The sequence below is a fragment of the Musa acuminata genome, chromosome BXJ1-4 (assembly GCF_036884655.1).
Source record: "Musa acuminata AAA Group cultivar baxijiao chromosome BXJ1-4, Cavendish_Baxijiao_AAA, whole genome shotgun sequence".
In the NCBI taxonomy this organism is placed as follows: Eukaryota; Viridiplantae; Streptophyta; class Magnoliopsida; order Zingiberales; family Musaceae; genus Musa; species Musa acuminata.
Window position 1 is genome coordinate 10,742,171 of NC_088330.1, and position 56,068 is coordinate 10,798,238.

Sequence of the window (56,068 nt, forward strand, 5' to 3'; positions counted from 1 at the left end):
GAGTGAATCACATTCCTGTCATGCACACAATATCATAATAAGAATTCCCCATCTTGCTATCAACTTATTTCCATAAAAATACTTGTATATGGAACTTTGAAGTCATTATAAGTTATTCAGCCATGAAATTAAATTTAGAACATTTCCAACATACAGAAACCAACAAAGGTCAATGCAGAGACTCTTTGCAGCCTTGTTGGCAACACATACAATACCCTCTACCAATATATCAAAAGAAAGCACATCTCTTACCAATGTACCATACAAGTTATTTCTTTGAACGTTCTGAAGACAAGCATGAAATTCAAGTCATTTACTGACATGAAACAGGAAGATGAATCTCTTTCAAACTATAAGTTATTATCTGCTCAGAAGTTTAAACTACAGTACTTCAATTCAAACAATTCAGCCACAACAGAATGCGTATGGATGTATGGAATTTCTGCTCATTTGTCACATTTGCAATACTGATTTACATGGCAATACATTACAAGGGTGTTCAGTACCATGTTATGTTATAGCTGTTATTGGACAACATCAGGAAGGGAAGGTGACGATGAGCAGCCAAACTTGCTGGGAACTGATGTCCCCTTGCGAGACTGGCGCTTGGTGGGCACCAGTATGTTCTCAAATTCTTCATCACCTGGAACCTTATCTTCAGTCTCCCCATTTTTGAAGACTGGGTGTGTATATGCATTCAGCAAGTATGCTTTCATGTCTAGGTTAGGCTCCCTAACATGATCTAGTGTATCTTTCATTATTGCTTCCTGATAAAAAAAAAAGAAATTGAAACAAAAAAAATAAGATATCCTCATTAGTAATCCTAGTTGGAAAGACCACAGTGAACTATCATCTGTATTCTATAGCACAATGCAGAATTTATATCAACTCAAGAACATCTTACTGAAGTGGAAGTGTACAACATCTATAAAGATCATGCAGAGAAGAACTGGAACCAATCAGCAACAGGTGCATAGGCAGACATTTAGTTCGGTCAAGTATGCTTCTATTTCCTCACATTTTGCTATAATGTTAGATTCCATGTATACAACAAATTCTGGACACCAAATTTAACCGGAGTATAGACTAATAGGTTGCAGTAAGGCATGAAAATGCATAAAGAGAGAAAATCATCCCAGAGGCATACTTGAACCAGATTTGGAAATTGATAAAATTTCTGGATGAGATGAGTAGGGCAAAAGTAAAAATATCTAAAAGATTCAATGTAAACTCCATGCTAAAGAAATAAATCGAAATAAGAAATCAAACTCTAACCATCCAAGGCCATGCAATTCTGCACTGTGCCAATTTAACACAGATCCTGAATGCCGGCACGTGCATCGGAGTGCATGTAGTTCAATAAGCACTGGCACATTCACCTTTCGATCCCCTGGATATGGCTAGGAATGTGAACTTGGATTTCTCAGTTCAAAAACAGCAGATCAGGGTGACAATTCATCAGCAATGCAATATACTAAGTTACTAGCCATGTACTACTTGGATGTGTCAGTAGTATAAGAGCTGCAAATCATGGGAAAGCATTTTCCATCAATTGAATTTCTTTTCTTCCATGGTTTTTTCTTTTTTTTTTTCAAGTTCCTGGTTGCTTCGTAAAACAAATATGCAAAAACACATGCATGTACTTGTCCACACGTGCCTTTTTCTAGAGATTCACTTGTATGTCCAGTTAACATGCTGACCCACAACAAGAGGCCACTTAGCAGTATATTGGAAGCTATTTCCCTAAGAGAAGTTCTATCTCAATTTTATCAATAGGCTAGCTGCTTGTAACTTTGTAGTATAACTATGAGTCTATGACTATGAATCTTGATCTCAGAAATATAATAATTTGTTGCTTATACAAAGACAAAAATACCGTAAAGGGAGCTAATACATTGTTTCAACTATTACAAGAAATGAAAATTCATAATATAAAATTACCTGAAGTGGATATTTAACAAAAGCAGGTTCATAGCGATTCTTGCAGAACCTATGAAACCATATAGTCAACACTGGAAGGGGGATAAGCAAAGGTGTTGAAATAGCAGCATGCTTTGTACTTAAGAGTCCAAGTAGAAGCAGCTGAGATATGATCAAAGCAGTGATAATGCGGCGATTGACATCAGGCCAAAATGCTGCAGCACTCTCATATTCTTGGTTGTACACATTTATAATCTAATCAAAACAAGAATGCATATCAGAATACAAATACTGTAGTTCAAAGATACAATTTCTTGATTGACTAGTGCATATGATAGATACTAAATTGTATGCATCACAGCATCAGCAAGTAAACTAAACTGGAGCAAAAACTGGATATAAAATACAGAGACATTCAAGTTCATGTTCATAACCATATGATTTTGCTAAACCAGTGGAATTATGTTTGTTTCCTTAAATTATTTGTTAACCTGATTTATATGTTTTGAACTTCCTTCATTTGCTTTTCACTTTTAGAACAAATGCTGTGCTGAGGCCAACAATGCCTGTTTCAAAGTGGCTGAAATAAAGATCACAAGATATGAACTTCCTCAATATAATAATTATGAGACAAAACTCTTGATTAACCATTCAGTAAAATTTAAGAACTTCTGTTCTATAAACATTTAGAGATTAGAGCACTTCTGATTTTTTTTTTCTAATTTTGCTGAAGTCATTGACTACTAACGACACTTGATCCAAGTGATTGAAAAAGCAACAATAGTTCAAAAATCCTCTCAATATTATGAGCAGAGAACACTTCTAATGTCCCAGTGAAGAGAAACACATCATAAATCTCAAGCTCGTCTTGTTTCTTTGAGTCTGTATTCAGTCATTTAAAACAGCAACTATTATATGGAAATTGATGGAAATAGAGGGAAAAGGCTCACAACCCTGCTCAACTATCCTCTTGATGACTTACTATCGCATATCTGGCCTTCCTTAAACCAGGGCCATTGACAAGAGAAGTTATGTGACCCTGTTTAAAAATCAAGACAAGGCATACCAGCTGGAAGACTAAGGTACTTGCTTTCTCAGGTTGATTGGTCTTCACAGTGCTCTCTTGCCTCTATTACCCACGCTACTTTTTTGCAAGCCAAATTAGAAAAGAATCAGAGGTTGTAGGCATTACAAGCTTTAACACTGCCATACTATCCAAATTGTGACAAGAACTCTCCAACTCCAATGACTGAACCTGGTCCAATCTATTATGGACTACATATTTCTAAATGATAATTACATGTCCAACAACTCAAGATGAAAGTAGGTTTCGTTTCAATCTTCAAAGGAATTATTGCGACTGAAATATCCATTACTTGCATTGTTCAGAAAACAAAAAAATAATTTTTTTTAATGTAATCATCGTTAATTATTTGTAAATATCTTCTGGTTGTTTAGCTCTTGGATAATTATTTTACAATGAGAACTTTGACACGTTTTTTCTTTCAGTGAGTGATTTCATTGTAGTTTGTTAATTTAGTAGCTGGAGTGAACTTTGATATTTGCATCTTTTGTAACTATTTCATTTCCTTGATTGAATGAGTGAATTTGAATAGGGTTTAGCTTATTCTTTATTTTAAAAAAAGGTGGATACTACAGTGCTCAAAGTTTTTAAAAATCTCTCTCAAGTTTATGGTTCAAAAAATCAGTTACTGTAGTTTACAATAATTTGTAGGAATGAACTCAACCTAAGGATTTTAAAGAAAATGACTAGCATAACAAGACACAAAGTCAGTTATGATCAAGGTTCTTAATTTTGGGTACTGATAGTATAATGGTTAGGGCTTGGACCATTACCATGCCAGTTCATACCGGTGTACCAAGCGTCGATACGCTAGCATGCTGAGTTTTACATTTAGAATGATACCGCCCGGTCCACTAGCAGACCAGTACGCGGACCGCCTACTACCGGGTGGTACCATCAATTGAGGCTATTTCAACCCCATTAGCACGCGAAATCGGTCGATTTTGATCGTTGTCGCTTGCTACAAGGCAGTATTAGCCGAGGGAGAAGAAAAGGGAGAACATGGAGATTCGACGCCACTCTGCCTCGATGATCCCGATCCGTCGCCGCCCTCCCTCGTCGGACACCGCAGATGAGATGTTGCCTCCTCATCTAAGATGACGAGGCCTCGGCATCATCAACGACTTCTTCTCATCCACGCGGGAAGAAGCCTCGGTCGGCAGCATCGTCGAGGCTTCGCGGGGAGAAGAAACGAGGGAACATCACCGTTTTTCTTATTATATATATATATATATATATATATATACACACACACACCAAGTAGTACGCCAGAGCGTACCGCTCGATATACTTATATCGTACTATACCGAGCTGAGCTTGATACTCCGATAGAGTATAAAATTACGAACCTTGCCAACATGTACCAAGCAAGGTATGCAATATCGTACCACACCAGAGTTTCGACGTTCGCTCGGTACGTTACGATATTATATGCCGAACGGTATACTATTCAGTATACTGCTCGATATGTGTACATATATATATATATATATATATATATATATATATATATATATATATATATTTATTTATTTATATTCTTATAAAAGGCGACGTCGCGTCGCCTTAGCGATGCCGCCTTTTATAAAAATATTTATATATAAATATATATTAATATATATTTTATTCCGTCCGGTAACGGGCGGTCCGTGTACCGATCAGCTGACGGACCAGTACGTTTCCGCCCATACCGGACGGTATTATTCGAAATTGCATACCTTTGTACTAAGTTTTAAAAAATCCTGAAAAAATAAAAAAAAGAATTGTCTGGTACAAGCCTAGCATACCACCTGGTTTACCTTGATTTTTAGTAAATAGTAAATCTCATCAATATTGTGTCATACCAAATGATATTCAAATCTTAATCATGACTACAACATAGTAATAACTAACAAGACATGCATATGACTTAAATAAACAAAAAGCCTTGCATTATAATTATTGCAAATTTGGAATTATAAATGCATGATTACCAACAATTTGCAGTTGCTCACCTGATGGCGAAAAACAACATATGCCAGACCGAAAAATACTAGTATGAAAGGAAGTAAGAAGGGCGTGACTGCAGCATAGACAAGACCGAGCAAGAAATACAGCTGTATTTGAGGTTCAGATATGGCAAACTCAATGCTTCCTGGATCCATTGCCTCATCCCTGTCCTTTTCCGTCTTCACCAAGAAAAGATTTTTTAAGTGGTAGATAATAAGAGGCTTCAATCTCAAGATCTCCCCAGCAATTCCAGCCCAACCATCAATCATGATATAAGTAATGAAGAAAGTTGCTTTCATTGGAATGGATACACCAATTGTTTTTGGAATTCTGTATAACAGAGCCAACTTCAATTTATTGAGAGTTAAAATAACTGAAATGTTCAAAAATTAAGAACATAACAAGCTAGACCTAATCTGAAGTTACGGCTGAATGAACAGATTTTAGAAATTTCTTCTCTTTTTATCAACCAAGTTAATCTCAGGCACTTTCTGCATCATGTTAAGAGTATTGTTCTCGGACACCTCAACTGCATGAGATCTAACAGTATAATTCTTAGAAAAGGACATCAGAGATCAAGCCAAAAAAAACAGCATAGCATATGATCCACTTACAATAGTTCACTAACCATTCTCAAACATAAAAAAGATGAATATGAAATACATTTTTGACATAAATACTGAACAGTAACATGAACTTCCATTAAATAGCCAAATATAACCCTATAAATACACAAAACTTAACTACATAAGTCCGAGCTGGATATTAAATCCTCCTAGGGATAGACATCATGATTTTGTTCCAGAGTAGAAAACAGAATGGTTTATCATGTAACAACAATTCCAAAACAGAAAAATGAATGGCACTTTCTCTAACAGCTTTATTAATCAACAATGGGATTAAGGATAACATAACTGGCAGTTGCTGTAGGATCAGCATGATTTACAATGAATTACATCCCAGCTATAGTGATCACTATAGCTCCAGACATGTCCCAACATGAATCATGATATTCTTGTATTGAAATTAGATTAGCTTGTACACTTTGTATATCGTATACCCCTTGATTCAAGGTTTTTTATCATGTTAACCATTGGTAACCCTAGGGGCTCCCTGAAAATGTTTCATTTTACCAAGTTTGTCTGTCATATTCTAATTCTATTTTCTAGCTGTTATCTGGAAATAATATATTCCATAATGATCTAATAAAAAGGTATACTAAGGGCATGAGACTCCGGTCAATGCGAGGTCTGGGAGGATCAATGAATGCAGTCTTATTTTTTAAATTTTAAAAAGGCTATTTCTGTTAGTTGAATCATGATCTCCCAAATCGTAAACTGTTCGTCGTTTGTCCACGATGATTTTTGGTTCGTGTTTTCTACTATTTTCTTCGTGTTTTTGGTGTTTTTTTAGGATAGTTTGTACCAAGATTTGTAATTCCGCATCATACCGAAGTATTGAGCTCAACTCGATATAGTACGGTACAAGTACATCGAGCGCTACATTTTGATAAACCGCTCGGTGTATATATATATATATATGTATATATATATATATATGTACATATATATATATATATGTACATATATATATATATACATATATATATATACATATATACACATACATATATATATATATACATATATACATATATATATATATATATGTAAGTATAAAAAAAAGCGATGTTGTCTCGTGTTTTGTGTGGGGAGGTTTCCTTCTCCCCATGCAAAACAGGGTGACGAGGCGACGTCGCCTCGTGTTTCTGCCCACGTAGGAGAAGAAACTGACCTCGGTTACTTCTCCCTGCGTAAAATAGTGCGACGAGGCAACGTCGCCTCATGTTTCTGCCCATGTGGGGAGAAGAAATCGAGGTTTCCTTCTCCCAACAACACTCGGTTTCTTCTCCCCGCGACGTCGCTGAGGCTTCTTCTCCCCACGCGGATGAGGAGAAGTTGCCGACGATGCCGAGGCTTTGTCACCTCAGACGAGAAGGAGGCGGCATCTCATCTGCGGCATCTGGCGAGGGAGGGCGGCGACGGATCAGGATCGTCGAGGGAGAGCGGCGCCAGATCTTCAGGTTCTCTCTTTTCTTCTCCCTCTTCTTTCGGCTAATCCCTCTAGGTGGCACTGGGGTGGATGGGGCTTTGGATAGGTATCTAACAGGTGATGCAACATCTTTAGTGTACCCGTTTTATGTTCAACGAAAGTGCTCGGTAAACATTAGGCCTAAATCAACCATTGGAATCCCCTTTATGTGTGCTCCTTCAGCCCATTTTCGAGATCCTTTCGAGCCTAATAAATATTGGTTCATTTGTGTTGCTTTCAAGCCACAAAGGACCCTTTCGAGAGATGATGATGCAACGACAACAGCAAATTACTCACACGTTTACCTTTCAAATATTTTCTTTGTTGTGTAGGTCCTTTGTGGACTACACATTACTAAGGTATAGGCTGACCCTAGTAGATGCATATCACTTGGGTATCGGACACCTTAGGCAATCCCAGCTAAGGACATAACATTGAGCTGAATCATGATCTCCCAAATTGCAAAGGAATAATCTTATCATTGTATTAAGCAAGGTTCGCAATACCGTACCGTATCGGTATTTCGACCTGGGCTCGGTACCGGTACGGTACGATGTACCGAGCGGTACACCCAGGTGTACCGAGCACTGCTACAGTGCGAACCGGTACCGGGCGGTCCGCGTACCGCTGGTCTGTCGGACCGGTACGTACCGCCCGTACCGGGCGGTACGATTCGGTATGGCAGACACTGGTATTAAGTATTAACTACTAAGGTCTGTCCTTACTCCATAATGATCTGATAAGGAATAAAATTTCAAAATCCTATGGTGGAAATAAAAATTTCTAGATACGTCAAACAAAATTGTACAATGATGGAAGCAAATAAATGCAATAAAATAAGATCTTCAGCAACCAGTAGTAAGAAGATGTGTACCTAGATGATTTAGTAATAATTTAAATCAAGGATTGAAATATTGTACCGTACCGAAGTTTCAACATTCACTCGGTATGGTACGATACTATATACCGAGTGGTATATCGTTCGATATATCGCTCGGTATATATATATTTTTTTATTTTTTTATTTATTTATTTTTTTATAAAAGGCGACGTCGCCTTTCCTTCTCCCATGTGGGGCGACGTCACCTTTTATAAAAATATTTATATATTAATATATATATATATATATATATATATATATATATATTCAATCCAGTAACGGGCGGTCTGTGTACCAGTCAGCTGACGGACCGGTATGTACCGCCCGGTACGAGCGGTATTATTCGAAACTGCATACCTTGATTTAAATAATGGGGAAGACCAAAATGTTGTATGGTCATTGACTCATTAACAATGTAGGATACAAATGGATGACGATGAGATGGAAATGTTGTAAACTTGAATAAATTAAGTGAAGAATATAGGAGTAGAGGAGTTTGTGCCTACAGCAATAAAGACAGCTTTGTGTAATAGCATTGGATGCACCCTAGATGAAACATACGTAAAAGAAACCCCATCAAAACATTCCAGAGTAGCTTTTAGAAAATCTGAATAGTCCCTATTGTTTCTTCATCTTATTTTGACTGGTCTTAAGCCTAAAGTATTCATTTAGTTACAAAAGCTCTTATAGCAGTGTGGCAGCTTATTTATAAGCAGAGCATGTTGTCAAAAACTGAAGGGAAAAAATACAATCAGAAACAAAACTATGAAACACACTAAGTGATTGTTGAATCTTCAAGTCCAAGTGCATAATTCATTTCTATATGGAATGTACAACTCCATTGCTTTACGAATTCTTGACAAAGACCATTGTGATGCTTATTACAAGTCCTTGAGTTTTTAGGTAGACAATTAATTCTTTCCTTCATTTTCTGGTGGTTTCTAGTGAAGAGTCAGCTTGCATGGCTATTGGACATCCATGCAATTTTAGCAGGCAAAACCTCCTCTTCTTCCTTCCTCTTCTTTATCCTCTTCCTCCAGTGCCTCCTCTTCTTCCTTCCTCTTCCTCCTTCCTCCTGGTCTTCCTCTACCACTATCTGTTCTTTCCTCTTCTCTTCTTTTTCTGCTTGGTCGATACATGATGACAAATGTTGGTAAGAAATGTTATTGTTTAATTTAACGGCTTGTATAAGTTGACTTGAGATAATGAATTTGCCTCTTTACTGTAATGTCAGAATGATTTGGCAATATGAACAAATCTTTATCTGTGCCGAACAGATCAATATTGGATACAGCCTCATCCGTATTGTGAGGTGAAAAACAGCATGGTTTTGTTGATAAAATATTAAGCCGACTACATGGATCCTTTTCCACCATAAATCTTTGTTGGAGGCAACATCCTCAACATGCCCAAAGACTTCATGCCTTGTTCAAAAATATCTGACCAAGTCTTTTATGATCTTACTCCTGCACTGGATCCATTTACTTGTAATAGTTCAAATTTCCTGATTAGTGAACCTAGAAGTCTTTAATGCATGTTTGAATAAGTATTTATTTGATTTTGTATGCTACAAGAGTGGAGCAACCTCTAGCCAACCACAAATGTATCTTTCAAATTATTTTCCTTGTAATTCATTCATCTGAATGTCTGTATTCATCTAACCTAAATTTTGAAAATGTTGTTTCCTAATTGCCATGTTTTGATCCATAAAGCATCACTGCATGGCAAGTTTTACATCAATACATAGCCTTCTAGCCACATGTAGTATTTCATATTTTATTTACTTCGGCTCAATCAGCATCAGTTAGGTAATAGAATCATCATCTTGTTATTCATCATCAAATTAAAAGTCACAAATAAAAAAACCAAGAAAATATATATCAATGTCTTTTTCATTCCTTTAACTTAACAAATCTACATCAAATTTGCATAAACAATACAGGATATATGTCATTAAGAGATCAGTCATCCATGTTTGTTTGATCCAATAAATGACTTGAAAAACATAATTATGTTTCATTCATTGCCACATGACTTTTCATGGAGTAGTATGCATATATGCCATCTAAAATATACATATTTATGCAATCTACAAAGCAACACTAGCAACCTGCTAACAGATTCTGGAATTTAATGTTCAACACAAAATTGGCTCAGGCTTGATCTGGAAGCTCAAGCAAGACGACCAAGATCTAACCCACTGTTGAGACCTTAAGTTAGTAGCATGTGTGTTTCTTTTATCTTTATACAGCATGAAGCTTATCTTTACATTACAATAAAGCTCCCAAATTGGACCCAAATTTACTTCAAAGTTCAAACAACCAACCTGACTAACCAAGCCTGTTCATATTTATCTCAAAGTTTGAGACAGGTAGGATAAGCCGGTAAGGTATAACTGACCAAATTTATTACTAATTAGATGCTTCTCCATCTGGTTGAGCTCTTTTAAAACATCAAATCTAATGTATGTATGGTCTGTCGATTGGTTATCTATTGGTAGGATAACATACATATATATATGAGAAAGAGAGGTATAGATAAAGTAACAGTTTATCTTATAGATCGATGAGTCAGATCAACAACATGTTGATGTAGCGTTCTATCAACATTTGTATGCTGATAACACATCACATAGATCTAAAATATTGCTATTGATGATTCAAAAGAATTGCATAAAGTTAAAGAAGTTTGAACTCTGCAGAAACTTTAGCGACCTGGCTTTCAAATAAAAAGGAAGGTTTAAAACATACTCATTTGCTGACTGGTGTATAAAACTATTAAGTTGCTCGAATGCTGTTCCAATAATTATACTCGCCAGAAACACATTGACCAGTAAGAAGATATAATATTTAGATGCAGATCTTCTCTGGAGAGCTGACAATGAAACAAATCCTTCGAACTTTGACATGAGCATCAGTATCATAGGCAGCAATATAAGAAAGATCTTCAGAACAATTCCGGGGAGAAAACCTTGCATGACTGACTTAATGACGGGTCTGTGAAATTGCACATTATTCCATAAGAAGAAACATGAGACCCATGTAGGGAAAAATAATATCATTAGAAATGTAGTAATAAATCAAATTTTATTGCAAAGTTCTTGATTATTCTCCTATAGCTAACCATTCTAACGCAAAATTTGGCATTTACACAATAGAGTCAATAAGCATGTTTCTGTCGAAGAAACTAGGAAGAAAAAAGAAAAGGATCACCAAGCATTAGGGGTAATACAGGCAAAATTATTCTTGAACTTTATGATATTGAAAATCAAAATTATTTAAAGTTGTTGTCATCTTGGAGTAGCACATTTATCAGTTCCATATGCTCATAATGGTTTGTCAGTGAACAGCTATACCAATGATTGATAGGCAATAAGAATGCTTTAAGTGAACTGAAATCAATCAAAGAAAATTAATTTAATCAAAGAAAATAAAAAATAACAATTTCAAATTAATAAAGTAAAAGGACCAAAAAGAAAACTATTATTGAACCTAAAAGATAAACAATACAGTATACTTACATTTCAATTAAGGGCTTCAAAAATGGAGCTGCCTTCTCGATTCCTTCAATATTTGCAAGTGATTGTACCAATGCAATTGGAATCATAAAGAAGAAGGTAAGAAAGAAGAAGGAAACCACTACAATCAACTTTCTAATTGTGATGGAAACAAAAGGAATGGATAGATTCTGCCAATATATATCACGAGGTTCTGGTGCCCACTCAGTCAACCACAATGTGGGATTTCTTGTCTGTTGTGTTTGTGCACAAACAGCAGCCCCCCATCGTGTTCGAAAAGAAACAAATGCAGCTGGCATGATATACTTGGGGTTCTTTATTATATTTTCATGCTCTGCAGCTTCCTGAAAATGTATTTGACCAAAAAACCAGGAAACCAAATTTAGTATCCAAACAAAAAGTAACTATTTATTGTTTGTGTAACAACATATACTAAAAAGGTAAAGTAAAATCTAACACCAAGAAAAATGAAACATCAGAGTTCCGCATGTTAAATCATCATGCCTCCACAATAATGATAAGATAATTATATGAAGGCACCTAATGATCCACTAGCATCTACTGCATGCATGAAATAATTGAGCATGAAAACACGGACAACGGTATAATTACTTCCCTAATTCCTACTACTCCTTAACTTTACTTCAAGGTGCAGTTGCTAAGATTGGCAATTGAGAATAGGTCTAAGGATAAAGTTGGGATCTATCCACTAAGATCCAAAGAATTTCGTGTAATGTTGCTGAAACTAATGCTGACAAGGCACTAGGACCACTTAAACCTCGCTAGTTGGGACTAGTGAATCAATTTGAAGGCTAAGCTATTCAACTAAGCTCCAGGAGACCTACTGGAGCCAGCAAATCAGGATATCCTGAATTAAATAAGGTGTCAAGAACACTAATAGTGTCATGTCATAACTAATGGATGCAAAAGAAAGAATCGTATCCTCAGATCAAGGTCAGGAGAACACAGAAAGATGAGAATACATTGCTATAACTTTCAGGAAGTATTACATTGAACTCTCTCTTTCCAAGAACATTTGTACAAACTATCAATAATTGATCCTTCATGTCTGCCAATTTATTATGTTGCAGCCTTTGGTATTTGACTTGGGCGATAAAATAGGCAGTGCTTTGGGTGAGATAAGGCCTTGAGTTGAATGGCTTTCTTTTAGTAACTTTGCCTCATTTTAATCAGATTCCACAAAATCTTCTAAGATATTTTTCAAGACCCTACAAACCCAAGTAGCCTAAACATACTCCAGCATTGCCCTTTTAATGAAAATTGGAGGCATAACCTAATTAAAGATTTCAGGTCAATCAGTCTGAGTAATGTTTTTGAAGGTCTATTACATAGTTGCAAATGGATGAACAGAATTGCTACTAGATGTAGGCTTATCTTCCCAATCTGCTTGGATGTGACAATGCAAGGTGGTTTATATAATAAAAGAGAGAAACGGATACATTAGTGGATGGTTCTTTGCTATCAAACTTGTACATGAGAAAGGCACTATTTGTTACTTCTCATACTTTGACGTGTTAGAAATTGTAATATCAATAAATTATCAACATCTCACTTATAGTTATTTGCAGTTAGGCTTGTAGATGCAATGAATTTCTATCCACAGTTAATCACATTGTAAGCTCATTCAGCACCACATGAGCCAACATACCAAAGTAAAAAAGCAATGAAATGATGAGTAGTAATGATCAATATTATGTTTTACAGCCATAGACTAGTGAAGAATAGATGTATACTGCTTATGGATAGAAAATTTCCTGATAACTTTGTTAACAAATGAATGTTGAATTTGAATAATTTCTCATTACCAAATATTAGTACAGAAATAAATCAGTGCAGGAGACATCAGATGAAAGAAACCAGATGTTTTAAACTTATGCATGGATATTTTCATTTATTTAAAATAATGAAATATTTATGTGTGATAAATAAATACATTATTAAGTTACTTAAGCTTAACCCATCAGATAAACAATGCAATTAGTAGCACTTACTTCTTTAGAGAGTTTATCAATCTTAGATGTATAAAAATCAATTGCATCCACCTTGTGACCATACAGTCCCCAGAAACCAGTCTGTTAAAAACCAAGCACAAATATGATGTGCAAAAAAAATTGACAGATAAATACTATTAGTTAGTCTTAGTATAAATAAAGAGTATAAAAATTAAACATAAAAGAATAAAAACATCAAAGAGTGATAATGTCATTATAGCCATAGTACCTTTCTAGTCGGTCTTTTTAATGGATTGCGAACATATTTCAGTTGATAGTAGTCACGCCAATTCTCCATTTGTTTCTTCTCTTCAACCAGCTTAGCAAGTTTGTTTGCATTATACACAACCTACGCAGTATGCATAAATAAGGTTTTTTTTTTTAAGTTCTTGATGCTAAACAAGTTACACTTGTAAATGTGCATAAAAATTATGCATGCATAATCTTGATGAATAACATTCACACCTGACAACTCTGCATAGATAGAAAACAGAAAGAAACACCAAAATAGATCATAAAATCCAACTATATGAAGCATGAGTTTATAGTAACAGAATCTAAAATTATATGCTTATAGAGTTATACACCTGGGCTTATGCTAATAGATGATAGAACTATAAGTTAAAGCAATATAATAATACTTTCAAGCTGAAATGTATTCAACAGGTTCATGATGACACTATCTTAGTGCTCATTCATATAACTAAGGAATCAATGACAGAATAAATACCTGATGGGTTAAGTAATGATCAGGATGATTGACAAGGAAAAAATGTTCAACAAGCTCACCAACTGACTCATCTGGATCAGGTGGCACATTTCGAACAAGGACCTAAAAAGAGTTTAAATGCACCATAGGTTAATTTGTAAACATGAGAAAGAGACTAAACAATTATTGCAAAATATTATGCACATGTTCAGAACAATGTTTGTAATTTCAGTTCATACCAATGTACCGAGCCTGCTCGATACAGTACGTATCGAGGTATACCGATGGTACACCAGGGTGTACTGATGATACGTACAAAATGACTAAAAAAACCATCAAAAATAAAAAAAAGTTAGATTAGGGTTTTTAAGTTAGAAATAAATTTAAATTTAGTATAATTTTAACAAAAATAATGTAAATTGACCCAATATCAATCAAATTTTGATTAAATCATCATTAAAACCACTTATCACAGCATTAAAAAATTAATTAAAACCTAATTAAGCATATTGTACCATCACAAATATATGATCTAATCCTTAATATGCATAAAATATAAAGATATGACCTATTAAGTATCTAATTTTAAAAAAATCAATATTAAACATAATAATCACAATATTAAAGACCTTAGTTACTCCCTAATTAATACTATTCTACCATCAAAAATATATCAAACAATATATTAGACATTAAGTCTTACACCATATAGAATGAGCTTAATCATCTTATAAATCAATAAAAATCTAGAAAGAAAATACATATCTCTTGATTAGAATGTTTTTCCTCTTAATCCTCCCAAATTAACATCTTAAATTTGATTTAATCCATAAATCATAGCTTTGTTGAACTTAGGATAGTGAAAGTATAAGAATAAGAGAGAGATGTAAGTAAAAAAGAATTTAAGAGAGTTCAAGATATTGAGAGAGTGAAATGAGATAAAAGAAAGGGGAGGAAAGGGTTTAAAAACCCTTTTCTAAACCTCAAATGATCAAATTGGCCATTTGAAATAGGGCAATCTCAACCCTACTAGTTACAGGTGCCCTGCAAGCCAATTATATAAGTGATGACACATGTAATCCGCTAAAGAATCTCTTTTGGTTAATATTTATCATGGTATTTTCTCACTTTATATTGGATGAATATATATATTGTGATGTCCTTGGATCTGTACAATGGAAATTGGATCATAATGAGATCATGATAATGAGACAAATTTATCTTTAAACTTGGATCCTAAACATTCCTGGTCATAAGTTACTCGAGAAGGACATCGAGGTAACCGGATAGACCGGTGTACTATATACCCATCCATATAATGGAGGCAGTTGGTCTCATAGCTGCTTGTGTAGGGACACCAGGGATATGGTACAGGTGCTCATTGGAGAATAAGTTCACAGAATGACTCGCTTACGGAATGTTGGATGGTTAATGATACCTCATCATCAGACAATAATTTCATAGTTTCAGTTATGTATCTAGTCCTTCGACTTGAGACACCAAGAATACTTTGTTTGAGTACTTCATTCTTTAATACCGGATTTATAAGTCTAGAAGTTATGGATCTAGTACAGACAATCATTGAGAACAACAACCAACCTTACAAAGGCAATTGGGTGTCAATAGAGAATCTTCCACTCTCTATATCATAAAAGGAATATCCTATATATTCTCACTCTGGTAAATCTATGACCAAGGTCATTTGGATTGTGATGAATCCGATAAGCATGAGACTCGGATTGAGAGAAGAGTTTCTCGGGAGAATCCGATTAAAGTGAGACCCGAATGGATTTCATATGGGCATGACAGCACCATACCTAGTATATGATCTCTAGAATATTAGATGAATAAGGGACTATAGATACAAGGTAACTGAGGGCCAACAGGTCCAATGAATTAAATCCTCCTATGTCGTTTGGGGACTATGATGTAGTGGCCTAATACGTTTATAGTCGATGAGTTGAGTGACTTATTATAAGGATAATAATTCACTGAGTCAGAAAAAGTTCTGAATCAGAAGGAGTTCTGACAGGTGCAACTCACGGCTAGTTCGATATTAGGTCTAGAGAGTCACACACATATGGTGGACAATGTGATGAATAGAGGATCGAATATGGGATATCTGATAAGTCCCTGATTAAATGGATCCTTGGGAGAGACTCAATAGAGCTTAGAATGATTATTGGATGAGGATTCAATATTCATTAAGTCAGGAGTAATTGGATGGAGATTCAATACCCAATAAGAAAGATCCATTAGGATTAGTTAAAGGAGGCTCTCTATAAATAAGAGTTAGGACTAAAAGAGTTATAGGCAAGACCCCGATTACCACTACCCTCCTCATCTCCTCCCCCCTTCTTCCTCCAGTCGACTGCCCCCTCTCTGGTGTGAGAGGACAGCAAGAGGGACCGATCCCTCCTTGTGTGTTACTGTGCGGTGGTGCACGATTACGAGGAAAGAACGTATTGCATGAGAAGATGCGTCACCGCTGCGTCCATCGTGTAGATCACCACTAGAGAGGAGTTTGCGAGAGCTTCTTCATCCACAGACTAGAATCTACCATCTTAGGGGATATACGAGTTCCCCTAAGTGAGAACATCTCAACCACTTTATACAGTTTTCAGTTTCATGAGTTTTACACTCCCGATCTTCGAACGACAATTCGATAAGATTGTTTTGGAAAACCAGTTTTTATTTTCTATTGTACATGTGATACTCCCCAAGATTTTCCAACAAACCCTTGATTGATAATGGTCGAAATTCGAATATTACCGACTGGTATAGGTTGGTAAAGATCGGATTTTGATCGTTACTGCTCGATACAGACCTCATATCACCCGATAGAGGGCGGTCCACGTATCGATATATTTATGATCAATTTATAATTAGAATTTTGGATTTACATTGTAAAATTAGCATAAACCATAAATGGTAATTTCAAATTAGCACATTTGTTATTTTAGTAGTGTAATATTTTCTCTTGTTCTTATTTATGTATAGTTGATATCAAGGATTTAAATTTCGTACCATACCGAAGTTTCGAGCTTTGGTCGATACGTTATAGTGTTGTACCGAGAGGTATGCCAAGGCGTACTAAGCAATACGCCTAATTTAGGCGTAAAATTCTTCGAAAATATCTAAAAATAAAAAGAAAGTTAGGAAAGGGTTTTCAAGTTAGAAATAAATATAGTAATAGTATAAATTTAATGAAACCAATGTAAATTAGATAAGAATAGTAACATATATCTTTTTTGGACTTTAAGGAATAACCTTGTGCAAGGTTCGTATTTCGGTCTGTTACGGATTGCTCTTCTATAAATATTGAAATATCTACAGAAAAATTATTTAAATTATCAATTCATAAATCGTTGCTTTGTGGAGTTTAGGAGAGTGTAAATGTGAGAAAAAATAAGTTTAAGATAGTTTAAGAGAGTGTGAGAGTGAAATACGAGAGGAGATAAGTTTAAAAACCCATGAGAAAGTGTTGAAATCGACCGTTACCGAGCTGTACCAAGCGGTAACGATCGAAATCAATCGTTACCGAGCTACGTCGGGCGGTAACGATCGAAATTTTGATCGTTATCATTTCATATACCCTTATATCGTTCGATATGGGGCGATATTGGGCGTTCCGCTCGGTAAAGGGCGGTCCGCGTATCGGTATGCTGTTGGACCGGTACCTACCACTCGTATCGGGTGGTATTATTCAAAATTAAAAACCTTGGTTGATATAATTTCCTCTTGAACATCTTCATTAATAAGAAAATATTGTAGAACAATTAAAACTTCCAAAAATTACAAAAGTTGATCTAACCAAGTTGATACCAGATGAAGCCTTGGTTCAACTTGGACTCCTGATTCAAATCCTTCATATCATATTGCCTTAGTTCACTGCCTATTACATGTAGCTCATTGTCGAGATCACAAGTGCAAAGTTATCCTAACTTGATCTTTTAATTTGTAATAATGTAACAGGTGACTTTTTCCACATGACAATAATTGCAATGTCTTCTTCATTGTATTGTTTATAGCCTCAAATAGAATGATTGTAAGGTAGAAAGTGTCCAAAAGATTTCCAAATCTACTTCAATACTAGTTAACACATAGAAGAGGCATGATGATCCATTTGGCCTACTTCAATACAAGTTGACAAAACTTTGCTAACCAAATACATTTTGGCCTAAGCAACGTTTGTGTGTGTGTACAGATATATATGTAATTATTTGGTAGCCTTGTTCATAGTATATATATATATATATATATATATATATATATATATATATATACTATGAACAAGGCTACCATATATATATATATATATATATACTATGAACAAGGCTACCAAATAATTAGGCTAAGAAATTTTAATCTATACAACTTGATGGAAGACAAGCTAAACAATTAAACAGATTCAGATTATTTGAACTCTCAAATCAGATTGCATAAAAAATGAAAGAAAGTACAGTGAAGGTATACCTTTCCTTTCCCATCGAGATGATAAGTGTCATTGTTAGAAATTAAGCAGTAAAATGTACTCAGAAAGTTAGATGGAGGTAACTCAAGTTAGCTAGTCCCTTTTGCTATGTACTTTTATAATCAATTATTGCATTAGTGATGATTATCATCATATTCAGTCACTGATGCAAATAAATTTTCAATAGTTGATTGTGCTTAAATAAACATCGATATTGTAGCAGCATAAAAAACACCAGAAGGCACTAGAAAAAAAAAGAAAAATCTAGTTTAAAAATGACAAACACAAGAAGCACTAGAAGAGTAATTCTCCTTTACAATTGAAACTAAGATACCTGGAGTTCAAGTGACAATTTTTTTCTAGTTTCACAACAGGATCTCAATTTTAAATTTGGACAATTTATGCTAACAACAACTTCTAAATGTCTTAGATGAGCTTACAGTGAACTGATCAGGACGGCTTTTCATTGATGCAAGAAAGTGTAACCTCATTGCCGCAACAATTTCATACTCCTTATGCAACACATAACATGACCAAAAGGTAAAGACATATGCCATAACGACATGGGCCAAAAACCTGTGATGAAATTAAGCACATTTTACATAAGTATAAAACATCATTATTCGACCGAATATAAGAAAATAAACAGGGAGGAAAAGTGATTGCTTTGACCAGTGGAAACACATCAGAGAGTAATAGATTGGAGATAGAATAGAGGGGTTGTATTTACAATAGAAAGTGCAAAAATGAAATTACAGAATTCAATTCCAAACATTTGATGTGAAATTTGGCAAAGCCCTGAAGCCATTAAGGTATGCAAATTGCAAAATCTGGACAACAAACTTCTCCATATCCTTTGTCACACAAAGTGAGTAGTACTTGGATCTTTGGGTGAAATAGTGTCCTCAATGTCACATAAGCTAGCATAAGTTTGAATAAGTCCCATGCCTCAACCATCACCATACTATCAAAACTTTAATCTAATAACAACAAACTTTTCTTGACAATTTTTTTTCATGACAGTGCTGTGTGTTGGCATGTTAATCATTCTCCGAGTCTGGTACACTTATTCCTAAATCTGATGCCTTGGTTGGTTTGCCGCACCTTGCTCAGCAAATGCATGAAAAAATAATGACATATTCCGCTACCAAACAAGTTCAATATAAATCAAATAATTTAAAAATCCACAAAATAGTACAAAAATAGAATTTAACTAGCAACTTGCTCAATGATCAACTTCTAATTACTTACCTCTGTGATCCTGTAGGAACATTTGATATGGAGAGATCATCTATATCACTGTACACTTTGTTTGAATTTTTCAGAGTGCTATTTGTCCAGTTGACAGGTACAAGAACAGAGAATGCCAGGATAGTGATGGGAATGAAAATTTTAAGTCTGTAAAAAAGAAAAAAGAAACACAGATATGCACCACAATGAAATGACACAAAGCAACTATTAGAATATACCAAAGTTTTAAAATTTAAAAGAGCAATAATTGTTCAGTTTTTATCCACTAATATCACAGTGGTATAAAAAACTGGTGTCATCTTTTAATCAAGTAAAAAAAAAAATCATCTATAGTAAGGATAATTTGTGAATCAAGAGCATCCCATAACAAGCGAAAGAAAAATAGGATAATAAATAAGTAGTGGAAATGCTTCAGGTGGAAGCAAGCAAACATTAACTGGACAGACAAAAGATATGAACCCAATCTAAAATATTGCCACCTTGGACCATTGGTCATATCCTCAATGAACAAACAAATAATAAAATGGAGCAATATTGCAATTGTAAACCACCTTAATAGTCCCATTTCCATTACTTGGATTTCTATGATGGAAAGCTATAAATGGTTGAAGACGGTTCAAGGTTCCAAGGTCTAAAAGCATAGGCATGAGATACAAAATGAGGGGCATGCAGTGGTAATTACAAGAAGCTTACATGTCCAGAGAAGTAAAAAAGCCATTCAGACAGAAAATAGAATTGACATATACCTACTATTCACTAATATTTGGTTACTGGACGTTAAGTTGTGGTACCATTTTAATTTATTTTTTGATTGATAAATTTGATTAGTCTATGAGCATTTTGCAAATGTCCTAAGTTGTTACTTGACAGTGTCTCCAGTATTTGTAGTTTAGTTTCTTACTCAAATAAGAAGAAGAAAGCAAATAAAAAATTAAAAAAACCAAAAATTAAATTTGGTTGAATCTCACAATTATTGATTAAAGATTTCATCTCAACATGAAAGTCCCACCATTCTACAAAAATGAAAATCTATCGATTAGATATTTAATTAAAATGAAATATTATTCTCTAAATCAAAATATGAGAATCTATCTCCTTTAAAGAAGAAAAGAGTAAATTACTTTATGCCATAATAGAAAAAATAGAATTTCCTAGATGGTATGGCAATACACCTTATAAGAACATGCTAAATGAGAAAGTAATTGATGAAGAAACTTCCAAAACATAAATAGAATACCCGATTAGATATATCCGCAAGAAAACAGCTGAATCGAGTCCTGCATGATCTATCAATTCTAGTTCAGGCATTTTAAGTGCAGCTGGCATCCATTCCAGAAATCTCAAGTATGACCTCAGATTTAAATTGACGAACTTATGAACAAATGTTCCTGAGTGGTTTGGGCTGCTTCTTGCACCTTTAAGATACCACTTGGAAAAGTAAACCCTGTCATTTATTGGTTGCAGTCTTAATACAGCAAATGCCACAAGGAACACTAAGGCACTTAGTAAGTTAATGGCTGCTGCGAGTCCAATGTCAGTGATTGTAGCCATGACAACCTCCTATATAGACCAAATTCCCTGTGGACACATATAATTTAGATTTGTCAAAGAAGAAAATGCATAACTCTAGAGAAAGATAAAAAACAATAGAAAGCACTTCATTTGCAGAATAAACAAGTCAAAAGATCAAAGGAATCAACCATGAAGTATTATATATTATCCTACATACAGAACAAAATATTTTTTACGAAATATCAAACATGATAGCTGAATTTCCAATTATGACGAATTAGTACTTGCGATCGAACATTCCCTAGCAACTACTTATCCAAAAACACCAGGACAACTGGTAACATTCTGTCTAGAGCTATTATGCCCTTGTGCTGAACTTGGACTTTGCAAATCCACTAAAAGTCTAAGAGATCACACTGAGAACATGAGGATCCACTTGGTTAGGCCTCCTTGTTGGACTTTAAGAATAGCCTTATGACTAACAACATTTGGTTTCACATAAATTTTCATGTTTGATAACTTTTAAATACTACATGCATACTTTGCCACAACGGTTCAGTCAGAATAGTAATGGTTCATTCGAGTGAGGTTTCTTGTCTTGTCTATTTTCATCAGTTCCTATTTGTTTACTCCAGCTTAACAATTTAAACAAAATGTTTCTACAATAAACAAGAATAACAAAGTAATCTCGAAAAGGATATCAAAAGAAGAGAAAAAAAAATTGCAAATAAGAGAAGAACAATGATGACATTTAAGATTATTTTTTGGTGTTCAGGACATGTGAGTCCATCAATATATAGTGTGTTCTCAATGAAAGCTTGCAATGATTCGAGAAATTCTGCGTTCTTTCTTTAGAATCAAAAGTTAAACATTATTCAAAATGAAATCAATAATTTAAGTATCTCATAACAATTCGACAAAAGAAACCTAAATGGTCATTTGATAATGAGCAAGGCAGACAAATACTCCCATAACACTGTTTCTGTTGTTTCTTCACAGACAAGTGTAGCATAACTTTTCGTAACTTTCTAGTTGAATAATATGCTGTCTAGGATTATGAAAAATTGTAGAATGAAGATGACTAAGACTAACTGGGGATAGTTCACAAAGGTAAAAACAAATTTTATGTCCTTGTTAAAAGGCTCCACGTGATATCACACATACCAAAGACGTGCTCTCTGTGACAAAAATAACAATAATAAGTAACCCATCCAAAGAGATTTCTCAGAGAAACCTTCTGATCAACATTGGATCCCCAAATCAATTATGCCCAAGGAACCAATGTCAAACAAAAATGTTCAATATAATTGGGCATTAAATTCTTCGTTTCTATCGAATTTATTTGCCCTAGCACAGCTAAAAGGGATTCACTCGACAAATTCCTCCCTGAAGTATAGAAGATCACTGACTGCATCAATTTGCATGTCCTTGTCTGTCTGTTTCAGCTGGTTCCCAGCTGGTCATGTCGCGAAGCCATTAGTAAATAGTCAGATACCTGAACCATTTCCGACAAACTAGGCGAGGCTACATTCATCTTATAACTCGATAGTAAAAAGTGTTCATTCTTCATCGAAGAACACCACATTCAGAACAGATTCAGCTCCAAGATATTTTCGACCAATACAATCATTCTGCACGAAGAAGTGGCCGCACGGTCTGCTCCCGAACACTTCCACATAAAACACAGATTTGGTTGCTCCGGAAGGTGTCGTTAATACAAAGGAAAAAAGAAAAACAAAGCGCAAACAAGAACGCAAGAAACCAACAATGCGCACCTAGGGATCAACGACACACGAAAGACTCCATCATCAGCTTCCGATCCCACCGCACCCTGGCCTTCTCCGAAGGCAAATCTTTCGAGCAACGAGAACAAAGGCGGACGAGAAAGAAAGGGTTCGGAGCAACGTGATGCGTGGGGAAGTCGAAATGGTCAGCGTTTGGGGAGGTGGAACGCTTCGGGAAGCCGCAGAGAGCGGGAGAGCAGTGTTTGGTAAGAACAAGAACGAACACTCCTTGGTTAATAACGCCGTCGACGTGTGGAAACGACGATTACTGCCTCGGGAATCGTCAAGTCGCCGTTATTGTGAGCAACGAGACTTGACGCGCACTCTATTGATCGTTGATGCGCCCCTCACCACAAGGGAACGGTGAGAACTTGTGAGATTGACGGTCAGGATCACTTGGGTAGCCTTCTGTGTCTCTTTCGGGTAGCATTTCATTTTGATACGGTCAAATCAAAAAGCTTTGACTCTAACAGCAGCAATATATAATTTTGGGCCCATAATTAATTGTAATTTCACATAATTCATCAGAAAATTGCATTTATTTATTATTTTTATCGTTTTCTTAAGAGCCGGCAGTTGATGATATCCTTTTAAAACTAATAAAATTTACATTTTTTTTTAGGAGTTATATTTTTTATAGTGACAAATATAATGCCTGCAACTTGAGATGAAATATTTTCATATTATGGAATGTACATGTAAAATCATAATATTTATTAGGTATTTATACGTGTGGTTAATGTCATTATATTTGCCATGAATGAAGATATTTTTATTAGTATAGAAATGTTAAAATTTATAATTTTTAATTAAAAATATTATATTATATAAAATTTAATGTCAAAAAATTCTAAAAGTTATATTTTAGAATGTCAAACCCCTTAAATTATAGTTTCCTTTGTCGTATTTTGTGGAATTCTAAAGGGTTCCACTACTTGGTCCTCAAAACCATCACCATCCTTATTTAATTGTGTGTTGATTGTCATGCATGTCCATGGCTATTAGGATACAGCTTGCTCAACTTTGTTCCTCGTGATGCAACTTATTTTATCATTCTCATTATTTAATCTCAACCCTCTTGATATTATATGAACATTTATAGAGTGGAATGATGTTTTCTTTATATCAAGAAACAAATAAAGACATCGATGATAATGTAGTTATCGATGATTCTCGGTAAGTTTGATTAGATCCAAGATCACTGTCAAATGAAATGTTTGAGTCGATCTCTTCAACACTTACGTTAGAATCAAAATAAAAAATAGAGTTACAAGTGAATAGTAATTAATCTCGAATGACAGTAACTTGATAGATATTTATAGCAAGTTAAACCTAAAAAAAATATTTTTATGATATAACTATAATTTTTTTTTAAAAATTAATTATTATGATTTAGATAACTATCCTATTACATATTATCTCTTATAATTAATTATTTTTAACATCTTAGTTCTAATACTTTCAATAGTCATATTGGAATCTCTATACTCATAAAAATAAAATAGTTTATCTCGTTTTTCCTCACATCAACAGATTTATCATTAAACATGTAGTGACTCTGTCTCGTTTCGGTTTATCACTTATCACGTGTCATATTTTTGTCAGCAGAATCGAAAACATGATGATAAATAAGATTAAATATTTTATTTTTATAAAAATAAAAATCTTAATATAATTTTTGAAATAGTATAAAAATCATAAAAAAGGTAACTAATTAGCCCTATCCTATCACATTTATTCAAGTTGATAATCACGTTGTGAGCTACGAATGGCCGGATGGAGTTCACGGAGAAGTTGTGCTTGGAATAGGATTTCAGACAATTTTTAATTCAGAATGAGCTAACCTCGAATCAGGTGGTCAAACAAAAAAACTACATGATGTGGTCTTCACTTTGGATTTAGAGTCCCTTGTTTGTCATTATTGCCCACTGTTTTTTACTCTCTTTGTGATCATCGAGTTCAACTGTAATCACTATGGCGATTATTATGTTGGAGGCAGATATGAAGAATAACAATCACAGAGATATCTACCAAATTAGTCTTTTTGTGATGTCCTATTTTGTACTTTAATTGAATATTTATATTCATTGAAAGTTTTTATTATTATATTTGAAAGAATATTTTTGGAATTATGTTAGATGTCGCACAAAAAAAAAAAAGAGTTGTGCCTCAATCCGAATTAACTCATTTACACGTATAATAAATAATATAATTAATCATTTGTATTGATCCTACTATTTTGTATCAGTAGTCAAGAAATTCTTGCTGACTAAATTAATTAGCATAATTTAATCGAGTTGATTAATGCCTGACGAGTTAACACAGTATAGTTTAAGGAAATTACAACTAATGACGCATCATCATCGGTCCAGGAGGAACCAAATGATGTCGCATGATTGGTACCGACACATTATATCACTGATGCGTCGGATGGGACCCATCTCCATCAAATGCCATCACCAATCAGAGCTACTTTTACGTGGGGCCCATCTCTATTGAATGAGCGGATACTCGACGAGGAGAGAGAAAGCGGATTCGATTCGGTATTGGATCTCGGGTCCAAACCCATTAAGAAAATTCCGATCGACATATATCACTCGATATCTGTATAATAAGTAATATTTGTTTCTATTGATTTATTTAAATAAACCACATAGCGGACACATCATTCAAGTCCTCTACCGTGGGCTAATGATCAAATTTGACCTCTTTAACCGGTATATTATCAAGATTTAAACCTTTATGGAGCAAATATAAATCTGTATTCATTCAATTAGCTAAACCTAATGGGAATTTTGAAGGTCTCGTGACTACCTCTGTCTAATTGAGGTTAATGCTTTTAGTACATGAGACTCTCGGTAATACAGGAGGATTAATTTACATTTTCCCTTTTATATCCATGACATGAATTATGATTATATAAGTCATGAAGGAACAATCACCTTCTGAGAATAAGAAGAACAATCGACTGGACTAAAAATTTCACAAAATCTAATATTGTATTCGATTAACTATTAAGGAGTCCGAATTTAAATATGACCATAATACTTATTTTTTATCTTAATCTATTGTGAAGCAATGATTCGATCTTGATTAAGCAAATGGAGTAAATCTAAATATCAAATAATGAATATGAGATTTTAGATATACTATCATAAGATAAATGTTTTAGCCGTGTGTTATGTTTGCATGTTAATTTAGATAAAATATAAGTCATAAAATACCTCAAATGCTTTTGATATTTTTATTATCATAGAAATTATTATCATAAAATACCTCAACTAGATTTGAAGTTATATATATATATATATACATAAAACCAAAAAATAATTAAGAAAAATACATGAATCACCGACTTCGGAGGGGTATGTATGCAATTTTGCATTGCATTTTGCTTTATGTGAAAAGCGAAACGTCAGGTACGGAAGGCCACTTTCTTATTGGTAGATTAATTTTGTGGGCCCACAAGATACAATATGCGATGCCGCATTTTTTGTCGACCGTGAATTGGTTAGTACAGGCGATCCCATAAGCCCAAGCTTTCTGCACGGTTCGTGCACTGTGTTTGGTGCCTTCCGACGCGAGCCAAGCGCCGGTTTCCTATCTCTCTCTTCATCACTTTATCTTCCTCCACCGAAAGACCTTTGGTGCTTCTCTACGCCCTCCTTTCCCTTTCCCACCATTACTATGTAGATCCCCTCCGAATCGAACCCGTCGTTTCTCGGATCGTGTCGTTAGAGAGAAGGCGAGGCCGCGAAGCGAACAGGTTGCGTGCAAGCAAAGGAGGGGAGCCATGGTTGTGCTACGGCGGGTGGGGAAGTACGAGGTGGGGCGGACGATCGGAGAGGGCACCTTCGCCAAGGTCAAGTTCGCGCAGAACACGGAGACCGGCGAGAGCGTCGCCATGAAGGTGCTTGACCGTGCCACCATCATCAAGCACAACATGGTCGACCAGGTCTCTCCCTCCTCTTCGGTTGTTCTCTTACGAGGAGAAAAGATGATGGATCTTTGGAATCGATCTGCTCTATCGTAATCGCCTAAGGTGCTTTCTTTTCACTGTTCCGTGCAGATTAAGAGGGAGATTTCTATAATGAAGCTGGTGAGGCATCCTTATGTCGTTCGCCTCCACGAGGTATGACTTCGATTTCTCGATCAATTTCTTACATATGTTTCGTCCCTATCTCTGTTTTCTGCAATTTTCTTTTCGTACCTCCTGAAAAGTGACCATGATTCTGTCGCATGTAGGTGTTGGCAAGCCGGACCAAGATATATATAATCCTTGAATTTATTACCGGCGGCGAATTGTTTGATAAGATTGTAAGGCCTCAAAGTTGCAAACTGCTTTACGAACTTCTACTAATTCCGAAATCTATACACCAGTTTCTGCTGTAGCTTTTGAGCTTCCATTTTACTTTGAATGAATATTTAATTTGTAGACTTTTTTTTGCTTGCACAATTTATTATACAGTGATATTTTATCTATGTCAACCCTATATAATTGGGACTTAATATCTTGCACTATTTTTTTTTTTTTTTTGTATGATTCAGTTGATTTTTACTTAGTATGCATACACTATTCTTTTGGTGACAAGTCAGATATCTGCAGATTCATCATGGAAAACTTAGTGAAGCTGAGTCACGTAGATATTTCCAGCAACTTATTGATGGGGTGCAGTATTGCCACAGCAAGGGCGTCTATCATCGAGATTTGAAGGTGTTAAACTGCTGGATTTACAGAAGAATGTTGTGAAAGTTCTCTTGCATGAAATTCTTAAAGTTGCCTAATTTCATATGCAGCCTGAAAACCTCCTCCTAGATTCGCAAGGAAATCTTAAAATTTCAGATTTTGGTCTCAGTGCCATGCCTGTGCAGGTACGTTCTTTTGAGATTCCTTCTCGGAAGTGATTACCAAATTAAATTTCTTATGCCTTTTTTCTTAATCTCTGTTCAGGGAGTTAGCCTTCTCCGCACTACTTGTGGAACTCCTAATTATGTTGCCCCAGAGGTATGATTGTGAATATTTGTCTTAGCCATCTTTAAATTAGGTTTAGTTGGCATTCCTTGATTATATCCAGTCAGTTACCTTTAAGTTAGGTTATTTTTATTAATTCGGGTTACATGGAGCTAGCAGTTACTTGTATCTAACCTACTTGTTATTTCATGAAGTGATATTGTACAAGATATGATATAGCTAATAGCAATGTGCCATGTTTTATTTGATAACCTTGATGTTGGATTAATCTAAGGTTTAAATATATCCATTGTTGGGCTAGTAGCTTATATACAAAAGCAGAAGATGTTAAAATCCATGGAACATGGAACTTTAAATTTGAGCAAGAGAAAGCATTATCAAGAAATAAAAAATTATTTAGGATGAAAAACAGGTAAAAGAGTGTAATAAAATTATCATGCAGATTACCAGATTATTAGTGAATTTGGACTAATTTTATGCATCGAGGAAAAAGCAGAAACAAACTTGAATTTATAAATTTCATCAGCCATAGAAATCTTTAGATATCAACTGATGTGGCATGAAGGGAAAAAATCCTGTCTATATAAACATATTTGACCTTGGTTGGATATTTCGTAGGCTCTCTGAATCTCCCAACTCTCTGCTGGGAAAGGCAAATGTCCTTCACTTTAAATTGTTTAATTCTCTATGATATATACAAGATATTTCACCTGCTTGACATGTAAGGAAGATAATCCTGCAATCTTGTTTGCAGCCTGACCTAAAATGGGTTGCAGGTAATCTTATACGCACGAGGAGCAGCTTGGCAGTTTATTCTGACTGCAAATGTTAGGACTTGATGTTCAACAGGAACTGAGTCAACTGACAGAAATGCTAATACTCCTTACAAAATATGGTATCTATTAGTTGGGTTGTACTACAGAGACAATCCTCTAGAATTTCTATGCTATTGCCATGGAAGATGATAATCAAGCGAACCTGCAAATCTTATGTGTCCAACTATCAATAATCACATTTAAGTGGGTTAGGTCAAGTAATTCTGTGCATGTATGAAGCGGTCTAAATCTATCTATTCCCTGGACAACTAGCCGATGTCCCAGGTAACAGAAACATAGAGGAAGGAGTGGAACATAATGAGAGAAAAGCATTTTAAAGAAAACACTGATTTATTAGAGGAAATGAAGGCATTCACATGATGATGAAATATGTGTCTTCAAGAGTTTGTCCTTGTGAAGCAAGGCAATTGGTTCATCAGACCATGCATGTTTGAGAGATAGTATGATAAACTTATATGCCTGCCCTCTATCAATCCTTCATCATTGACATCCTACAAAATTAAGCTGGTAAAAGGGCATTATGTGCCCTGTGGTCACAGTCAAATATATATACAATTGTTATCCTGAGGACTACTTCAGTAATGGATTGATGCCACAGGAATGGGCTTGGTTTGACTTGTTTATGTACTTGATCCAAAGCTGGTGATGACATTAATCTGCCTTGGTGATTCCCTAGGTGTCAGCTTGTTTGCACAACATTAGCTTCTGTCCACTGTATGACCATCTAGGATCCCAAGAGTGCCTAGGTGATCACCTAAGCGCCCAGACTTTTATTTGCATACCTTGTTCTATCAATAGCAAAAGTTAAAAAAATTATATTTGCTATGTTCCAAAATATTAAAATTAGATCAAAGAATTTGTTTACTGATGACTTTGATGGATTATTGGATGTTCCAACAACATCCACTGATCCATGAATGATACCTTGAAAACTTATTGAAAGTTATGACTTAATAAACTTAAAAAAGTTTACAGATGCTGTCATTCCATGTTATTTTGGGTTTCTCATGGCTTCCTGTTTGTTCTTTTCAATTGCAACTCATAAACGATGATTTCACTTTTGGCATAATTTGTGTCAATATACCATTCATATTATAGCTGTTCCCAATAACCTTCTCAAGCCTCAATATTTTTAGAATTTTACATGTTTTCATTGATATATCTGGTATTTTTTTTTAATTACATGTTCATGACTTCTTTTTGATCTCTTGCTAGTTATGTAGCACTGATGTCTAATAATTCCACGAATGAACATTGTGCATCAGGTACTCAGTCATAAGGGCTATAATGGTGCCATTGCTGATATCTGGTCATGTGGGGTCATTCTTTATGTTTTATTGGCAGGATATCTTCCATTTGATGAAGTTGATTTGACTACTCTTTATAGCAAGGTATGCAAGTTTTCTTTAGCTATTTTTACATACGGCGTGGTTTGATTTGTTTAGGAAAGCTTCTTGTTGGGTTCTTAATTGCTTAAGTTCTATAATTCCTTACTTCCTTTTCGAGGAGGTCTAGAATCATGTACTTTAATTTTAAATTATTTGTTCTTGTTTGGATGCTTATTTGTAACTTATTCCATAGCATGATGTTCATATCTTTGAAGTGAAAAAAAAAAATCTAATAAGTGGCTTGAACTTTGCTTCGTTTTCCTTTTTTGTTTTTTTTGTTTTACAATTGTGACCTTGTTCCCTGAATTTAATCTTACGTGATTTCATATAATATACACATGCAGTCGTCATCTTAGGAACCTTGTCTTCTAGTGTTTTCCGATGTTTCACTGGCTTGTATGTGAGGAGTCTGATTTCTGGACTGATTTTTGACATTGATGTTAACAGTGACAATCTTATTATGTGACTCACATATTTGGAGTATGCAAAGCATTACATACTGTCAGTGCAATTTTTATTTATTCTCTATAGTATTTTGGGCCAATTTGTGCTGTCTGTGTCATGCTATTTGTGAGCAATATATTCCTGGCATACCAAGTGGGTATGCTTAAACCAGGTGTGTCATGTTCTGTATCTCAGCAATTCTTGTTCTGTTTTTTAAAAATAAAGGAATATGAAAACTAGTGTAAGGTTGAAAAGTTATATGAACTATAGTAATTTACCTTGACAAGCAGTGCCTTCAATATGATTTTCAAAAGCCATGTGAATGCGGTTGCAACTCTGGGTCTGATCATGCCTTGTGGTGAACTTTCACAACCAGCATCATCTTTGAGCAAAAATAGCATTATAATATTAATAGTACACTGAAATCTGTGGGTTGCTTTAACACATATTTGATATATTGATACGCCAAGCCTGTATGTCAGAAAATCGCAACAAAATATGACACAAACATGACTGGCCAAATGACGTGGCATTTTTTTTTTTGTATAATGCTTTTAACACGAGTTACTTCCTTCATATTCTTTCTAGTTGATCTATTGATCACCTAACGCATATGTACTTGGTTTGTTCAACAATTAGTGTTCCGAGCTATGCTACTGAATGTTTAGAATTTTGATAAAATATGGCAACTGTGATGCAAACATAGTTTAACAGATGACAACTTAGAAAGAAGGGATCAAATATCATGTGCCAGCCTGCCAGGTATCAACAGGCATGGTAGAATACCATGTGTGATCCATGTATTGTGCCTGTTTTCGACAGGCTAGGTTATATGTAATATAGCAAAACCGATGCATGCAGGAGCATGTTGTGCATTGATCTGGTTTGGTAAGCACCAATATGTACTCACATATCAGCATGCACAACAAGCACACCAGCATTCTTTACACATTTTACCTTGCTTGTTCTTTCATTGGCATGATTGGGATATTTTCCTAAAGTAATAATACTTCAGTTCATGGCTTCATGCCCATCTACAAATTTGGTGAAATTATGAAAGAATTGATAGTGGAATAGTTTATCTTTATAATTTTTGATTAAGAAGCGAGAAGAGAGATGACTAAGTGTCCATCCTAATTTTGCTACATGAACCATTTATATGCTGTTAGATCGTGCAAATTGCAAAGTATCTAATGTCTCTCAACCTTTTTTAGATATGCAGAAAATGTGCTATTACTCCATATTCTACAGTTTTGGGCCTTCTTTCTTCTTGTGCTGTTTAGTAGGATATCGTTAAAACTTAACAAACATGAAAAGTCTTGCACTTCTAATTGTATGCCTATTTTTTATGACATTATCATATAACTTCTGCAAAACTTAGATAATTGTATATAGTTGTACTTGTATCTAAACATGATGTTCTGCTTAGTTATTACCTGATTTTTAATGTCAGTTTCTTCTAAAGTTAAATATATGTCAGGTATTCTATGTGGTTTATTGTTCTAAACTTTTATTTGGTCTTGTTTTAAAAACTACATACAGATTGAGAAAGCAGAATTTTCTTGTCCTTCGTGGTTTTCCATCGGTGCAAAATCCCTTCTATGTAAAATTCTGGATCCTAACCCTGAGACTGTAAGTAGTTGTTTCCTCTTACTTTGTTTGTGAGTATTCATTTAGACCAGCAGACCAATGACCACATACCTTTTATTTTCTGTAGAGATCTTTTACCTGTTATGGGATGGATACTACTGGTTACACATGTTTGAGAGGAGTTTGTTATTTGTATATTTGTCTGTGGCTCAGTTGTATATTTGTTTTTTTATAGGATAGATACTGCAGGTTACACCTGTAATAGCATCTGTTATTTGGCATAGACACTGCAGGTTACATGTGCTAAGGAGACCGGTCGATGTGGTAGTTAAAAAAAGATTGAAGAAATTAATATTAATAGTGTGGAAAGTAGTAGGGGGAGTCCTAAAAAGACTTTAGAAAATACAAATAAATATTTATGTTCTTAGTTTAACGAAGGATATTGCTTTGTATATAGCTCAATGGCAGCTAAAGATCCATGTAGCTGCAACTTCTTGTTGTTGTAGCATAGTTTGGTTAAGTATCTGATAAGCAACATGACTTGTTTTGACAATCATTGGAAAAATATGGAACTATCTATTACTATTAAAATAAATATAATAAAACTAAATTAAGGGCATAATTGGCATTGTTTTGATTTCGCTCTTTAAAAAACATGTTCATTTTTGTATTTGTTTATGCTTTGTTTTCCAAAAGTATGTTTGTTAGTCAACACTTAAAGGTCACCGTGAGTACAAACCTGAATAGGCCCTGAGGTGAAACGCAAGGTTTGCCTGCGCTAGTCATATCAAGATGTACCAATTGGTGTGTACCATACTGATAGGCAAGGTTTTTAATTTCGAATAATACCGCTCGTATCGGGCGGTATGTACTGGTTTGTCAACAGACCGGTACACGGACTGGCCGTTACTGGGCTGTAGCATTGATCGGTGACGAAGAAGAAAGAACGGGAGAAGAAAGAGGTTGGTGATGGAGAAGAAAGAAGAAAACCTGGAGATCCGGTGCGGCGACGAAGCCTCGACGACGTCGCGGGAGAAGCGATTTCTTCTCCCCAACATAAGAAACCGAGCGAGGCGAAGCCTCTTTTGTTTTTGCGCAGGGAAACCGGGCGAGTCACCTCGGCGACGTCCCCTTTCCCTGTTTTTTTTTGTGGGGAAACCGAGCGATGTCGCTTCGACGACGTCGCCTTTCTCTGTTTTTTTTTTGCGCCGGGAAACTGAGGCGACATCGCTTTTCCCTTTGCGCAGGGAAACCGAGTGCTCCTGTCGTCATCATCGTTTTATATATATATATATATATATATATATATATATATATATATATATATATATATATATATATATATATATATATATATATATATACATACCGAGCAATATACTGAAATGTACTGCTCGATATACTTATATCGTACCATACCGAACTGACATCGAAACTCCGATACGGTATGAAATTACAAATCTTGCTGATAGGATGTCAGCAGATCATCTCATTTTGTGCCAAGGTATGTGTGTCTTAGTTTGTGCCTCTTGACATTTGGTGGGATGAACAATTTGTCCAATTTGGGGAATGGCTGAGCAATTTGTTAGATCCTAAAGAATACATGAATAGTTCACTAATCCTATGAATACGAGAAATTGAGAGACTAATCCTCACTTCAACATATTCTATATATATTTTAAAAATTAAAAGTTAAAAAATATTATTAGAATTTTATGAACTTCACAGATTTTACATGTTTCATTCAAGAATGTAAAACAATATATGAATATAAACACATTTAGCAAATGTGCTTCGAAAATTGGTTTCTAAGCTTTTACTTATGGAAACAAGCACAGTAGACAAATAATACAGAAAATAATTTAATCATTCTTTTTAAAGCTTGAGGCTTGAGCCATGGATCCAAATTATCAACCTTAAAAAAATGTTGGCTAACCTGGAGAAGCCTTTGTTGGCTAAAGCCTAACTGAGCTATTGATTATTGTTTGGGCATCAAAGAAATGCATTATGGGCCACCTGATAGGTCACCTTTCAGAATAATGTTGTCTTGTTGCTATTGTCTGGGAGGCCTCATACTGTTTAGAGATAAAACATTGTCTGGAGACAGAAGAACTAATATTTTGACCTGTGTTGTCTTTCCTAATTCCTTCTGGTGATCAAGTTCCCATCAGACTCTAGGGTGTAGTGCTTGAGTTTTATGTATTTGCATAGTTGGACATTGGATTATACAACAATGAATATATATTTCTGCCCAAGAAAATGAATGAAATGCCTCTAACTGCCAATGCTAGCTAAACTATGGATTATGAATTAGAAATGATAGCAACAATCACTTATTGGGTCATTGAGTTTTTAGAATTGCTAAGAATGACTGTCAAATATGGTACAAAGTCACCAACAACCTCGTCAGCTATATATATGTCATCATTTGCACCTTATCTTGCTCTAGGGTAAATATTCATAGAATGTTTCTTCAGACTGGGATATGTGAACATATTTTAATAATATAGAATTAAGCATCTTTGTAAATGCTTGGATGTTGTAAAATGTTTGAGAGGGCTGCTTGACTGCATGAGGAAGGGAATCTTTCTTCTCTTTATTGTGCAACTTTGTGATGTGAACATTCACTATTTTTTAAGTTGATAGCTATGTTGTTTTTCATGATTCAAACGGACAATTGTAGCTTATTCTTATCCATGTAACACTTAATTAATTACATTCTTCATACTTGTGCAGCGTATGAGAATAGAAGAGATCAGAAATGATGACTGGTTCAAGAAAAATTATGTGCCTGTTAGTGAGGTGGAAACTGAGGATATTAACCTCGATGATGTGTTTGCTGCTTTTGATGACCCTGAGGTATTTCCCAAGATGCTTGCCATGGTTTATTGTGTTGCTTTCCTATTTGTTCCTTAGTTGCATTTCTTCTCATTGGTAAATAGCTCGATGTAATCCATGGCAATATTGTGCACATTTCTTATTAGAGATTTTGGGTCTATTAGCAGGCAAGTGAGCAATCTAGGAATGAGGAGTTGGGTCCGCTGAATCTCAATGCATTTGATCTTATAATTCTCTCACAAGGACTGAATCTTTCAGCATTATTTGACCGAAGGCAGGTACGTGGCTTTATGCAGGTTCATTTGGCTATTACAAACACAAATACACAGATTTTTATTTCATTATTGTTTCCATCTTGCTTGATTTACTTTCTTCCAATGATCAGTAATCAACAATACAATTTGTGAAACTGATCCATGACTTTATTTACATCAACTATACCATATCATATGTCTCTGTTTTCTGTAATATTTCTATAATATTTAGTTTCTTATAATTAATTTCTGATCATGGATGCAATTTTAGATGATGTTCTTTTAGTGTAGTTAGTATTTTTTGGACTTTGTAATCGGATAAAGAGATATATCTTCACATGATCAGACCCAAGATAAGAGTTATATCATGGCAATGAGATGTAATTGGCCGGTCTAGACAACCAAAGTTTGTAAGATGAGTACCAGACCTTTTTTCTGAATGATCTTACTTAAGTATCTTAGATCGCCTGAGAAGCTGTTTATCTTGGTGTTAGGTTCATGTTATTTTAATTGTAAATAGGCCTACATATTAAAGTAGATTGCATTAATAATGTAGAAGCCCAGGTTAATTTGAGAACAAAATGCCCACTATTCTTTGTTCTTGCTATAGTCCTTGGACATGAATTTCATGTCACAAGCGAAGTGCCAAACACATTGGGTTGTCTTACCTAACCAGTTGATATGAGAAAACCATACAAGGAGAGGAAATGAGTTAAAAAAAGGTAGATAAAAGAGATAGGAGGTATTCAGATGGTTCTTAGAGGATATTGACAAGCTTAGAGTTTCTTTGGGATCTGACTGACAACTTTTCACATCTTCTAATAGGTGTTATGTGCATGCTATAGAATATTAGGCTTTTTGCATTGTATCTCTGATTGCAGATATTCCAAGATGCTTGACTTCAAGGATAGATGCATATGATTGCAGATCTAGGGCTCTATTTATCAACTGTTTGCACTCGATTCCCTCTTCTGCTCCTGATATTCGCTGTTCTTAAATTAACAGTTATATCTGCAATTTGATTTCTTCATATATTTGTCATGTTCCTTGCAACTCAAAGGCCATTGTCGTTCTGTGCAATGTAGCAATTGATCATACATCATCATCTTTGAGTTCTTGATTTTCTTGCTGCTAACAATTGATGATACCATCTTTAAGAAACCATATACATAATGACATTTAGTTTTTCTCATAATAGCATTCCCCTATGCGACTTGAATTATGAATCTTTTTTGAAGGATTATACAAGACACGAAACCCGCTTCCTATCTTGCAAATCGGCTAGAGTTGTCTTGTCAAGCATGGAGGTTGTTGCACAATCAATGGGCTTTAAGACTCACATTCGTAATTATAAGGTGATACGTTACTGAGTCACTGATTTGGAATGGTTGCTGTTCTATGTGCATTAAAAGACTTATTAATTTGATTTGCAGCTTTACCTGTGTTCATAGTATCTAGAAACTTAGCTTACAACAGTTTTCTCTCATTACTGAATTATATTTCCATTTTGAATTGTTCTTAGTTCAAATAAGACCTCAAGAATGGATTGTAGTTATCACTTATCAGATTATAGAACATATACATAAGTAAGAATTGTCAATCCATTTGTAATATTCTCCAATAATTGAAATTGCTACTTTTGTTAATCATGTTATAACAAGAATAATATAATTTGAGATGATTAGATGCTTATCTAAAATAATTCTAACATTGTCCAACTCCATTCTGCTCCTAGTGCTCTGGAAGTTCTTGTTCAACTGCAGGAGTTGATAGGTACATGTAAGATGCTAATGAAGAAAGATGGCTGGTCAATTATTCTTGAGGACTTTCTGCTAAATCCTTGTGCTTATGTTATTTATTAAAAGTTTCGTTGTTAATTGGACCATCTTGAGATCAATACACATGCTTCCTAGATGGGAAATGAATAATTAGTTGTTCAAAACAGCACTACTGTTAATATACTGGAAGGCAAAAAAAGTGGCCGTCGTTATATTTGTTTATTTTATTTTTGTTGATCACTCTTTAGATGCAATTTGTATTTGACTCTGTTCATCTTTTTTAGTGGTTGTAATGTTAGTGAACCTACAGATAGTTGGATGTTTACTTCCCAATCTCTGATGTGATGCCAATCTGCAGATGAGGGTAGAAGGCCTCACAGCAAATAAAGCCACTCATCTTTCAGTTATGATAGAAGTAAGTTAGCTACTTTATTTTCTAATGTGTACAACCGTTGTTAGCATATAGTGTTTTGGTGATGCATTGAACGTTCTGTAATATTCATTTGATTTCTTTTTCCTGGAAATTGAATCAGATCTTTGAAATAGCTCCATCATTTTTAATGGTGGAAATTCAGAGAGCAGCAGGAGAAGCAGCAGATTATCTCAAGGTTAGTCTTAATTGCCTGCTGTCCGAGATTAACTTTTAAGTGAATAGGATAAATGCCATTCTTGTATCTTCTGTTTTGTTTCTTTAAGCATACATACTCACTATTCATTTTTTTAGTATTTGTTATTCAATGTGGCAGAAGGGATTCAAATTTCAAACTATTAAGGCTTTGTCTGATTTGGAGATTCCTTGGATATTTCCTTTGAAATATGAGGATTTCAAGCCAACACCCTCTTTTCCCACCAGTAAATAGGCAACTTAGAGATGTTAGTCAAGGATTTGGATTCTTGTGGTACCCAATGACCAACAAAACATGAAAAGGAGATTCGAATATGGAAATCCCAGGTTGGAATTTCAATAATGCAGCCAAATAAAACAATGGAGACTAGGACTGATAATAGGCTTGAGTTGGTTCAATTCGTGGAGTCAAGCCCCAATTGTGCCAGACTAGGGCCTAGCCGCATGGGCTTTTTAGCCTTAATCAAGCAAACCACAAACAAGCTGAAGATGAACTTGTTGACCTTGGCTTGGTTTGGCTAAGATCAACCCAGAGAGCTTAGAGTCTTGACAATAAATCTCAGAATAAACAAGCAAGATGAGACAACTGCCATCATATCTGCTAAAGAGTCAGGTAATTGAGATTCTAAAGATCTGCAAATTGAGGCTACAGGTGGGATTCAAAACCTCATGTGATGTTGATATGATGGTGGCATACCACAATCGTCTTGCAGTGTGATACATGGTTTATTTCAAGCGGGCATTCAGGTCTATTCAAGCATGAAATGGGCAGTCTAAACCAAGCAAAATAAACAAAGCTAAAAGCAGGTGGACAGTGGCACAAAAATATATAAGCAAGTTATGAACATGCAATTTTCCCAAATGGTAGATAGTGAAATCAAATATTTTAGACAAGATTAAAATAAGAATATTAAAAATCTTCAGTGAGAACTTGAAGCTATTATACCTTGTGACTGAGAACTATAACTGGGAACTATCGAACCATTTGATCTCTGTGGTGTTCTTCAATGAATACATATTTTGTGTACTGCATCAAAGTCGAACAAACTTTCACCTGTATGGTAATTGAGATGCAGCAAGAGAAGAAAAATGTTGAAGACAATTTAGCAAGTTGAAGCAATTATGAAGCTGCAGAAACATGCATATTTTATTTCCAGAATGTATCTATGAGTTGAAAATTAAAATGAACTTACATCCCACTGTCTAGGCCTTTTCCATTTCTGCATGTGTTCTTGAAGTACGTGACTAGTTGTTCACTTCATCCGCAGTTTAATAAAAACTTCTGTAGCAAGCTGGATGATATTATCTGGAAGTCAGCTATCGAGAAGAGCAAATCGCATATCACCAGAATGCCAAAACGCTGAAATTTCATTGTTTCAGTCATTGCTATAGGTAGCTACCCTGCCACAACGTCCATTCTTTGTAGTATCAAATGGTCTGTTCATGCTTGATGCTCTTTCATATCTTGTTCAGTATTACATCGTTTTCTTGTATCTCCAACTTTTTAAACTCAATATATAGTTTTCGTTTCTTTGTGTACATTTATGGTTGCAGGTGTCACATAGTTACATTGCAGCTGCAAATATTTTCGTATGTGATGTAACGTTTTATTTTTATTTTTTGTTTTTGCTCGAGAAGTGGACACACGAGGAATACTTTATTTTTAGAAACGGCCGAGCTCCTGTTGTTGGCATCAGATTTTCCAGGCATCAGTATCTTTTGCAGAAATCAGGTATCCTCCATCCCCAATTTTTTCTTCACTTGTATGTGGCAGGAGCTCATCAGACTGGTACTTTGTGAGATAATATCATCAATTGTAACTGGTATTTTCATTAGGAGTGTCGAGATGAATGTATATTTGGATCATGGGGGTGCTTTGTGATGTAAAGTTATGTCTGAAATATGTGATCATCCATTTGAACAGTAAAATTTTCGATGTAGTTTTATCTTTGCAAGTGATCCATGAACAAAATGGACAATAGCATAGCTGCTAGGGACATGGCCAACACCTCAACACAAAGATGATTGTCACCTCAGTACCATGTGGAGCAACCTGGTTGAATGTGGCTGATGTGATCACGATCTCTAGGCGGTAAGGCATTACCGACTTTGTCGTGCCCTCATTTCTCTGGATTCGACGTAGTACAATTCTATGAAGGTCGCCGAATATGTGAAATTGTGCCCGACATCATTGTTTGCGAATGTAATGTTCCAACAGTTGTATTATAAATGAGTGTCTTAGGTGCAGTTTTAGGGAGATTCTATTTGGCTTGTCATTCTCGGTCTTTGTTGACACCTTGATGTTCAAGCTAACTACATCAAACATAGGCACCGTGGGGCTTTCTTTGTTCGGTGCGCCTACGATGCAACTTGCAAGATTCGACGTCTTTTTAATTTTGCTATCCTTGACATCCTCGTGAGAAAGACACGGAATAGGATTCCAGTTGGTGGAAGTTTCCACATTGCATTCGATTTGGATAATCAGATTTTCGCTTAACAAAACCAATATATAGTAGCATATTGCTTTGCTATGCTAACAATAGTATACTGACATTTCAATTGTTGGATATTATGATTAATCGATCTAAGGGGGTATACCTTTTAGTTGCTAGATATTATGATAAATCAATATGAGTGAGAGGTTAATTATAAATTATCTTCGGTAGTTATTATCTTTAACGTTCTGATTTTTATATTTTAAAAAATTACATTGGTATCATTATTATAGTTATGAAACTGAAATGTTTAGATATATTTATCGTAACGATATCGGTTTTATCGATAGAAATATGAAAACAAAAGGTAAAAAGATAATTTTAACGATCTTTCATAAACTTAGCTAGATTTGCTTGAAATCATACGGTATACCCTTGCGTGTCTGTTCGTAAAGGTCAATCTCCCCGAAACCTCCTATGATCCTTTAGGACATATAAAAAAGAAAATGAGTTAAAAAAAATGTTTCATTCAAGATCCACAAGTAATCATTTCAGCAAACACTTCATAGCCAATGCAAATTACAAACATAGACTTCACGAGCTCTGAATGATCGTACAACAAAGGGTTGAATGATCGCACAACAAAGGGTTCAAAATGATATACTATAGACCAAAATATCCACAAGTGCCCATATAACATAACTTTCGCTTCCAAACCTAAAGCAACCACCAAAGCCAACCAAAATAGGGCTGCTAAGCCTACTGTCAGCCCTCTATATGTTAAGCAAAGCATAAACAAAATTAAAAGATACAGATATACATGAGCATTGTGTCAAACACATCGTTTACAATTTTGTCTGTGACATTCTCTTCCACTTATTCCTTCGACATCCTCGTCGAAGCCTTTACAAACACTGTATCTCCTCGCTTTTGTTAAGTCTTCAATCTTCTGTTACAGCTGCAATGCGCCTCTTGGCTCCCAAATGTACTTCGTCGTTATTGTTGAGTAGTCGAACTTTGATCTGTCATGCTGCTTCAACTCGCCAATGACTTTGATTTTAGTGTGGGCTTGGTTGAGTTGTGCTGATCCCTGTTAGTTCTTGCGGATCCCTCAAATGAAGGAAAAAATCATCCTTGATATACGCTAGTCTCTCAAATGTCTCATGCCGCTTGAATTGAGTGGATGCTTGTTAGAGCTTTAATGAGCATCGCCTTGTAGACTTTGACGTTTTTGGGTCATTCCTCTGCAAAATTTGTCCATCAATTCTTCTTTCACTTAGTTGCCACTTCCAAATATGTTCGTATCACTTCTGCTTTCGATTAACATTCTGTTGGGAAATGAAGCAGATAATCTACTCTCAGTAACACTGATCACTATTGGTGATGATTTGATAACTATTGTCTTCCATTAGGTTTCTTCGAAGGGTCTTTAAACCTGTACAGAGCTCTTCTATAAGATAAATAAGAGAATTGAGATACTCGGTTTCGCTCATTTTCTTAAGAGTTGAGAATACAAAGGTTACTTGACTTCACCCACATTCTCGAGGGTTGTACTCTATGCATCGAGCTGGTTACTAGCCTTCGTCCGCTCTTTACTCACACTTCCGAAGCACTCGAAGTGTTTACACTCCTTGCGTTGAGTTAGCTACTGTGATTCATATTCTCAATGCTATCAAACTTTTGGAATGTAAAAAGTTTTCACCCCAACTTTGAACAAGTCTCTAATAGTTTTGATTGCCTCTAGGATTGTACCATCTTCACCATCATCTCTACTCCCTACTCCTCTAAGTAGTAACAATATAGCACCGCATACTGCCTATTTCATTCCTAGTCGAGCACTCTTGCATCGACCTAAGTCATCTACTTTTGGTTATCTTGATGAGAAGCTTATTAACACTGATCTTATGAAGTTCCTTGGCCTCTACCCTTTAGCCTTGTCTCCAAGCAATTCTCCTTGGTTAATGGAAAGACAAACTGCAACTCCCATGCATTGCCTCCACTATATGTTACAAGGCTCGTGTTGATTTTTTTCTCCTTGGCTTCTTTGGTAGCAACGTTTGCTTACTCGACCTTGTCCTCTGAGTTGCTAGGTCCAACTCTCAAACTGTTCTGATTATACTCCTACATGATCAAGTCCCCCAATGAGACTCGTTGGTACTTGCATTCGAAATTTTTCCTCAGTGGTACACAACCCCCAATATGCTGATGACCAAAGCTTTTATCCGATGTAAAATTCGGTGCACATATGGAATACCCACCTTTGTAGTACCATGAAATTCACTCCTTGAATCCATAGCCCTTCTTACTGTCGAGTTATTCACCGAAGTAGAGCTCCCAATAGCTCCCGATCATACCCTTATATGATCCAATCCCTCGCGGGACTAGTTTCATGTGTATCATATTGCCACGAACTATTCCACCACGATCTGCTACACCACGTCACCTCCTAGTGATATCTCTATTGTATTCTGATCATTATGGGATAAATTTAGATTGTGATCCCTCCATGTGTGGCCTCTACCAACATATCACAGGGCCTCTTTCACCTTCGATTATATTCGCTTATTTGGTAATTGATATTCGTCCACCTGCTCTCGAGCCACACTCAAACAAAGCACAACTCTATGATGGTCCATTGCTTAGCATCTCCCGAAGTCCACCGACTTCATTGAAATTAGTACACTATTGTTTGGATTTGGGCCTCTGCCCCCACCAACATAATCTCTATGCGTATCGCTTCCTTCATAGCAACTCGAATGATGACACTATGACATATTCTTCAAGAGTACTTGCCTCTTTGGTTCCTTCATCAAATGCTTCTCTGAGATAAGATGCATATGCCTCGAAGCTCTCTTCGACCAGAATGAGCGACCCAAGGAATGACATGATACCGCTCTTGCCTCTACAAGAGTTCATGTGACCTCTGTCTAAGAAAAGTTTCGTACGTCCGCTCCATGTTCCATCTTCTATGTCGACTCCCTTCATGCAACTTGGGTACTTCTAAGTTACACCCAAATTGCTCCGCTCCTTAGTTTGCATTGAGTTGATGATGACCCTTGCACCTACTATTCCATGGGTTAACCTTCCATTAAGTCTGATCTCCATATCGGCTCCAAGTATGCCTTCATTTGGTATTACCTTAGGTCGCTCCCTAACTTGATCTTACAATGCATCCATCAATGCATTACTTCATGTGAGATCATGCAATGACTCCTCATTGCTCGCCCGGTCCGTTGAGCTTCATGGAGTTGTTTTCTTGAAGTACTCCTCCTAAACATGTGTTGTTTGTTATACATGATTCTCCCTTTGGAGAATCAAGACTTATCCCTCTTGGATATTTATCCCATTGGAACAACTTTTCTCTTTGTATCCTCTTTGACTCCTCACTATCCCTTTGGACTACTCCATCTTGCTGAACAAACTGTGCATTGTTTTACCCTCGCAAACGCACTTGTTAGATTGTGACTCCTCACCAATACAACCCCGCCGCATCTCTCAAGGCCTAACAACATGCTAAACTCGCTGCATACTCTAGCCTTCTATAAACGTATCTTTCTCACGTCAAAGAGAAAGTTTTAATGCTCCATGGGGCCGAGTTTCAATCACCTTGAGATGGCCACAAACATTTCATTGTTCGCATATAAGCCTTTGTACGAGTGTCAAGTTCTTCGAGTTAGTAATTCTCCTCACCTCTGTGAGCTTTGCATAACTTTTTCAGTCGCTGAGCAACCCATCCCACTTTACATAGTTTCATCTTTTACCAAGCGCCTCGCTTTTCTTGAGCACCGTCAAGTATGGTTGCCAACATCGAGTCATAGTTCGAACTCAGCCATCCCAACCTTTGTGCGTTAGGTATTCTTCATAGCTTGATTAAGTTCAGAATGCCTCTCGCACGAAGGGTTAGCTAATTCTCTAAATACCAATCTCAGATGCCCGCCTTTTTGAGCGACTCATTTCCATATATCTCCATGTCTGTTTTCCCCAAATGGTCGCGCATGTTGGCTGCCCTCAATGTAGCCCAGCTCGGTCCCCCATGTTTGTATGTGAAGTGTTTCTAAGTGTGCTTATCTCGTTTTGATACCAAATGTCACGAACTTAACTGGATTTGCCGAAGTCGTGTGGCACCCTTGCATGTTCGTCCACAAATATCAATCTTCCCGAAACCTTCTATGGTCCCTTAAAACATACAAAAGAGAAAACGAGTTAGAGAAACCTTTTCACTCGGGATCCACAAGTAACCATTTTAGCAAACACTTCATAGCTAATGCAAATTACAAACATAAATTTCACAGAACGGTTGCACAACAAAGGGTCCATTACAAATCAAAATGCCCATAAGTGCTCACATGACACAACCTTCATTTACAAGTTGAATGCGGCTACCAAAGCCAACCAAAATAGGATTGCTAAGCCTACTATCAACCCTCTATATGCTGTGCAAAGCATGAAGAAAACTGAAAGACATCGATATATGTGAGCATTACATCGAACATCATATTTATAATTTTATCCATGATAGTTCGATGACGGATAGTGTCAACGTCGACACAGATGTAGAGCGACACGAGGCGGGTGGCGATGAGGTCAGCGTTGTGCTCCTCTCGTGGAGACGAGTGGCTTCACAGTGAGAATAGAATGTATCATCGTTGGAGGTAACTAGGCAACTACATTGGAGTCTATGCAAATGATATTGTTGTCCGGAACGTTAAAATTATATTTTTTTACCTTTTATTTTTACATTTCCATTGATAAAATTATATTTTTTACCTTTTATTTTTACATTTTCATCGATAAATCAACCGCCGAGAGTGAGTCTCGTGCTCTTCTTCCCGTGAATGGTGGAAATATTATTCCTTCAACCTTATTTTAATCGATCAGCTCTCCCTCATCTTTTAAATCTGCAGTCTCAATGTGTGCTCCGATAACACACCTTCGTATCGTTGACATCTTGGTAACCATTACGCCATTGTCATCTCATATACTCTCAACGAAGCACATATGAAGAATCTTAAAGCTGAAACCAGAACAACTGAGATGGTTTATAGACGAATAATTTCATCAGCTGCTTAAATTTGTAAAAGGAAACATAGCAATACCAAAAGCACAGTAACCTTCAAATTTGTAAAAGGATAAAATACTTGCTTGACGAAAGTAGTAAATTCACACCAAACAGCATCTCATGCAAACATTCTCAGAGAATGCAAATCGGACAGGGCCAGACGCTTTGTTCAATTTCACGTAGCTACATCACATATTTCATATAACTCGATTATTACTTTGAGTTTCTTTTACAACCAAGACAATTGATCCTGACCAAATTACAAAAGACAGGTAACACACAATGGGCACAAAAAATTCCTGTGGTGGCTGTAGGACTATATGGACACCATTCCCTGAGCTTAGATCAGCTGGGGATTTCCAAAAGGGTTGCTCTCTTGGTGCGGATTACTTACTGGGAAAGTTCCAAACCCGGCATCACCAAAGGGATTCGAAGCAGTCGCCGCGCTGACAGGCTGCTGCTGATACAGAGGCTGAGCAAAGGGATTCGACTGCATGAACATGGACATCTGTTGCTGCTGTTGGGCCATGGCAGCCATTTGAACGGCTGGCGGAGCAGCGACTTGGTTTGACATTGCGAATGGATCAGTTGTCATGAATGGATTTGGGGGTGGCACTCCATAAAGCTGCTGCTGCTGCTGCTGCTGCTGCTGTCTGTATGCTGCCTCATCATATAAACTATCCAATGTGAGCTTGTCAAATCCACCACCCTGGAAATCATTAAAACAAAAAATACCATCAGACCATGTTTAGTTATGTACACTAAGCTGTCAACAATAATTGTTTAGCAATTTCAGCTTTCAAATTGAAGCCTAATCTAAATTCATTATAACTTATTAAGAAGAAAACAGACTATTTCCGATATTTGTTAATTATATACTAAACAGGTTTTGAATGACTTGTTTCAAATTATGAATGTACAAACCATCCAAACTGTATACATTACGTAATGTACAAACGATTGAATTTAAAAAGTCTTGCTGACACAATAACAAGCAATACTACGAAGCTCGAGATGATTAAACATCATATCTTATAGACAGAAAGGGAAAAAAACTAACCAATTTGCTTTCAACAGCAGTTGCATTATTGCTACTTGGAGTAGTCACCAGGGCAAGTTCCCAGCCTGTTGGATCAAATACTTGATCTTGAACAGTACCAGAGTTTGTCGTAGCATCTGAAGGTAAATTCAGCATTATTTTCATACTCACTCTAAAATAACCATATAAATTTTCTGTAAGGAAGATTACCAAACATACCAGCTGGAACAATGGCTAGGGCCAGAGCATTAGTATCCTCTATTGCTGATGCATATGAATTAGTTTCATTTAGTCCCTGTATAAAAGAAACAAGATTAATACTTTAGGTAGAAACAATGAAATCAAATTATCTTGTCAAAGACCTACAAGAAGATCGCCAGTGTCTGAACCATTGATCTTAACGGGTGTAGCAGGAGATGCAACTTCAATGGTGGATGGTAGTGGTCCAGGTTCAGATTCAGGTTCAGCAATCGGTGTTTCTTCTTCATCGACTGTAGCAGGAACTGCTTCTACTTTGTATGTCAAAAGGAGCCTTTCTGGGTATTCCTGGTCAAAGACTAGAATTCATCAACAACTTTATTGAGACTAGGATGACATGAAGAAACTAGTACATAATGGATTAATGAAAAAATAGTTAAATGTACCCTTAAAAGTTTATCATCAATTAACAGGGTTTGAGGCAATATTAGTCAAAACTCTGAACCGTTCGAGTTTCAGATGCTATTACGGATCTTGAAGGTCTCCCAGTCAAATGGTACATACAAAGGTCAAATAGATTGACTGATGTTGTCATCTTCAGGTTCTAGTAAAAGTCACCAGATTGCTTGTTCAATGTTGTCATCTACATGCTCTGGTAAAGGCCACCAGATTGCTTATTGTATTTGATAACCAGCAAAGGCCTTAATTTCTCCTGTTTGTACTTATGCTTGCAATTAAGCAGGCTTGCATGGACAAGGACACAACAGTAAATCCCAAGGCATTTCCAATTATCCAGTTCTTCAATAATCAGAAGACATACTGGGAATAATAAAAAACATTATCATGATATCAATTTCATGGCTTTGCTTGCCACAGAATGCAGTGTCGATGTCTAGCACTGGTTAAACAATATAAGGCATGCCATGTCAATCCATGGCAAATCACATGTTCAGTGATTCAAATGAAAAATAAACATCCTATCACAAGGAAATGTGCAAAAAATGCTTTCTCTTTCTTTTCGTAAAATCATTTTCTTTTCAGTATTTTGGGTGACATGTCAAATAGAACAAAGTAGCATAAGTGGTGAAAAAAAAAAATCTATTAACTTCTCCAAATATGATCTTACTTTGGACATGTCACCTATTTGGTTTGCATGTCAAAAGGTGCAGTGCTAAAAACAATAATCTATGCATCAACAAAACATTTTCACGCATTACAATTGCTTGCCACATAATACAATGAACTTCATAATCACAAGTGAAGGATAATAACAAGGTTTCTTCTACATTCATTGGAAGAACTAAAAGATCAGAAACCAATTTAGAGCAAGCTTGTTGCCATGCACGAGTTCCTCATCAATCTCCACAAGTAGCTCAATTTTAAAAATTTAGTAGTAATCCATATTTTTTTTCACAAGACCTATATATCAAACTTGATATCAAAAGGTTCCAAGAGATAGTTATGACAGATCTATCGAAAAGAAAATATTGGCATATTGGTAGAAGTGTCCAACTCAAGCTACTTTTAAAATTCAATATACAAGAAAAGGATACATACATGAAGCATCCTAACCATAATTAGTTAGCTGCAATTTGAACATAATTCAATGCTCAAAAGATGCCAGTATAGATCATCCTGTTCTGGCTAAGTATCTGCCAAGGCCAATCTGATTTTTACCAATTTCTCAGCCTTACTGCCAACTGGTCAAAGTCGGTCATTTTGGCTATTTCTAGCCTATTGTCATCCTCAAAAGTATAAAAATGGTGAACTAATTTCTTAGTAGTTAAAAGTTAAAACTATAATTTTTTCCATAAAAAATATTATTAAGATTCTCTATAATTCATTTTTCAAAATATTCTCTTTGCCAACCCTGATTTACGTTAATCCAATCTGTCTGATACTAATTATATCACCCAGTAGATTGCATCCCCATTTCGATCCCATATACCTTGCATTTGAATACATGTATTTTTCAGTTCAACAGGACAGTGCTGATGACACTAGTGATTTGCATAACACAACCCCCAAAAAAGAAAAAAGACACTAAAACATACAACGAAAGACCACAGGACCACGGTCAATCAAAAACTCACAAAAAGCATGTGGAAGGATAAAAGAAATCAAACTTCGCTTGACCAAATAAATATGATATACTGAATCTGTAAATCAATAATCTAAATTGAAATTACTAACCAGCGGCTCTCTAGAGATGGAAACTACCCGTGGAGCCTCTCTGATGTATTCTTCCATAGTTGCAAGAAATGATTGTGGAGGCTACAAAAGAGGCAGAATTAGAAAATTATAAGCATCCAGAACATGCAAATGTTGTTAATACCTCTCTCAAGTTTGGAAACTGGAAATTTCTAGCAAGTTCAAGTCCACGACAAACTTCATAGAATTCAGAAAGACTTGCAGCCTGAAAGGGAAGACATTCTTTAGAAGTCCCAACGAAAAGAAGAAAAAAACAGTTTCTGTTTTTATACAGCTTCCAGTCAGATCATGAATGACTATCAAGGCACAACAAAATTAGAAATGTTCAACCATGAACATAAAACAGCTTTGCCAAATATATCATAGCAGAGTACCTGCTGGCCAGCCCTTCTGTATATTTCAAGTGCTTTAACTGCTTCATGCCTTGGCATCTCAAAGAACTGCAATAGAAAGAAATGTAGAAATTTAAGAGAAAATACAAATTATATATACCTATTACCTCTTTTGAAAAGAACATAGCAAGCTTTTTCGCTCACCAAGGTGAGAAGATTAGGATAACCTCAAACTATACCTTATCAACAAGGTTGATGATTCCATCATTAATAGCACAATAGATTTTGAAGCTCTCTTTCAATATCTGTCAAAATATGGAGACAAAAGAAGTGGAATAATATATTGCATTATTCTAACTTTTAAGATTTATAAAGAAGTAACATGAAAACATCATAAATATGAAAAAAATAGCTTCCATTTTTAGAATGAAAATACTCTAATAGTACTCATGGCCCAGAAAGTAGATCCTAACTGTTATTTTTTTATTCCAAAGGATAAAAAATAACTAAAAAAAACAATCTGAGTTTAGGTAAGTGATTAATTCTAGACAAAAACAATAATCTGAATATAGCAGATAAACTCAAGTATAACAATAAAGATTTTCTTATAGTTTCAGAAAATCAAAACCTCAAATTCACTTTCTAGGAAATCAAGATAGGCCCTTCATTCAAAGATAGCCTACTAGATTAGTATGCGATCCTGGAAACCAGAGCTAAAAAGGAAGAAACCAATTCTCATATGACTGAAAGAGACCATAGTTTGTGTTTCATAAAATCAAGTAGGCTTACCAATGCTAGAGCATATTGGACAACATAATTGCTAATAGCAGCTCCTTCTGGCTGCATAAACCACACAGGAAACCAATGTCAGTACCCATAGAGCATCAATGATGAAATATAAAAAAGAGAAATAATTAGAAACAGTATATTATAGACATTATTCTTTCTCGATTCAAGATCAGTTATGTTTCTGTAGAAGTTAGAGCAATCCTTACACGACATCCAATAAGCCGATATAATAACTGCTGCAGAGCAGGCAACTGTTCCAATAGGTCTTCACTATCCACTTCTCTGGTTTTGCTGTGCCCCTGTCACCAAAATGTTAAAGTTCAACAAAAATTGAAGTCAACAGTTATCACCAAATAACAATGGTTTTGATTGTTCCAAGAAGTGAAATAAGCCATTTAAATTCCATTCAGTCATCCTTGTGCAGACCTTTTCAGAACCCTGAGAAGGTCGTATCAAACGCTCAGCTTCGACATCATACTTCAAAATCCTGAAACATTCAAGTCTTTCTTCCAAAAACAATGCATAAGTACGCACCCATGCAGAACAATCCCAACCTGCAGAAAGATATTCAAATTAGATAATTTCTCTGAACAAGCTAAGAAACTGGGTGCAACTTCCAACAAACAAAGTTACTATTTACTAATGATTTATAAAGATAAGTGATGAATACCAATAGGACTTGAGTCATCCTTGAAGTTTGATAGTTGAAGAATTTTTGCCCTTTGTGAGAAATTAAGAAGCTCTTCACGAAATGTAGGATCACCCTCCCTAAGGGTCCTATGGATTACTATAAGTGTCTTCAATGCCACCTGTATGGCAACATTTATAAAAAAAAGATGGCTAAAATCAGGGAAAACAACCAAACTAAAAGGTTAAAAATAGAACAAGATGAAACATCAAAAACAATTAAATTCATAAGCAAACTGGCAAATTTCAAATTTAATGTGATCTGTTATGTGCATACAAAAAAAATGGTCTAAAAGGTCAAAATAGAATTACAAATTAACACTAAACCTTGGCATCAAGATTGAAATAGATCAACTAGTTCAAATTAATTGGATAGTAGTGTTGGATTGCTAGAATCAACAAGGGATCAGTGTTGTCAGCCAAGACCAGCTAATAACTAATAGAACCTTGAATCGAACACTGGAATCAGATTCTCCTAGTACTTGCAGATGTCTATAAGAAATTATTTAATCAGCTTGGTCCAGCGCTATGAAAGGCAGACTGGAGCAGAATCTATACTGAAAATCCACCATTGCCTCAACAGTAAGATTCCCTTGTAACTGGTATTTTGGAACTTCATGAAACATGATCTGTTGTCAAGATTCTATAAATCACTCAGGCATGGACTTCATCAGTAGATTCAATTATGCCATCATTTCATTATCCCCAAAATCTTCGGTCGCCGCAAGGCAAAACAATTCCAACCCATTAGTTCCTTCACAATTTTCATCAAGATACTGGTCAACAGGCTGACAGGTTATACTTGGTCAATGTTTCTTCTTCAATCAGCAGTCCCAATGGGTCATGGTTTAGTGGAAAACTTTGTGAAGATATGAGGAATCAAAGGTTTGCTCTGAAAATAATGATAAACAAATAATTAAGACATTATACTAAGTGGGAATCTTTGAAAATAAAAAACAATATAAAATCTCATTTTCGTGTGTATAAAACATGAGACATCAAGGGACGTAAAGGTTGCATCACACAATCATACAAAATCAATATGCACATCAAGCCATTATCATAGGTTGGACACCCAATGGTACACTCCATGGGATGAATTCTTTATTCTCTCATATGGGGATGTAGAGAATCCATATCGCATTCCCAACAATGGATGGAATGGTGCGCCACGACAGCTAAAGAGGGGACACGTTCTTCCTAACAACTAATGGAGGGATAAACCATCTAATTGTCATGTCTAGTAGCCTAGTAGATCTCGAAGGAAATCGCCTACCAGTATACTAGCCTTCCCGCCCTTATAAATTTAACATGGTCCCCAATCCTCGTATCATACCATTGATCATCATATCATATTCTTTCAAGCACACAATCCATGAAAAAGGATCATGCTTAGTGAATGATACAGGTGATTCAATCCGATGGATGCTACTCAACCCATGATGGGCCTATAGCTCATATCCTGTGCAACACAATTATGTGGAGACCTTGAAATTATACCAACCTATGTAGATCCTATTTTATCTATTATCACTCGTTAAACTCGTATGTGTAGGATAACATTGCAGTCAACAGGAATATATGAATGTTACCAATGCATGTATTACTCATAACATATTATAAAATAACATTACAATAAGTAAATCATTAACAGCAAGCTAGCTTTAGACTACTTTTTGAACTTTTCTTTGACTCACAATTAGTTTCTTGCAAAGACTACATGAGCTAGGATAATAACCAAGAACCAAAACTCGGCCAACCTTTTCAATTGTTAGCCGAATAACTTCCCAATGCAATATCTAGGATTACCCTCGACACCAGACAATTTGACAAGAATATACTAGGCCATCCATTTAGAAGTTCTATTCATACTAGATGTATGAAAGAGGAAACTTATTTGTTTCCCAAGTGATAGGCCCTTGTTAACTCAATCCACTCTAGACTTCCCCTACACTTCCTCTCAGTCCTCTTTCCCTCCTTAAGAAGCTCTGTTTGAAAAGCAAGTAGTGATATTTGATTTCAAATGGTCAGTGACAAGTAAATAAAAAGAGCGAGTTGGTTTGAGAGTCATGGATCCCAAGAAAATGGTAGAAATGTATCGTCATTCATCAACACCGAGCACCCCTTTAAAAACCCTGCTTTATCCGGTAAGCTGGTTGCAATATCATATATTGGAAGAATTATTGGTTAGGGCATCAGTCCCTAGGATCATAATCAACATGCCTCTGCACCTATATTAAGGTACAGAACATCAATATTTATGGCACCTTCCAAACTTGGGAATTTGGACTCTAATTTCTCAAACATGATAATGTAGAAACTTGTTATTCAACAGCATTAACTGATCCAGATATGGATAGGTAATCTTTTGAACCTTGGTTCCCATAAAGACAAATAGCATATACATCTAACATCAATAGATGCCTTATAGTGGAATTGCATTTTCCACAAAGAAGCTTTTGAACCTTCTTTGTCAAATTGTTTAGCCAGAAGTGAAAAGAAGTTGTAGATGGATGAAATTGTTTATTTGTTCCCTGCTGATAGCCACACCTAAAGGGTTGCTGAAACCTGCTACAGTGATATATCACCAGATGTAGGATCCGAGAATCCAAAACTAGTATTTGATGCTATTATATTAAATAATCAAGCCGGTGCGCTAGTGTTATCTAAACTCTATCTGACTCACCAATATTGCACTGGATAAAAATCCATAAGCCCAAGAGACATTGCAGTGCATCATACAAATAAGAGATGAACTTCAATGACTTTGACCATCCATTAATCATGAATTTCCCATTAGATTAGATTGCTCAAATGTAAGGATCCTAGATAACGTACCTACAATCCTTGTCAACAGATATACCTGGTATACAAAATTAAAAGAAAAAAAAGATGATTTTTTGGTTTTTCTCAAATCAGCATGGATTCCTCGATCGAAATACTTCTAATAATCAACAGGATTGTAAGATCACTACTTATTAAAGAAGCAACTACAAAGGAAGAGAAGAGGGGGAGACGAGTACCGTCCAATTGTGGGTCTTGGCAAGGCGCCGAGCGAGGGCGTGGATGCAATAGGCTACATCTGCGCGGGGCCGCGTGATCGAAGTGGCTAACAAGATCTCTGCAATCCCCACAACCAAACCCCCCCCCCCAAATAAAGAAGAAATCAAGAATCACACTTCCAATCAATTAAAGAAAGAAAAATTGGGAGAAAGGGAAAGGGGAGGAAAGAGAAAACAGGGAGAACCGACTCCTGAGATGGCGCTCTTTGGGCGGGCACTCGACGTGATTGGTGGCTTTAACGATAGCCACGTCCAAATCCTTCGATCCAAAGAAAAGCGAGATTAATCCATAGTCACTCCAAGAAATAAAAAGAGGCGAAAGGGGAGGAAAAGCCCGATCTTTCTGCGGAGGATTTTTTTAGGGTTACTAACAATATACCTTGAAATCGCTGTTGAGATTGGCGAGACCGACTGTGGTTGTGTCCTTGAGCGCGCCCACCGCCTTCCGCCAACTCTGCAGCGTCGCCATGCGCGTGCCCTCTTCTCCGCGACTCTCTCCCTTTCTCTTCCCCCTCTTCTTACGCGCTCGTTCTCTCTCTCTCTCTCTCTCTCTCTCTCTCGCCCCCCACTTTCGGTGGCTCTCGTTGGTGATCTTATTCTTTGCCCTGCCTTCCTCCGGCTTTCGATTACTTCGTCTACGTATATATAAAATATACGTTCTAATGTCGAATATGTGCCCCAAGCGGATCCTATAACGACCATCCGAATCCGTTGTATGATAAAAGCGCCAAAACTTAATCTATATTAACCAAAAGAATTATTATTCGATTATTTATTTATTTTATTATTGTTTAAATATTGCTGATTAGATTCACATCGTATCCACAAACACTTCAGTCTAAAATCTATTTTTGAATCTTTCGGCGATTCTTATTACGATTATTTAGTATTCACTGTATATCTCCGTATTCGGATTTATTATTGCTTGTATAATTCCGCATAATAATATCGTCCAGCGACAATTATCCGCACACGAGTAAAATACAAATTAAATATCTCCGTCACGGAGGCCGCCGTCAAAAGTTGTTTTTCTTCTCGCTTCGCCGTCGTACCTACCTGCCTTGCGATTGAAGCAATGTACGGGCCCCTTTGGGGGCCCACACATGCCGCCAATCAAAAGACAGAGGAAGGAGCGGTCGACTTCCGGTACGTGAACAGCACGTGAAAGTGAAGCCGTGCCTCATGAATTATGTGTATAAGCCAAAAAAAAAAAAGAAAATATATTATCGATAAAGGGGTCAGATTTCATGAACAAAATAGCATCCATCAGACCAAGAAAAATTCTGTTGAAAATAATATATAATTGTATCTGCATCACTTCCAACTCCATTACTTCTTCCAGATGTCAAACTTAATGATCTCTTCAAGCAAAACTTATCTGGAAAAATTAAAAAAAAAATTGTGAAAATTGCTCAAAAGTCAAACCTTGGTCAACAATTTGACAGCTGAAATGTCACAATGTGTTCAGGTCAGCCATGTGTGTCTTGCATTTTACTGCCAGCTGAGGGTGGCTGGCCCCACTTGGATTAGGTTAGACCAGTCTTTGATACTAGTTTCTCTACTTCCACAAATACTACTTAAATATTCATCCCTGTGGTTGGACAAGTGTTTCTTCTGATGAAGTGGAGAGGAAAAGGCCCAGACACTGGGCATCATTTAGCTGTTAGTGATCTCTCTGAGGTCACTGTCATGGCTTCTAGAAGTCAACTTTCATGACCTTCACAAAGGGCATGTTTTATGTTTCTCTCATCCCACACTTCAACAAAGAAATATATCCTGTGCTGCTTCATTGTGATGTCATCAGACTTGGATAGGCATTCATATGATCCACAAAGCCTTTCTTCTTTTTGTAGTATAATAGTACTTCACTAATGGGATGGCCAAACTTCATGTTAAAGGATGGCTAATTAAATGCATCCTCTTGTTTTTTCCTTGTTGACATGTATGCAGTGTAGTGGTTTGTTCCACTAAATCTTGATAAGAATATCATATGCTAAAAGAACCATATCTTTTGCATCTTCTAACATTCATCCCCATATATATATATATATATATATATATATATATATATATATATGGAGAACAATAAGGGGCTTAATTACCTGACAACCACAAGGTTGGTGTGAGCTTAAAGGTTTCTGATATATCTGTCTGAACCACCTGAACTAACAATGCTGGTGAGAGAGATACCTAAGCAGAGGTGTTCATTGATGTTGAGTTCCTAGATATTATTTTATATGAAAAACTATTCCCCCTAACCTCTTAATGTACTTTATTCTATGCCTTAATCCTATTATTAAGCAGCATA

General features: G+C 35.9%; 3 protein-coding genes across 10 annotated transcripts; 1 reads left to right on the forward strand and 2 right to left on the reverse strand.

The window, feature by feature from the left end:
• Window positions 1–310: 310 nt before the first annotated feature.
• LOC103981347 (calcium permeable stress-gated cation channel 1) lies at window positions 311–23,409 on the reverse strand. The gene is made up of 12 exons (XM_009398050.3): window positions 23,215–23,409; window positions 21,165–21,505; window positions 19,928–20,074; window positions 19,117–19,252; window positions 14,224–14,325; window positions 13,723–13,842; window positions 13,494–13,574; window positions 11,485–11,825; window positions 10,715–10,960; window positions 4,999–5,323; window positions 1,942–2,175; window positions 311–767 (listed from the first exon to the last, which is right to left on the reverse strand). Exons 2-12 carry the CDS (start codon window positions 21,476–21,478, stop codon window positions 525–527), a joined length of 2,289 nt encoding a protein of 762 aa, XP_009396325.1. The 5' UTR covers window positions 21,479–21,505; window positions 23,215–23,409; the 3' UTR covers window positions 311–524.
• Window positions 23,410–26,809: 3,400 nt separating this feature from the next.
• On the forward strand, window positions 26,810–40,195 carry LOC135648414 (CBL-interacting protein kinase 8-like). 7 transcript variants are annotated; one of them, XR_010500959.1, is made up of 16 exons: window positions 26,813–27,178; window positions 27,293–27,355; window positions 27,469–27,540; window positions 27,830–27,937; window positions 28,021–28,095; window positions 28,175–28,228; window positions 30,297–30,422; window positions 32,406–32,495; window positions 35,190–35,312; window positions 35,456–35,569; window positions 36,784–36,900; window positions 37,682–37,738; window positions 37,857–37,931; window positions 39,217–39,340; window positions 39,503–39,680; window positions 39,890–40,195. XR_010500959.1 is itself a non-coding variant. In XM_065166118.1 (15 exons), exons 1-14 carry the CDS (start codon window positions 27,017–27,019, stop codon window positions 39,310–39,312), a joined length of 1,329 nt encoding a protein of 442 aa, XP_065022190.1. In that variant the 5' UTR covers window positions 26,812–27,016; the 3' UTR covers window positions 39,313–39,340; window positions 39,503–39,896. The 7 variants fall into 7 exon arrangements, 4 of the variants coding, with proteins under 4 accessions (XP_065022190.1, XP_065022173.1, XP_065022181.1 ...); XR_010500960.1 differs by having other exon boundaries at window positions 39,587–39,680; XM_065166118.1 differs by having other exon boundaries at window positions 26,812–27,178; window positions 35,459–35,569; window positions 39,503–39,896.
• Window positions 40,196–45,577: 5,382 nt separating this feature from the next.
• On the reverse strand, window positions 45,578–54,381 carry LOC135648437 (putative clathrin assembly protein At2g01600). Of its 2 annotated transcripts, none has more exons than XM_065166135.1 (15): window positions 54,140–54,381; window positions 53,950–54,019; window positions 53,722–53,819; window positions 50,682–50,820; window positions 50,438–50,565; window positions 50,218–50,310; window positions 50,012–50,062; window positions 49,462–49,527; window positions 49,265–49,330; window positions 49,015–49,095; window positions 48,873–48,953; window positions 46,848–47,027; window positions 46,692–46,776; window positions 46,503–46,618; window positions 45,578–46,151 (listed from the first exon to the last, which is right to left on the reverse strand). In XM_065166135.1, exons 1-15 carry the CDS (start codon window positions 54,227–54,229, stop codon window positions 45,783–45,785), a joined length of 1,713 nt encoding a protein of 570 aa, XP_065022207.1. In that variant the 5' UTR covers window positions 54,230–54,381; the 3' UTR covers window positions 45,578–45,782. The 2 variants fall into 2 exon arrangements, with proteins under 2 accessions (XP_065022207.1, XP_065022214.1); XM_065166142.1 differs by having other exon boundaries at window positions 46,701–46,776; window positions 54,140–54,380.
• Between the last annotated feature and the right edge of the window lie 1,687 nt (window positions 54,382–56,068).

Coding starts and splice junctions, on each gene's coding strand:
- LOC103981347 (XM_009398050.3), bottom strand. CDS start 21,478: ATGGCTACAATCACTGACATTGGACTCGCAGCAGCCATTAACTTACTA. Junction 14,326..19,116: donor GCCGTCCTGATCAGTTCACT/GTAAGCTCATCT, acceptor AACTCTTTTTAG/GTCCTTGTTCGAAATGTGCC. Junction 2,176..4,998: donor ATGTTGTTTTTCGCCATCAG/GTGAGCAACTGC, acceptor TGTTTTGATTAG/ATTATAAATGTGTACAACCA.
- LOC135648414 (XM_065166101.1), top strand. CDS start 27,017: ATGGTTGTGCTACGGCGGGTGGGGAAGTACGAGGTGGGGCGGACGATC. Junction 28,229..30,296: donor CTAATTATGTTGCCCCAGAG/GTATGATTGTGA, acceptor ATTGTGCATCAG/GTACTCAGTCATAAGGGCTA. Junction 30,423..32,405: donor TGACTACTCTTTATAGCAAG/GTATGCAAGTTT, acceptor AACTACATACAG/ATTGAGAAAGCAGAATTTTC.
- LOC135648437 (XM_065166135.1), bottom strand. CDS start 54,229: ATGGCGACGCTGCAGAGTTGGCGGAAGGCGGTGGGCGCGCTCAAGGAC. Junction 50,063..50,217: donor ATCGGCTTATTGGATGTCGT/GTAAGGATTGCT, acceptor TGGTTTATGCAG/CCAGAAGGAGCTGCTATTAG. Junction 46,777..46,847: donor CAGACACTGGCGATCTTCTT/GTAGGTCTTTGA, acceptor TCTTTTATACAG/GGACTAAATGAAACTAATTC.